General features: G+C 34.2%; 1 long non-coding RNA gene across 2 annotated transcripts; it reads left to right on the top strand.

Annotated features, from left to right (window-relative positions):
* Positions 1–26,943: 26,943 nt before the first annotated feature.
* Positions 26,944–53,929, top strand: LOC135969903 (uncharacterized). Of its 2 annotated transcripts, XR_010585257.1 has the most exons (6): positions 26,944–27,153; positions 27,271–27,409; positions 47,659–47,750; positions 51,644–51,678; positions 52,057–53,565; positions 53,875–53,929. It is a non-coding gene; the product is annotated as an uncharacterized lncRNA (long non-coding RNA). The 2 variants fall into 2 exon arrangements; XR_012433155.1 differs by lacking the exon at positions 51,644–51,678.
* Positions 53,930–72,089: the final 18,160 nt, after the last annotated feature.

The raw sequence follows: 72,089 nt of genomic DNA, 5'->3' as shown, positions 1-72,089 counted from the left end.
GCAATTAATAAATGTATAAAAAACAGATTCATGGAATTTTAAATGGCATCTAAATATAGAAACTATACTGATTGAGATATTCTAATGGAATCATGATTAACAATATGTAAATAAATTACTTCCAGGAAAATTATATGGAAAATAACTTTCCCAAATTGGCTGAAGAATAAATATAAAACACACAATTACCTATAACTTCTTTAACATTTTAATCAATGTTTTCTTTTTAAAAGTCATTTTTAAAAAAACACAAGAATTTAAAGACTTACAGGTAAGCAATACCAAAAGTTCAACAAATGGTCCAGAATCAAAGCAGAATTGGAATAGTTCTAAGCTCTCTGTATTAGGTTCACCTCATTTTAACACAAAAATAAAATAATGCTAGTGTGCAAAATGTAATGTAGCTCAAATTCACTTGTGTCATAGTTGCAGAAATCCCAAGTAAACACTAGCAAGTTAAATCCAGGATATATATATAAAGATATTATGACCAAATAAGATTTAATTTTTGAACTGAAAATATTATTTAGGCTTAGAAAATTTAATAATGTAATTAATGTTTTAATAGATTAAAGGGGAAAACCAACTTAATGATTTTAAGGAATTCAGGAAATCACAAATTATTAATAATATTTCAGAAAAACTGGAATAGGAAGGAACTTTAGTTTGATAACAAAAACCCAGAGTAAACATCATATTTTAACAGAATATGCTTTAAATATTTTCTTTAAATTCAAGAGGAATAATACATTTCCCATATTGTACTCTATACCACCCGTCGACTCATTACTGGTTTATATATTGAAATACTGTGTGTGCACAAAGAAATTATTTTATTCACTTCAATTTAATAGTTTTGCTATCCTGTCTTTAGGTCCCAGAAATCTCTGGGTTCTACACAGATATTTCACTTTTCTTAATCTAAGAAATAACTTTTTATAACACTGTCCATGCTGTTTTATAATACTGCATGGAGCCCTATGCTATTTAATGAGGCATTTCTCTTAATCAGTCTGAGGAACTCTGAAATGTTTTCATGCTGTGCACAAAGATGAGAGTTTATAGAATATGCTTAACTATAAATGTTCTCTATTTTCATCCGTATGTAAATCAATAGACTTGGGAAGTTGGTGATCTCCTTAGCGATTAGCTCACAATTTACTTACAAGGATATAGGTGGGCTACTGAAAAAAGCATTCACATAATTCTAAGTAAGTTTGAAAAAAATACTGTAAGTACATAGATTTCCTTTGCCTTTCATTAGCAACAAAAACAAAAGAATAAAAAAGTCCATTATTATATGTCTGATTTTGAATTCTACACACATGTTAGTAGTTTAATTTCAAATATCTTCCCAGATGACTTTTTCTGTGTGATGGAAAACATACTAGGAGAAAAATGTGGGGCACCACAGCCATAGATCTCATTGTCTCGAACCATGAAAAATAAAAAGACCCACATCTGACAGAGACACACTTTTAGACTGTAAACTATACAACTGAATCAGCTGTACAGTAATGAGCAACATGCTGAGCTAAATTCCCATTGATGTGGTTCATTCGTCCACAAACGGAAACAGTGCTAATGTAAGAATTAACGTCACCTTTGTTTCATCTTCATTTTTACTTATTGATGAAGCTTTGTTTCACCATATCCTTAACTTTTCTAGTTCCTTATAGCCAGGTAATGAAGGTGAGAGAGAATATTTACTATCATTTCAAATGTTGGCTCCTTTATGTCTAATTCAAATGATTTCCTGAAGTATTGCTGTTAAGAGCTGGGACGGGGTATGGTTGTAGACTGATGTCTGTAGATTACCATACATTTCTGTACTTTCCAGTGGTGAGTAGAAGTGAAATAAAATTAGCCTTTGTATGCATAATTTAGGCATAATTCATCATGAGGATGAAACAATCAAAACATAAAGGCAGATTATATTTTGAGTGCACAAAAATAGCAAACAGACAGTGGATTTTTTAACAGCATTCATATTGTTAAATATCTACACTCTGTCTTAAACTGAGGCAATGAGATTATAACCTTAATAGTTAAGCCAAGAATGCTAGTTGTGGTCAGATGACTCATTCATTATCATTAGAGTACATACACAGGGAATTTGGTCATTGTGTTCCCAGCTGGCAGCTTTTACTAACATCTGGGTTATTAACATCAGAATCAGCAATCTAGCAAATTGTTCTCTCTAACATATCCAGCTAATCCTGGACCCAAATTAGTTCCCTTCCAAACCCACCTGCAGTAAATCCAGCAGTCAAGATTATCCTTGCACAGAGTTACTTGAATTATATATAAAAGTAGATTAGGATTAAATGTTCCAGAATTCATGCCTGGCTTTCTATCTGTAGACAACATCGAGTATGCTTTCGGAAAGTGAAAGTCAAGATGCCAACATTCTTCGCTTGTCAGCAGAAAATTTCAATGAAGACTCAGAGATTCTAACTACCACTTAACCAGAGCTATTTGGAAAAAGAGACATTTTCCTCATATTTGAGACAATTGCAACAAATATCTTATCATAAATATTTGAGCAGTTTTGAAACTGTTTGCTTATATGAAATATACTCATAACAGCTTTAAACGGAGTTCAGCTACTGTGCAAGCTTCTTGATCGTGAAGATGGTTTCTGCCTTGTTCTTTATCCAGCTTAAGGAAATTATATAATGTAGTGAAATGCAGTGAAAGGAACCTAAAGTTCCTGTGATAAATCTAACTAATAATATCAGTAATCTTACTGTACTTACAAACCATTAATACAATTTAATGCTAGATCATTTAAAAGTGAGATTTCTCAAATAGGTTCTTGAAGTTTAGTTGATTCTCTCTGATGAAAGGTAAACTCTCTAAGGGAAGAAACTACAATGTAACACATTCATATGCACATAATTTAAGATTCTTGTGATGTCATCATAAACCAGCATGAGTTTTCTTTCTTACTTTATTGTCATTTTCTCTGATTGTGTATCCCTTACGCAGAACCATGTTGCTTTTCCAGGGAACACTGATTTTGATTCAAATACACACCTGACCAAACCCAGCTCTACACTGTTTCCATTATCTCTCCATTCGTGCATCTTGCATCTTGATAAAAAACTGCTTCATTTTCACACATTTTCCTTCCTCTACTCCTTTGCTTATGCTGTTTCTTTCTTTCTTTATTTTTTAAGTGAAAGCAAGTTTGTTAAGAAAGTAAAGGAATAAAGAATGGCTACTCCATAGGCAGAGCAGTGGCATGGACTGCTCAACTGAGTACATGTAGTTATTTCTTGATTATATGCCAAACAAGGAGTATATTATTCATGAGTTTTCCAGGAAAGGGATTTCCCAGAACTGAGGATTCCTCCTCATTTGAGACCATATAGGGTAACTTCCGGAGGTTGCCATAGCATTTGTAAACTGTCATGGCGTGACAGTGCCATGACATGTCAGGGAGTGTCTTTTAGCATGCTAATTAACATATAATGAGCATACAATCAACATATAATGAGATACTTATATATATAATGAAATATATATGCGATACTTTGGATAGACTATCTTCAGGGTTGAGGTTAATAGGAAAACTAAAGGTTTCCATAATCAAATATGTTTTGGTAAATGCTCCTAACAATATTCCTATCTTGCACATATATAAAACACTATGTCCATCTTTAGAACATAAAGTTTCAGAATAGATAGCCAGTGAAAAAATTCATATTTCTTAATTTATTTGATACACAGTGCTTCTCTGGTATATGCAAAGTCTTAGACTTTTAATGCACAGAAGGACCTTACAAACCTATCGGGAAATAGACTTCCTTAGAAAAAGAAACTAAGATTTGTAAAAGCACGTTTTAAAGAAAGAAAAGTAAATTGTTTTCTCCAATAGTAATTAAGAAATAAAAATTAAAAGAATCTTAACTCTTTTCTACAATCAAAGTTTTAAAAAGAAAAATGAATGTGTTTGGAAACTTGTAAGCTAGTAGTGAAACTGAAAACTGGCTTACATTTCTAATAGGCTAGCTGGCCATACTTAACTGTGGTTAAAAGACACATACTGTTTTATTTGGCAATTTTTAAGAACTTATCTTATGAAAATAGTAAGCAGTGTAATAAATGTATTCTGCAAGTTTGATCATTATAGTAGGATAGAATGAAAAAAATCTAAATGCCCCACAAAATAAGAGTAGTTAAATAATTTATGCTACATCTGTATCATGCAATTCTAGTCATTAGAAAATCATATCAAGTAGGTATTTTTACATGCAAATATGATCAAGAAAAATTGTAAACCAAGAATATGAAACGTTAAATACTAAATATAGTTTGGTGTATGTTTCTCTGGTTGTATTTGTGTGTATACATATATGTATGTGTATATATACCCACAAATATATATATATATATTATATATATTTGTATTTATATGTGTGTGCATGGGCATGTCTGTGTGGTTGTGCATATATACACATGGATTTTTTTTTCACTGACAAGTGTAATCACTAATATGTTGGCAATAATTACGTTTGAGTCGTAAGGTCTTAAAAGTTGAATGTAATCGCTTAGTTACATTTATAAAAATTTCTCTAATGGGATTAATTATTGGTAGCAAAATAAAGTCATTTAACTTTTCTTCAAGTACTTCATCTAGCAAGCTTTTAGTGGCTCTTTCAGGGAGCTGAAGATCTTTCTTCCATCATATGGGTATCAATATATGTTTCCTTGACTGATTTACTAGCAGATTTTGAGCCTCCAAAGAGAAAGGCTGTGATCAGATTTTCTTTCTATTCTCTGGTATTAGCACAGTGCTTGACTCATAATAGCACTAATAATAGTTTTTGGAGCAAATGAACGAATAAATCATTAAGCAAGTTTGACCAAATGCATAAAAAGATAAATGAAATTGTTCTGATTAGGTCTAATTATCAAAAACTACTTCAAGCTAAATGCCACAGGTATTTAATGCATTTCTACCTTTTAAATTAAAATAGCTCATCCAGAGCCATGCACACTCTGAGCCCTCAATTAGTATTGATTGATATAATTCTATGAGAGGCATGAGTTAGGCTAGTAAATGACACGGGGAATCTCAATTCAAATCATGTTTCGAAGTGGTAACCAAAGCTTTAAGTGAATCTGTTATGTGGCAATTCTATTTAGAGAAGAGAACTGGGGCTAGGCTTTTAAGTAATTTTTAAAATGTCAGTTTAAAATAAGAAAACCTACAATATGTTTTAATTTGAAACATGTTTACATTTCATTCCAGCATCATAACACAAAACCATAGAACATTTGTATATGCCTAAAATAATAACAGTAATAATAATTATAATTTGCTACATTGGATCACCTAATCACAACTATTTATACATATTGGGAGTTGAAAAGGGAATGAAATACTTACTTTTTCGCTTTTTATAAAGCCTAATCCTGGAAAATATTACAGTAATTATAGCAAATATTTGCTCTCTTCATCAATCTGTTTGTCTAAGATCATACTAACTAATTTATATATCCTTGTGATCATGTTAATAGCTGCATACATAGTTATTATAATTCTCCATATTTTATAGATGAGGAAACTATAGTACAAGAAATATAATTTCTTTAGGGTCATACAATTTCTACTTTATAAAACTGAGGCTGACTAGTATCAGAATCTGTGCTTTTAAATGCAATGCTAAAGTGAGGAAAATTATCATGACCAGAAGAAATCTCCACTTAATGGAAAATATTCTATCTTGTGTTTTATAAGTGAACCAGTAAATGGTTTTTATGTTTTATACATTTAATATTCTATATTTCTATATTTTATATATTTTCTGGGTTTCAAAAATTATATATATATATACATAGAGAGAGAGAGAGAGAGAGAGAAGAGAGAAATGTTTTATGGAAGATAATAACCAAACAGTTAAAAGAAAAGTGCTTTTGATTCATTGTCAAAAAGCAACATATAAAATGTGAAAGATATTTTATTAAGATGCTAACTTGAAGAAGACGACTACAAGTCAAAGTGTAAGGGTACGTGCTTTCCCTGAGGTCAAGATACAGCATACCCTAAATAGTATACATTAAGAATTTTACAATTTTTAAAATCCCTACATTATCATATAAAATATTGTTCCACTATAATATCTGAAAGAGATAGACAATCACTATCACCAGATGCTAAATTTTAAAATGAGAGAAAATTCATCTTGGCTAAGAGCCTAAGATACAAAGTCAAGATTAAAGGCACTATGATTACTAAAAAAGACAAAATAAGCTTTAACTGGGAATGTTTCACATCTTAAAGGAAAGATGAACAAATATCTCAGAAATTAGAATTGGAACTATACTTATCTGACTCCAATGATAAAGCCTTAATGTTGTACATACTCAGCATCAAATAATGTTTACACAAATTCACCTACTGTCTTCATCAAGTAGTGACAAATGAATGGTAGTCCTTGTCTAAAATCATGAAAAGAAAGCCACATATATTTTTATAATATGTTTTAATACTCCTGGATATAATAGATTTCTAGGTGAGTCTCAAAGTGTTGGCAGTTGTCTTGCTGTTCGAGTAACTGCTAATCTCCCACATCAAATGGGAAGAGGGATTATGATGGACAGTGGAGTCTCAGAATTATTTCTGAAAGGTCTGTAAGCCAAGTCAAATTTAACATCATGGACTGCAATATAGAACACAACCTCTAATCTGGTGAACATTTCCAGAAACTTGATAATAGCTTTTTTTCCCAAACAAAAACATTTCACATATTTTAAGAAAACTGTCTTTTGCACCTTAAGTGTGTTTTTTACATTTAAATGCATCAACTAAGGCTTCATTAAAATAGTAAGAGTGAGAAATAGGCAAAATATTCCCAACTAAGGGAAGTATTGAAATAGATATGGTGCATCCATATACTAAAAAATGCAGTTTATATAAATCTGTCTAAAATAATTTTAATGACATGGGAAAATGATTACATAAAAATTTTAAATAAAATATCAAGTAATTTTTTTAGATGTTTTAAATTTCTCCCTCCACACTAACTGTCAGTCTTGCTGCTATGGTTGCCAGTTATCTTTCTCAAATGAACAATGTATAAAATTCCCCGGAAGATGAACAGGGAAACAAAAAGAAACTGAGATGTGAAATTTGGACATTTAGTCAGTTCATTCACGTAATTCTCAAATCCTGCACACCAGCCTTCAAGTGGACACCATTTAAATGTACGCATCAGCTAACTTATAAAAAAATTTTTACCAGTCATGGACTTTCAAGTTTTTTAATTAATGTATGACTATGACAAAAATGTACATTTAGAAATGTCTTAACTATGAAACATGAAAAATACCTCTCAAAACTTCCTCTAAATCTACAGGAAATTTTTCTTGAATTATTTTTCTTGCTGTTGCACAATTTCTAATGGGGGAAGTGGGGAGAAATGTACATAACTATAGGCCACTGCCATCCAGGAAGAGGCAGCAGTAGAAAATTCAGCATTATCAAAAGTCTTGCTGTCAGCCTAGCAAGCCTCATGCTTGATTTTGCTGGTGTTTCAGGGCGGAGGTTGATTCACATTCACAGAATTCCTAAGAAACAAATGCTTAAAGCCAGTGTGAATTTATGTATTACAAGAGAAATAAAGATGCCAATAGATGAAACATTTGTGTTAGTGTAACCAGTGGATTCTCCTTCTAAGACAAGCAGGAACCCTATCTATTATGAGGTGGCTTGGTGAGACTGAAGTCACTGTCAGACCAAAGAGAGTAGCTCTCTGATTCAATATATAATTAATTACCCAAGCTCAGCTAGCTTTGGGAGCCTAGTGTTTGCCACTTACTAAGAGCAATGCAACTGGAAGTTCTTAAGAGCTTAAAGCACAAGGCTGTGAATGAACATGTTCTTCCATGGCCATTGCTTAGAGGGATGGGAATCAGCAAAATGGTTTATATGGCTTCCTTTGTCCTTATTTTTCTTTTACTAATCAGCCATCTGCCAACACTCACAGACAAATTTGTTTGAAATCTTTCCCGAGCTATGTTAATATCATCAGTCAATTTTTCACGTATGTCAATTTAGAGGCATTAAGTGCTGAGTTTTTATAATTACTGTGGATGCATAATAGTTGTTCGTATTTATGGAGTACATGTGATGCTTTGATACAGGCACAAAATTTGGAATGATCAAATCAGGATAATTGGGATATCCATTACCTGAAGCATTTCTCATTTCTTTGGGTAAGAAACATTTCAATTCCACTCTTTTAGCTTTCTGAAATACACAAAGAATTATTGTTAACTGTAGTTGCCCTGCTGTGCTATTGAATACTAGATCTTATTCATTCTCTCCGACTATATTTTTGCACCCATTTTTTAACTCAATCTCAACGGACAAGGTCGCGCTCTGCCCATAAATTATACTAATACAAGTTGAGCATGTTTTATCCAAAATATTTGGAACAATAAGTGTTTCATATTTCTGACTTTTTCAGATTCTAGAATATTTATATGTACATACTGAGATGTCTTGAAGATGAGACCCAACTCTAAACAGAATTCATTTGTAATTTCATATTCACCTTATATACAAAGCCTGAAGTTGATTTTACACGATATTTTAAACAAATAATTTTGTACATGAAACAAAGTTTCTGTACATTGAACCACCAGAAAACAAATGTAACAGGTATGAGATTTTCTACTTGTGGCATCATGTTTGCACCCAAAAAGTTTCAGATCAGGGTGCATTTCAGATTTCAGATTTTCTTTAATTAGGGATGCTTAATCTATAAACTGTATTATGTGAATTTTTTTGTCAAGAATAATAAATCAACTATGTTTATAGTCAGACAAAAACTATATTTTTAGAAAGAAAATATTTGCAAAGGAAATCTAACATAATTAAAGACTAACAGTAGTAAAATATAGTTTCTGAACCTGAATAAGCTACTTTCTGTAAGTTCTCGACAATTCAGCAAGTAGGTTTATTCCCTCCAAGTTGTAAACATGAGGCTTCTCCCAATGCAGACCAAGTTTTATTTTGTTTTTGTTTCACTCATTTTCATTAATTGAAAGATTTTTTAAAATGTGCAGATGGGAAGACTAAGTGACTTTTTTAAATCTTCCACAGCATTCAAATCCTCTTGTTATTTCCAGTTTTCCTTAGGAAAAATGAGTTCTATGTCAACATAACAGGATTTTTAGCTCAGGACTGAGCCACAGTTGGGCAATGATGTAATTGCACTATGCTCAAAACAACTTAACTCTGGAAGCCATTTGAACCCCATTCATCTGAAACCTGATTCTCAATTTTAGCTTGCCAATAGTACCTATTTTGCTTACTGCCATAGCTTATTGTCAGCTACAATTTTAGATAGAGATTATAGCTCAAGGAAAGGGAGAGTTGTGTAACCACTATATTAGACTTGGACCACAGACATAACTAATTACCTTTTCATCTGAGAATTTCAAAGAAGTCTACTAATTGTGTTTAATGAAGCTTCGGGATTCCCTAGGGAGATGTGAATTTGGGTTACATGCGTTTGAATGCTGTCGATGGGTACCTACGAGGATTCACTTACTTCAGTCTAACACTTACATTGAGTATTGACGATATCTACAAATCAGCACTGCCACTCATAAACCATACAAGAAATTAAAACATGAAATCCAAGTCTGAACAGGCCCTGTGTTTTACGTATTAAGGGTAAAATACAAACTTACTAAAAAACTACTGAAAAACTGAATTTGAAACTTCTCCATCTAATAAGAAATGATCTTCTTACTGTGCCCACTGCCACTTTCAAAAGATGAGTGACATCAAGAACCAACAAAAGACCATTTGCTTTTTCCTAACTCAATTATTAAATGGTCCGTTACAAGATGGCCTTTTATTCTCTTGCAGCAGGTGTTTCACACTCAAATAATGAGCCTTATGATGTAGGCACTGCATCCTTAATTCCAACTAAAACCTAGACTCCCACCCAATTGGGCAGAAGTGAATATGATAATTGACTGGTGACTCAGACAGGACAAAGGACATTTGTGACTCATCCATGACTTAATGATGAGCCTCTTATAGCCCATCAACTATTTTAGCAATTTTAAGAGAACAGTCTACCAAAGTGTACTCCTGCTGGTATTGACATGACAATTCAACTAGTAAAAGAAAGATTTTGACTATTTGTATAAACCCTAAAATATGTGAATGAAAAGGAAAACATTCAGCCATTAATAACTTTGGTCTTCTATGGAGAAAGCATCTAGATAAAATTTGTTTCTTCATCTAAGTGTTGAGACATTGCAAGGTATTTCTTTTCTGAAGAAAAGGCTACCTGTAATGTTATGAGGCTGGGATGTCGAATTTTTATGAAAAAGCTCTTATTAAATTATGTAAATGCTACTTTTTAATTTTTTTTATTTTATTTTTATTTTTTGAGACAAGAGTTTTGCTCTTGTCACCCAGGCTACAGTGCAATGCCACAATATCAACTCACTGCAACTTCTGCCTCCTGGGTTCAAGTGATTCTCCCACCTCAGCCTCAGTAGCTGGGAATACAGCCTTAGTAGCTGGGATTACAGGTGCCTGCCACCACAATCGGCTAATTTTTTGTATTTTTAGTAGAGACAGGGTTTCACTATGTTGTCCAGGCTGATCTCAAACTCCTGACCTCAGGTGATCTGCCTGCCTCAGCCTCCCAAAGTGCTGGGATTACAGGTGTGAGCCACTGCACACAGTCATAAATGCTACTTTTTAAAGAAAACTTAAGGCAAATGACTCAGATGCTTACGAAATCTCTGCAGGAGGAGGAAATAGAACAAGATGGCAGAATAGAGCCCTTTAGCACTTGTCTTCCTGCAGGAACAACGGATTAAACAATCCATGAAAGCAAGTAAGTACCTTTACAGGGATCCCAAAATCAAGTGAGCTATTACAGTACCTGGTTTCAACATAATCTCAAGGAAAGAGGAATTGCAGAAGGTAGAAAGGACAGTCTTGTATTGTCTGTTCCACTCTTCTTCCAACCGTAGGCAGCTTAGCACAGAGAAAATCTGTGTGCTTCAGAGAGGGAGATAGAAGTGAATGTGAAACTTTGCATTTGGATTCAGTGCTGCCCTGGCAAAGTGGAATACTGCAGAGGGTAGAATTCTGCCAGTGCTCATGGAAGGAGTATTTAGACCAGTCCTGTGCCAGAGGGAAATTCCCCTCCTTACCTGGAGGAACCCAAGTCTGAGCTGGCTTTACTACCAGCTGATGAAAATGACCTAGGAACTGGAGTGAATTTGAATGGCAGTCAGGTCACAAAGAATGCAATCCTTAGCCAAGCCCTGGTGCTGCACTCATCTCAGAGACAGTGGACTTTGGTTATTACCCAATGCAACACCAGTTGTGGCAGCCAGTGGAGTACCTGTGTCGCCTATTCCGCAATTCCACTTAGCGTAACTCTGGGAGAGACTCCCTCTGCTGGGGGCAAGAAGAGGGACGACTACAGAAAACTATGTCTTCTAACTTGGGTACCAGCTCATCCACAGTCAAATAAAGCACCAAGCAGATTCCTGAAGCCCCAAATTTCAGGTCTTTGCTCCTGGATGGTATTTCTAGGTCCACCTTGGATCAGAAGGGAATCCACTGCCCTGATGGGATGAACATAGTTCTGGAAGAGTTCATTACTGCTGATTAAAGTGGTCTTGGGCTTTGAATAAATATCAGCGGTAGCCAGGCAGTAGTGGACACAGGTCTTGTGCAAGCTCCTCAAGTGCAACCTTGTGCAGTGCCAGCTGTAATGACCACAGCAGTGCCTTTGTCACCCATCCTCCATCTTAATTTATTGATTGACCCAGTGGTCATTCAGAAAAAAAAATGTTGTTTAAAATCCATGTGTTTTTACAGTTTTCAAAGCCTCTGTTATTGAATTCTTGTTTTATTGCTTTTTTATTGGGGAAAATAATTGATATGATTTAAATACTTTTAAAAAAAAATGGAGACTTGCTTTGTGTCCTAATGTGTGATCTGTCTTTGAGACTACTCCATCCATGACCTGAAGAGAATAATATGTACTCTGTAGCTGTTGGATGAAATGTTCTATAAATATTAGGTCCATTTCCTCTATGTACAGATTAGGTCTGATGTTTCTTTTTTGACTTTCTCCCTATGTGATTCGCAATAGCCAAGATTTGGAAGCAACCTAAGTGTCCATCAATAGATGATTGGATAAAGAGAATGCGGTACATATACACAATGGAGTCATAAATTCAGTCATAAAAATAATGAAATCCGGTCATTTGCAACAACATGAATGGAACTGGAGGACATTATGTTAAGTGAAATAAGGCAGACACAGAAAGAGCAACTTTACATATTCTCATTCATTTGTGGGATCTAAAAAATAAAACAATTGAACTCACGGAGGCAGAGAGTAGACTGATGGTTACCAGAGGGTAGTAGGGGATGGAATCAGTGGGGATGGTTAATGGGTACAAAAGTATACTTAGATACAATGTATAACATCTAGTATTTCATAGCAGAACAGAGTGAACACGGTCAACAATAGTTTATTGCATGTTTCAAAATAAATAAAAGTAAAATTTGAATGTTTTTAACATGAATAAATGATATATACTTGAGGTGATGGATATCCCATTTATCCTGATGTGATTATTGTTCATGGTATGCCTGTATAAAAATATCATCCCAGTTAGGATGGCTTTCTTGCAAAGGCAGGCTGGCAAGCATGTGGAGGAAAAGAAATCCTCACACACAGTTGGTAGGAATATATTTACTACAACTACTGTAGAACAGTATAGAGGAGAACAGTATAGAGGTTTCTCAAAAACTAAAAATAGAACTACCATATATGATCCAGTAAACCCACCTATAGGCTATATATTCAAAAGAAAGAAAATCGGTATATAGAAGGGATGTCTGCACTTTCATGTTCATTACAACATTATTCACAATCGCCAAGATATGGAGTTAATCTAAGTGTTTATTAGCAAATGAATGGATACAGAAAATGTGGTATATATATACAATGGAATATTATTCGGTCACAAAACAAAATGAAATCCTCTCATTTGCAACAACATGGATGGAACTGGAAGACATTATGTTAACTGAAATAAACCAGACAGAGAAAGAGAAATATTGCCTATTCTCATTCTTATGTGAAAGGAGAGAGTAGAAGACGGCTACCAGAGGCTGGAAAGGGTAGTGGGGAGGGAGGAAAAAAGAGGGGAATGTTAATGGGTACAAAAGTACAGTTATAAAAGGAATAAGATCTAGTGTTCAAAAACACAATAGGAAGACTATAGTTAACAATAATTCATTAAATATTTCAAAAAACTAAAGGAGTGAAATGTTCTTAATAGAAAGAAATAATAAATGCTTGAGGTCATGTATACCCCAAATAACCCTGATTTGGACATTACATATTGTATGTTTGTATCTATAAATATCACACATACCCCATGATTATGTGCAACTATTCTGCATCCATAATGATCTTTAAAATTATTTCTAGTTCCTAAAATATGACAACAGGAAAATTCCTCTGGGTTATCTTAACATATTGCTTAGATAATATATGCTATCACAACAAAAGAAGAAGGATGAGGAGAAGAAAAGAAGCAAGGAGGAGGAGGAGAAGGAGAAAGAAAGAGAAGGAGAGGAAGAAGAAGGAGAAGAAGCAGAAGAAGGAGGGGGAGGAGGAAGAGGAGGAAGAGGGGAGAAGAGGAGGAGAAGGAAGTGGAGGAGGAGGAGAAGTGAAGGAGGAGGAGGAGGAAGGGAAGGAGAGGGAGAAAGAAGAGAAAACTCACCTAAGAGACTGAATACATAATGACCAAATGTATTCTGAGACAAAATGACAAAATAAATAAATAAATTAAATAATGAATAAATTTAAAAAAAACAACCCACAGGCACTTTCCAGGTAAAAGGGTGGCAGCTGAAGAAGGAAACAAAAATTCAAAACAGAAAGAAAAAGATATTGGGTAAATGTTTCTCATTTTCATCCAGAAATGTATAATTTGGTCTCATTGTGAAACTTCTAAAATGTTTTCATAGTGTTTTTATAGAGTTCTGGTTTCTCTTTTTTCTTCAGAGCAGAAAATATAAGCTTAAAAAAGGAAACTAACAAGTAAGTAACTTCTCTGTACTGAGAAACTTGGAAATTATTAAGGACAGATTTTGTGTTTCTGTAAAAGAAAAAAAAAGTGGACTGACATATATATTATCACTAAGATAAAGCAACACATATAGGGCTCAACTCATGAAATAAAAATATCAAAAGTTTAAAAACGTAAACTGTGGATTAATTTAAAACACTTAATTTAAATAAAGACACTTGGCTTAACTTAAATAAAGGATATCTCTATGGCAGATTCTGAAGTGAATTTCAAGGATCTGGTAATACAACATGTTCTTGTAGCTCAGAAAATCTAAGGATTAAGTTAGATAAACAAGAACTTCTAACTTTACTAATTTTGTTCAATCGCCTTTTTTTCCCCTATATAATGCTTCAAATAAAATTACCTGATTTATAGTCATAAAATATTATATTCTATAAGACTTTTAGCATGGAAGCACTGTGCCTGTAATTATTCTTATTGTTTAAAATAATAATTTTATTATCAGAAATCTAAATTTTTACTGAGGATTAGATTTCAGATAAAAGCCAATATTACTCAAGATATGATTATTTTAATATAGACAACAAAGTTCACTTTATACCCTTTATAGAATACTATATATGTTAAACTTTAATCCCTTCAGAAAAATTCTTGAAAATCTATTTGGTGAAAATTTCAGATAACTTTGTGTCATGCTAGGGTCATGAGAATCAAGTTAAGTCATAGAAAAATAGGCAAACAACAGAAACTTTTAAATCTTTTGATTAATTTAGCAAAAGTAATTTTTACCAGTTAATATTTTTATTTAGGTTAAGTTAAAATATTATCTGTGGCTATATGCCTAGGAAATGAAATGATAAATAGCATAACTTATTGTAGAATATTAAAAAAATTAGTAAAAGTTATATAAAATTTAAAATGTCTGTTTTATTCTAAACATTTGTTTGAAAATAGATTTTATGTCTTTTTCTTATTTCTTATTTTAAACATGTATTTTAATTGTATATATTTGAGATGTATAACATGATGTTTTAATATACATATATATAGTGAAATATTACTAGAGTCAAGCCAAGAAACATATCCATCATCTCATATAATTTTTTTCCATGGTGAGAGCATCTAAATTCTACTTTTCTAGCAAATTTCTGGTATGCAATGCAATATTATTAACTGTAGTCATCATCCAATACATAAGACTTACTCGTTTTATATAACTGCAGTGTGGTACTCTGACTTATATCTATTTTCCCCATGTTCCCACCAGCAGAAATCAGTATTTTACTATCTGTTTCTATAATATATATTGAACTAATTTTAAACTCTACATATAATTGAGATCATGCTTTGTCTTTCTTTCTGTGTCTTGCTTATTTCACTTAGCACAATGTTTTCCAGATTTATCCATTCTGTTGAAAATGGTAAAATCACCTTTATTAAGGCTAAATTTTATTTTTTAATATACTGCTTTTTTTTAATTCATTCATCTAGTGACAGAAACTGAGGTTTCCATAGCTTGGCTATGGGGATTAATGGCTCAATGATCATAGATGCACAAATACAAGGTACTGATTTCATTTTCTTTGAATTTATACACAGAAGAGGAACTGTTGGGTCACATGGTAATTCTAGATTTAATTTTTGAAGAAGCCCCCAACTTTCTATAATGACTATACCAATTTACCTACCCAACAACAGTGTACAAGCATCCTCATTTTTCCACACCCTCACCACCACTTATTGTTTCTTCTCTTTTTTAGAATAGTCATCCTAATAGATTTGAGGTGATATTTCATTGTTATTTTGATTTGCATTTCTCTTGTGATAATAGAGATTAAAAATCTTTTGAAATACCTGCTTGTCATTTGTAAATTTTGAGGAATAGACGTCTCTCAAACGAAAACATACAAAATGTCAGTTGCTTTGCCCATTTTAAAATTAAATCATTTGGTGTTTTTGTAATTGAATTGTGAGAGTTTCTTATATATTTTGGAAGTTAACTCTATCAGATATATGGTTCACAAATATTTTCACTCAGTCTCTAGGATGGTTTTTTGTTTTGCTGATTGTTAATTTTGCTGTACAAAAGCCTTTGAATTTAATGTAATCTACTTGTTCAGTTTTGCTTTTGTTGCTTGTACTTTGGTGATCATATAAAAAATCATTGCTGAGACCAATGTTGTCAAGCATTTGCCCTATATGTTCATCTAGGTGTCTCATGTTTAAGTCTGTCGTGTGTTTTAAATTTATTTTTACGTATAAGGTCCAATTTCATTCTTTTGCGTCTGGATATCCAGTTTTCCCTTCACCAGTTATTTAAGAGATTCTTCTTTCCTCATTTTTTTTTTCATAGTTGAAAATTAGCCCTTGTTGAAAATTAGTTGATCATACATGCTTGGGATTATTTCTGGGCTTTATTCTGTTTCATTGGTCGGCATTTTCATGTCAGAGACATACTATTTTGGTTCCTATAACTTCATAGTATGTTTTGAAATCAGGAAGTGTGATGTCTCTGGTTTAATTCTTTTTGCGAAGATTGCTCTGACAATTCAGGATCTTTTGTGGTATTATACAAATTTTAAGATTTTTTTTCTATTTCTGTGAAAAATGTCCTTGCAATTTTGATAGGTATTAAACTAAATATGTAAGTTACGTTGGGTAGGATGAACATTTCAACAATATTAATTTGTTTGGTCCATGAGGACTGAATATCACTTTTTTGTTTCTTCTTCATTTTATCAATATTTTATAGATTTCAGTGCCCAAATTTTTTATCTCCTTCGTTAAATCTACTCTTAAGTATTTTACTCTTTTTGATGCTATTGTAAAAGAGATTGCTTTCTTGATTTTTTTTTTCAGCTAGGTCATTATTTTTGTGAAGAAGTACAAATAATTTTTGTGTTGTAAGTTTGTATCCTGCAATTTTTCTGAGTTCATTTATTAGTTTTAACATTTTTTGTGTGATCTTTGGAATTTTCTACATGAAAGATTATGTGATCTGCAAACAAGGATAATTTTACTTCTTTTTATCCAATTTTGATGGCTTTTTTCTTTTCTTGTCTGATCACTCCTGCTGGTACTTCAAGTGACTAGAGTGGGCTGTGGTTATTTATACTACCTTTTTAACCTTTATACTAGTTATCAGTGATTTACACACCATAGCAATAGAGTACACTCAAGTTGATTATATATTTACTTTTACCAGTAAATTTAAAATTTCAAATGATTTTACGTTACTAATTCTCCACCTTTTGTTTATGCTTAAAGAACTGCCTTTAGCATTTATTGTAAGGCAAGTCTAGTGGTGATGATCTCCCTTAGCTTTTGCTTATCTGTTATTGTCTTTATCTTTCCTTCATTTTCAAAGAACAATTTGTTTGTTGTAATTTCTTAATAATTTTTGTTGTTTTTTCCAACTCTATGAGTTCCAGTCTCTCCTGTCCTGAAAAGTTTTGCTGAGAAAACTTCTTTAACCTTATTAACGTTTCCTTGTCTGTAATATGCTTTTTCAGTATTGTTGCTTATAAAATATTTTCTTTGTCTTTGATTTTGGACAGTTTGATTAAAATGTATCTTGGGGAACTCTTCTTTGGATTGAATCTGATTGGAGATTTTTTAGCTTCATGAGTTTGGAGATTCATATTCTTCTCAGAGTTGGGAATTTTTAAGGCATTATTTATTTTTAAAAAAGCATTTTATACATTTCTCTATTTTTCTGTCTCTTCCTCAGAAACTCCTATTATGCAAAACTTAGCTGTCTTAATGGTATCCCATATGTTCTGTAGGCTTTTTTCATTCTTCGTCATTTTTTCCTCTCCTCTGACCAAATGATTTGTTTTCAAGTTCACTTGTGCTTTCTTCTATATAGTACAGTCTGTTGTTGAAGCTCTCTGTTTGCATTTATTTTACTCTTTGTAGTCCGTAGCTCTGAATTTTCTGGGGTGCTTTTGTATTCTATCTTTTTGTTTACATTCTTGTTTGTTTTTTCTTGTATTTTTTTCCCCAGATTTCATAAAAAAAAATTATTCTGGATAATCTTACAGTTCACTGAGCTTCTTTAAACAATTATTTCTAATTGTCAGGCCATTTATGGAACTCCAATTCTTTGAGGTCAGTTATTGAAAAATTTTTTCTTCCTGTAGTGGTGACATCTTTCCCTGATTTTTTGTGATACTTGTCACTCTGAAAAGGTGCTCATTTGAAAAACTTAGTCACATTTTCCGGGCAGTATATACTGGCTTTGGTAATAAAAAGCCTTCATCTGGTACCAGGGGAAATGGGTCACTGTGGGGCACACTGTGGCAACAGATCCAGTGGTGTAGGTTGCCAAGTTTGTGGGCCTGTGGTGACTCTAGGTCCAGTTGGACATGGTGTCATATCGACTTAGACAACTGAAACCTGGGATGTCAACAACTGTGTGATCCTTGGTGGTAAGGGCTGTAGGAGGTCCACAGTGGGCATAAGGGCTCTTATGGTTCTTAGCAACAGCTTGGGTTCAGCAGCAAGGTGCTGGGGCAGGAAGCGATGAAAGCCAGAACTTGTGTGTACACATTCTGCTGCAGATGTTGGCTAACAGCACATGCATAGCAGGAGAGGCCAGCTGCAGCCTTGTGCATGGTGGTATGATGCAGAGTTAGAGGCAGGGGCTGGAGTCAACTGTGGTTCATGAGTTTTGTTGGAGGCTGGCAGTATGCATGTACACAATTGAAAAGTCAACTGTAGGCTGGCAACAGGGGTCAGACCAGCTGTGTGTTTGTAGGTTTCTGAGGGCACAAACTGGAGTTGTATATGTACATTCAGCTACAGGGACCAGCTATGGCTTTCAGCAAACACTAGGTGGTAGAGTTGGCTGCTTGTGCATATGCACCTATGGAGGCTGGTGTTAGTGGCATGCATGAGCCTACATACAGGGGTTAGCTATTAGTGCATGTCAGTGGGGCAAGAGCCTACACTGGGAAATCCCAGGTCATTTGCATGCATGTGTACAGTGGCTATGCTGGGTCCCTAGGCCAAAGCACCCATAGCAGCAGCATGTCGGATGGCTCTGGGTAAAGAAAAGGGAGAAGGGTGGTTGCTGTTCTTTCTCAAGTGAACACTGAGCCCTTCCAGAGTTATTTTCATTCATAGATAGCTACCAAATTCTTGTTCTTTGTGGGAAAAGCAATGCTGGGACCTCCTACTCTACCATCTTGCTGAAATTGCTCCTTCATTAATGATTCTTTTCAGTATCAAAGCTTTTTCTTCTTCATATCCCAGGCTTATCATATTGATTCATAATATTTTCTGAATAAATGAATTATCCCAAGTTGTTTTATGTATTGTTCTTAATCGTAGAGCTTTTCCAAAACCACTGTGCAATTGCTTTGGCTTTGGGGTATCTGAATGTATTGAAGAGAGTAATTTTAATGAATCATCTTTTTTAGCAGGACACTGGTCAAATATCACCCACAAGAGAATGTTAACATATTTAATCACACTAGTCAAATTCTACATACCCAGTTTTGACAAACAGCTTTGAGGGGGGAAGACAAAAAAAAATAACATTTATTGAGTACATGAACTCTGATAGATATTAATTGACACAACTAACCTGGAACATAAATATTACTATCATCATTTTATAGGCAAGGAAACCGAGGCTCAGAGAACTTCAATTATTGGGTTAAGGTTAGACTTCAAGTTTAGATACTTAGAAAGTAGCATAATTGAGAATTCTCGTTAGGGGCTCCTGACTCTAAAACCCATTGATGTTCTTTCTTTTCAAACATACTGCATCTAACACAGTTTCTAATCTAGCAGAGTTGGATTGTTTTCTAATCCAGAAAAAAGTTGGATGTATTAGTTTATATTCTAAAATTTTGTGGCACTGTTCATTTATGTCTGTTGTAAAGAGCTACTAACGTGACCTCCTTTGGGCTTTGTGATTGGCTGAGAGATTTCTACAGGTACCCCCACCTTCCTCTTCTTTTTTGAATATCACTATAATTAAATTTTGATATTTCCATTTTGAAAGTCACCCAAAGAGGCCTCTAAAAGATGCCTCTGGTGCACACCCTTTGCAAATACTGCTAACGCGGGCTGTGCCATCTGACAGGGTTACCCCCAATGTTCATCAAGGGGTTTCTTCTGAAACTTCCCCTGGCTCATCTCTCCATATCCACTTTACTCCCAATATCCACTCATTTGTCAAGAACTAATGGGACAGTAGCCATAGGAGAGGAAAAAGGTGGATGGATTTGAAAGGTTCATGAGAACCAGGCATGGTGGCTAATGCCTGCAATCCCAGCACTTTGGAAGCCAAGGTGGGTGGATTCTTTGAGTCCAGGAGCTCAAGACCAGCCTGTGCAACATGGCAAAGCCCCATCTCTACAAAAAATACAAAAATTAACTAGATATGTAGTCCCAACTACTAGGGGACTGATGTGGGAGGATAATTTGAGCCCAGGAGGTGGAGGCTGCAGTGATCTGAGATTGTACCACTGCACTCCAGCCTGGACAACCGAGCAAGACCCTGACGCCAAAACTAATAATAATAATTAATTAAAAATAAAAGGTGTAAAGTACACAGCACTGAAAGAATGATGCAGCTAGTCCAGCTGTATGGAATACAGTAACATTGTCTTTTGCCTCCTCTTATGAATCTTTGCATAAACATAACTGGGCTACAGGACTAGTTAGGTGCTCCCTAAAAATATTATCGTTGTGCCTTCCATTTTTCCTTGTAGCATTTCTCATATATTTTAATAAATAGTTGTAGGTACACAATCTGTTCAGTGTATATCTTCCTTGATAGTGGATTCAATATTCATAAGGGAAGGCAGATGAATTTTGCCTTGTGGACCACTATTCTATTCCAGTATGTAACATATTACCTGACACATATTAGGAGCTAAAAAATAATTGTTGAAAAACAAACCTAGGTAGTACCATTCAGGACATAGGCATGGGCAAAGACTTCATGTCTAAAACACCAAAAGCAACGGCAGCAAAAGCCAAAATTGACAAATGGGATCTCATTAAACTAAAGAGCTTCTGCACAGCAAAAGAAACTACTATCAGAGTGAACAGGCAACCAACAGAATGGGAGAAAATTTTTGCAATCTACTCATCTGACAAAGGGCTAATATCCAGAACCTACAAAGAACTCAAACAAATTTACAAGAAAAAAACAAACAACCCCATCCAAAAGTGGGCAAAGGATATGAACAGACATTTCTCAAAAGAAGACATTCATACAGCCAACAGACACATGAAAAAATGCTCATCATCACTGGCCATCAGAGAAATGCAAATCAAAACCACAATGAGATACCATCTCACACCAGTTAGAATGGCGATCATTAAAAAGTCAGGAAACAACAGGTGCTGGAGAGGATGTGGAGAAATAGGAACACTTTTACACTGTTGGTGGGATTGTAAACTAGTTCAACCATTATGGAAAACAGTATGGCGATTCCTCAAGGATCTAGAACTAGATGTACCATATGACCCAGCCATCCCATTACTGGGTATATACCCAAAGGATTATAAATCCTGCTGCTATAAAGACACATGCACACGTATGTTTATTGCGGCACTATTCACAATAGCAAAGACTTGGAATCAACCCAAATGTCCATCAGTGACAGATTGGATTAAGAAAATGTGGCACATATACACCATGGAATACTATGCAGCCATAAAAAAGGATGAGTTTGTGTCCTTTGTAGGGACATGGATGCAGCTGGAAACCATCATTCTTCGCAAACTATCACAAGAACAGAAAACCAAACACTGCATGTTCTCACCCATAGGTGGGAACTGAACAATGAGATCACATGGACTCGGGAAGGGGAACATCACACACCGGGGCCTATCATGGCGGGGGAGCGGGGAGGGGGGAGGGATTGCATTGGGAGTTATACCTGATGTAAATGACGAGTTGATGGGTGCTGACGAGTTGATGGGTGCAGCACAGCAACATGGCACAAGTATACATATGTAACAAACCTGCACGTTATGCACATGTACCCTAGAACTTAAAGTATAATAAAAAAATAAATAAATAAAAAAGGAAAAACAATTGATTGTTAGAATCTAAATATTTCCCCTGCTATCAAATTGATTTAGTAAATTTTAACTTTTGATTTCCTATAATAGTTATGAAGTATTCCTAATTTGTCTTCTAAAAGTACTCTATTTCCTGTCTATGATCTCTGCTTGTGTGCAACATTCTTTAATTGTTTCTCATTTGTTTGTTTGTATTTTTGTCTCTCTTTTAGGGGCTTTATGTAGATTGTCTCCAAGTTTACATTAAAGCTGGCTGTTACGAACATCTCTTAGGCACCACTTTAGATCCCCTAACCTTCTCCTGTCTTTTTCAAAGCAACCGTTGTGTAAAGCAGTGATCATTTCTGTAAGAGTTCTGATCAGCCTCATGTTGGGCAGTCTGGTGGCATGCAGATTGCACATGTGCCTTTCGACTCCTGCCCTTGGACTTCTTTGTTGAGAGATGGGTATAGGACTCTGAAGAAACCTGTTTGTCAAAATGACTTATGGGCATACGACTTGCAGATGAAATGCATTTCCCTTCCTTTCCCAGAAAGACGGTCCTGAAACATATTTCACAAGGCTTCTCGGAAAGTTTCACAGTGTAGAGAAGCCAGTTGCCTTTAGTGATGGCCAGCTGGTTCCCTCATCATTGATTTGGGTTTGACACTTCCTAGTTTGCTCCCACTATCCCTCCCTCTTCAGGAAAGGGCTCACACATATAACTTTGCTTCAGGTCTGATTTTTAAAAACACAAGCACAGCAGTGCTTTGTTCAGTAAAACCTATTCAAATGGCAGTTAAATATAACCAGAATCCCAATAGCCAATAAGGATTCTGTAATAATAAGTGTTTCTGCTTTTATACGCTCCATTAACACAGCCTCGCTGCTTTTTAAATTTTCTTTTCCTTTCATCGCAATGAAATCCATAAACTTACTTTGTCATGTGTGGGATTCATTTTACTTATAAGATATCAATTACATTGGGTTTTGACAGTTTGCTCATGAAATAAAACTATAATATAGATTTTATTGTTGTTATCTTTAGATGCTATCAATACAAGCACATTAAAAAAAGATGAGTAGGAATATAAGAGCGTGAATGAAGGCTGTACACTGGCCTAGTTCTCACATTTTGAATTATGTTTCTTTAGAGGTCTTTATTAATGAATATAGGGGACAGAGGATATAGATAAGGAAAGAGGAACAGAGATCAATAGTTACAAGACAATGTTAGAGATAAGAAGAGGCATCACTTTTAAAAAAATGCTTACTCTTAGATAAATCATATATAATACTCTTCATACAACATATATGCATAATTTAAAGCATGATAAAAATGTAAATACTTATTAACTTACCACTTAGCTTCAAAAATAAAACAAGCACCAGAAATTGCTGAGAATATACTTGTGTAGACAACACATTTAAGGCAAGAAAGATAAACATTGTGGAATCTGGCAGCCTGAATACGAAAAATACTAATAATACAATACTACTACAGGTGACCTTAAGGAGAAGCACTTCTTTCCTTCGAGACTTTTTCATTTTGTAGAGAGATGTGGCACAGATTAGAGTATAAGACATGTCACCTTCACAGAGGTTGTTTCTGTTTTGTTTTGTTTTATTTTTGAGACAGAGTCTCACTCTGTCGCCAGGCTAGAATGCGGTGGTATGATCTGGGCTCACTGCCTCCTGGGTTCCAGCGACTCTTCTGCCTCAGTCTCCCAAGTAGCTGGGACTACAGGCGTGCACCACTACGCTCAGCTAATTTTTTATTTTTTATTTATTTATTTTTGTATTTTTAGTAGAGACGGGGTTTCACCATTATGGCCAGGATGGTCTCGATCTCCTGACCTCGTGATCCGCCCGCCTCCACCTCCCAAAGTGCTGGGATTTCCGGCCGTGAGCCCTGGCGCCGGGTCCTTTTTGTTTTAAAAGATACTGCGTTTGTGAAAGTAACTAAGTTATCATTTCTTTCCTATTTCCTTAAAAGATGAAACTATGCAAGAGATGTTTTAAAATGGTCTCCAATTAAAAGAGATTGTGAAATTTCATTGGAAATCAGTGCTTTCCAATTATGTCTCTTTTGGGAATAATAGCAAAATTTAGGCATATTCTTATTCCCAATACAAAAATCAAGTATTTTTAGAATGTGTGGGAAATTTAAAACATTTGATTACACTCTTCAATAGTTGAAAATAGTCTCAGAAATACATGAATTTAAGATAAAAGAGAAGTCCAAGAATAATACATAATTTTACATTGTATTTTCAAAAATGCATATTCATAATTAATAAAATATTCCTTTAATTTAAAAGGGGAATCATTTTTTAAAAGAAAATCCATCTCAATGTTATAAACTTATCTGTTGTGTAAAGGAAAAAAAAACCCAACGCTTTAATTTGTAATCTCGTTTGTTTTAATGTGGCTTTTGCATCTTTAGATCTTGATTCAATTGAAAGTTGTGCCACTTCATGGGCAATTTGCCTGCATAATGCCTGCCCCCACTTCCCCTCCCATTAGCTGAGGGGGTGACTTGGATTCGGACAGTCAGAAGTTATGCTCCACAGGGCGCCAGTTCCTTAAGTCACTCTTCCTGCCTCCCTGCTACTACATTACTTGTGGTTAGTTTCATGCTGAGCACATTTTCTTCCACGTTAATACTCAGTTATTTTTAAGTGGCTTTGCAGAACAGATGTTCATATGCGAGTTTCCATCTTTCTTTTTTCTCCTGGATATTTTTCACAAAAGACTCCCTTGCTTTTCTTCATTTAGTCCAGAAGGGAAAAGAAAAAAAAAGAAAAGAAAGACCCATCCTAAGTGTCCTAAAAAATTTGTTTCTTAGATATCTCTCTATATAATTAGCTACCATCTATTTTTCCTGCTATGTACCTTTGTTGAAAATAAATTTGCTTCCTGGTTTTCTTATCTATTCCTATGCATAATTTTTGCCTGAAAATTATGTTTTTATTTTAAAATTTTATATAGATGGCTATTACATACCCCGGTCCACATCATCTGCATATACTGCTTCTATTCCAATTTTCATCCAGACCTAAGCCTGAGGTCATGAGTTAATCTTCAAGAGAAGTAGCTTCTTATATTCCCTTCCAACTCTTTCTATTGCTCCTGTTTTAAAGTTTAAATGTCATATGTCCTTACCTTTGCTCTCTGTGACTTGTCAGCGATGACTTGTATTCTGTCTGCAAATTTAACAAATTAAAAATGATCTTAAATTTCTCTATTTCTGAAATCTGAAATCTATTCACTAGGGAGAGACACTGCAACCTTTGAAAGAAAATAAAAAGTTCTTCTCTTAGTTCTACAAGAGTAAAATAGAAGCTTTTAGATCCAGAACCAATTAAGATCTCTGGCCTTCCTTCTCTGTTGCTAATCTCGGCAAAAATCCCCGTGTACAATTAACTATACACATATTGATCCCCCAGGACATTAGAGTTGGAGTCAATTGGAAGTTTTCAGGACTAAAAATCATTTACAAATTGAGGTTAAAACAAACAAAAAACAAACATTTGCAGAGTAACCACTTATTTCAAATATTTGTCAATAGTTCATTCTATAGGTAAAAATTCTTATTTTGATGAAAGTTTTTTTTGAATCCTACTCCACTTTTTATTATTCCATATGCCCTTGAACTAAACTCTTGGCAAAAACTTTACAGATTGTAACCTAGGTGGGGAGAAGATTGAGTGTTAAATCATGAAACAATTAAATTGATCAATTACAATTCAATTCATCTCTCTTTCTCTCTCTCTCTTACTCTCTCTCACACACACAAAAAAATTGTAAAAGCAGAATAAAAGGCTTCTGAATAGTTCCACAATAGTAGATTATAAACTTTAATTATTCTTTCTCAAAAACTTCTTTAAAGGAAAGAGAAGTAGAAATCTTTCCCAAATGTATTATAAATTCAAAACCCCTAATACTAAAGTATTTATACATTTATCATTAAAAATAGTAATCTTGAATCCTAGAGCTTCCTGTCACTTTAAAGTGCTGCTTTAATAGAAAGAAAGAAAGAAATCCCAATACCCCATAGCCCGCCATTAAGCCAAAGTCATTTCACACCTGCAACATGCCATCAGCCTTCTCTTCCTGAGAAGGAGGGTAGCATGCTGCTAATCCATAGCATTCACACACATGGCTGGCGGGCAACTGGGAGAAGAAGGGAGCCATCAGTATGTAATTCTTAAAATTTACATCCTCTGTAATTTTCAGTGAAGGCTTTCCTTTTTTAGTATCTAAAATAGACTGAACCACCACTACCACAACCAGTTTGCGGCATTTTCCTAGAGTGAAGACAGCCCAGTTAGGTATTTCAAGATTTAAAAAACAAACAAACAAAAAAAAACACACAAGGGTGATTTTGTTTTGCATCTCAACTTCCCTGTGATGGTCAAATAACAGAGATTTGTTTATTCCATCTGCCTTCTTTAATGATCATGAACAGTGACAGATCCCAGAGAGAATGTACAATACTTTCTGTTTTCTGGAGCTCAGTGTCATTCTCTGTCAGAAAAATTTTACAAGTTGGCTTTCATGTTTGTAAAGTTCAATTCCCAGAATAATAGGTTATAAATAGTAATTACCATAAAATACCCCACATCTAGATGTTGTTCCAAGAAAAAATACAGAATGGCTTTTGTTATTTCTTTTTCTGGAAATGCACAAATGTGACATAGCTGCTCCTCATTCCACTCTTTATTTTAGGGAGTTCACACATATGTAGATTATTTTACTTAAGAATGGAAGAAAACAATTCATTAACTGAATTCTCATATAGTAGGTATGAGACCAAACAGCCTCCCAGGAGTTGTTTTTTTCACCCTGACATTTTAAAACAATGCAACAAGCTAGGAGAAATGAACTTTGAGTAGATGATCTGGGTTCTAAATTCTATTCTGACCAAGGGAGCTAGGATAAGGTGCATGGATCCCCTGAGCCTACATTTTCTCATTTTATAAATAAGGAGATTAAAACCAATAATGTGTAAGTACAAATTCTAATAGTCTTGGATCTATTTGAAGCCAATAAGAAAGATGTTCCAGATAGCAGAGTTTTCACTTTGGAATTCTTCTTCTAAGTTTTCTGTTCTATTCTGAATAGCTCAGGAAACACTGGACAAGCTATGTGGGCTCTTTAGCTTTGGTTTCCTCATTTGTAAGACATAGAAGATAATCCTACACTATTGCCAATGTTGGTGTGTGAATCCACAAAGAAGGACACACCACTGTGCCAAGTCAAGGTAAGGTGTCTATGAATGGCAACCATTGCTATTATTTCAGAAAATCAGTAATAATACTGAAAATTATGTTTTCCTCTCCTTAGCAATTGCCTTCTAGGAGAAGAGATCTTCTTTTTTCCTAGTGTAATAAAGTATGATTGGTTACTCTATTGTTGTACCTATGTGACAAATGCATAGAAAACTCAGAAACATTCATTATTGATGAAACAAGAGTCACATACATTAATCATAATAATGAAAGGAAAAGAGAAGTGTAGTCAGTTCTGCTGTAATACAGCATATGTGTCTCTATGCCAAATTATGCAATAAAAAACAAAGGACTTAGGGGAGAAAATAAGTTAGGAGAACAACACTCAGAAATTTCATTACTGACACATGAAAGACTGGTAGTAATATAATGAAGATAGTAGCACAGTTAAATGCTTAAGGAATGCATAAATACTTCAATAAATGTGTAACTTTACCTTAAAAATGAGGTGAGGCTGCTCTTGGAAGGGTTGTGACATGTAAGTTATTGTGGAGTCGTGGAAGGGGGTAATCTGAAATTAGAAGAAAAGTTCTAACACCAGATGTGGGTGTTTGTGGCTCATAACATGTGTGATAAACTGAGGTAGCTGAGAGATAGGTGACTGTGTGCCTGTGTGCATCTTGTGTATTCCTACTGGGCTCAGTCCAGCCATGTGCAGCTTTCTGCCTTCTCATGGTGTTTCTCGCTGACAAAATCAGGCATAATCACACATGAAATTTGCATTATGCTCAAATTGTTCCTTAATATATCAATTTCTTTGGAACAAATTTGTGTTTCAAAACAAGCATTACAGCAGAAATGACAATATGTAGATTTCCTCAAATGTGTTCCTTATAAAGATTATGTATATATGTATATGTGCATGTCTGCATATATAACATTGAAGATGAAAAAATGAATAGAATTCAGTGAATTATGATTTTCTTCACTATGATCATAATAAAATTATTCATGGTTGAGTATCTTTGCATAATGCTGCATTTTTTCCAGCACACCAAAGGATATTATTTGTTTAAAAATTCCAAATACTAGAAAAAAAAAGAATACATCTTACAAAATCCTTATAAGCACTCTTTTGATTTAAACCTTTTTTCAAGTTTCATATGTGTCTCAATTTCCAGCTTCAGTGAAAACAAGAGAGAAGGTGGTGTGGAAGGAGAGATACAGAAGAGAAGAGAATAGGGTAATGGAAATTCAGTTTAAAATGCAGACAAATCTGCCGTTTCTGCTTGATAGCCTGTAACATTTCCATGTAGTGCACTTTGCATGGCAGAATAGCTACTAGTAATAGAATTCTCTCACAGTGGAGGTTAATTACTTTTCAGCTACAGCAAAATAAATTTCCTGTCAAGCTCATGGACAGGAATATGCCAGTGTCCCCATTTTTACCTTCAGTTTTAATTCAATGTTAATATCTGACACTTGCTTGCATTTAGTGAGCTGTTTCTCTGAATAGTCGGAGCCCCAAAGGAATATTGAGGGACTGTCAGTTATGTAGTATCAAAGTGTGTGTTAAAGAAGTGGTCTGCCTCTCCCGCAGCGTACCATAAAGAAGATTAACTGACCTGCCTCTTACTTTAGAAAACAGGGTGACCCTCCTGGCAATGTGAAAAAGTGAAACTAAACACAAGACAAGGAACCGGGGAATTCCATCTTTCCCAGGCCACAGGGCAGCAAACCCTGGATTTCTGTTGCTTCTCACACTGATTGTAGCGAGGCTTTGAGAGTCATACATTTCCATTTATTTTCAATTTAACAAGGCCAAGCCCACTGAAAAAAAAAAAAATTGAACTTTATAGGATAATGTTTCAGCAGCTTCCCTTAATTATCCAGTTTGGTAGCTCAATTTTTCTCCCCCAGTGAAATATATTGTTTATGACCATCATCATGTCCTGTCATTGGGACAGACGCGATCACAGTCTCTTAATTAATCTGTGCCAATTTTGGCAATCCTAAAGGACAGATGGAATAGGGAAATGATCCCACATCACTTCCCACTGTATAGAAAACTGTTCAGGGAAACAGGAATAAAGAATAAGGAAGCAGGTTGGGCATGGGGACTGATGCCTGTGATCCCATCATTTTAAGAGGCCAAGTGAGAGGATCACTTGAGCCAAGGATTTTTAAGAGTAGCTGGACAAACTAGAGAGACCCATTTTCTACAATTTTTTTTTTTAAATGAACTGGGCATGGTGCGGGGTGCCTGTGATCCCAGCTACGTAAGAGGCTGAGGTGGGAGGATCACTTGAGTCGAGGAAGTTAAGGCTGCAGTGAGTGAGCCATGATTGCACCACTACATTCCAGCCTGTCAAACAGAGTAAGACTCTGTCTTTAAAAAAGTAGGGGAAAGAAAATAAAGAAGCAGAGTGTACTCCGATGAAAAGCCCAAACTTTATAGCTGAAATATTTGCGATTGTCAATAAGAAAAGAACTGATATGGGAAGATATTTTCAAATGTATTCTTCTTTCTACAATAGAGCTCTCCATTTTCAGAATTCCTCGCCCTGTATTCTCCTCCCATTAAAATCTTTTAGTTCTACATATCTGAGTACTCAACACAAAACCTATTCTGATTTGGCTAACCTCACTTTCCTTGGAAATACTATAGCATTCTATCTTATTCTTTACTGGGACACTTATTATATTGTCTCGTATCATAGCTTTAGTTCTTGGTTTCATTTTATTTTTTGTTTTTAGTTTACTGCATTTTCTAGCATGATGCCTTGCATCTAGTGAATCCTCAATGAGTTTGTTTTTTTTGACTAACTTTTCTTGACACGTAATACTCTTCTACTACAGAGAAAATTAGAGAAGGGGACATTCAATGCATTAGAAGCTCTTAGCTTTGTATATCTTCAACACTGGGTATTAAATTCATTTGAAATTCAAGATTCCTGTAGAAAATAATATTTGACAGTGGATTTCTAAGTATAAAAACAGTATAAGGTGATAAGTAAATATTTATCTATGTGTTTCTGGGGACTGGGAAGAAAATTACCAATACCCATTTTTCCCCTCCCAAGGTTGAAACCAAACTGAAAATATCATACCTGAGATAGAATAACGGACATCAGAGTATCATTTTTACTAAGCATAAATGTGATAAGAGAATGTGGCTGACATGCCACGGTTAAATCAAGCCCCCTAAAATTTTACCCCTGGACAACTTTATGCATTGTTTACAAGAGCAATAGAATCCACTCAAGTCAAGTGCATGATGGCAGAGTAGACAAACTAGGTGGGCTTTGTGGACGGGGAACCCAAAAGGCTGAGGCCCACACATTTAGGTTCTCCTCTAAACTCATCAACAAAAAGTTACTGCTTTCTGGCCTGTGCAGAAAGGTCTGGGGAGGGAAATGCTTTTCTCTAATAGGAATAGAGAAAAATGTCTTAGGACAGGGTAAGTGGGGAGTTAGCATTCCTGCCTGAGTCACTGTGATGTCCATTTTTATTAACTGTCTTTGATGATGATAGAGAATGGTGTTTGCTATTAAGGGTCAGTATAATTTGGAACTGAATTTTTTCTTAGAAAAAAATAATAGCAAGTGGGAAAACATGAGTGAAAGTGAGGGAGAGCCCTACAGCCAGGTGGGAAGGGATCAGTCTTGGTCTATAACTGCACACACTGGACAATGCCCAGCTGAAGGGAAAAAACTCTGACAAGCGACAGAAAAATGGAACACATTTCTGAGTATTCTTTTACCTTGAAATTTTGTGATAATTGTTCAACCATTTGTTTAGTAGTCCAGAGAAACTGCTCATCTGAGAGAGTTTCTGAACCTTGAAGATATAAGTCCTTCTCAGTCTATTCCATTTCTATTTGGAGTAGGGATGAAGCATGGAAAAGAAGAAATAATGTTAGAAAAATTTTCAAGTGCCATTGAAGTAAAACAGTCTGTTATATGTACATAACACAGCTATATGTATTCAAAAGTTGTAAGCTCTATTTATATATATATATATATACACGTGTGTGTATGTGTATGTTATATATAACAGTTGTAAACTCTGTTTTATATATAACAGTTATATATATAACTATATTATATATTATATATCTATGTTATATATATAACAGTATAACATATATTATATAATATCCATGTTATATATATAACATATATACACACACACATATATATATACACGCACACACACACACATATATATATAACTTTTTCTGTAAAGAGTCAGAAAATATTTTAGGTTTTGTGATCTATACTATTTCTTTCCCAACTACTTAACTCTTCTGTTACATCAGTAGTCTAAAAGCAGCCAAAGATGTAAATGAATGAGCATTGCTATTCCAATAAAACTTTATTTATGGGCACTGATATTTGTACTTTGCATAATTTTTATGTGCCACAAAGTATTATTATTCTTTTGAATTTTGTCAGCCATTCTCAGCTTCCAGGTGATACAATGAGTTGAATTTGGTCTGTGGACCCTTGTTTGCTGACCTCCAAAACAAAGAGTTCACTGAAATTTGAATTCAATCTTACCCTAAGTAAACCTAGAAAATAAACTTAGTAATTAGCAGTTGTCTATAAATTCTGAACCACAATTCCTTCTCCACTACTGTCAAAAAAATTTTGTAAAAGCCAGTGTCCATGAGATTTTTAAAATATCTACAAAAGAAAAGAAGATGCAGATTATCCATTTTGATTCTTGCCAAATCAACATTTCATTGTATATTTGCACAGGCCTTACGCTAATGGATTTAGAATGGAAACAGTAAAGGTCGAGAAATTGTAGAACCTTAGTAATCAGTCTAACTTAGGGGTACAGGATAGGGACTTAGAATTCCTATGAGGGGTACCCAATTATACAGAAAAATGTTAAGCAGAGGCAAACTGATGACATTTCTCTTCTAGCTTATTTCATGAAAGAGCAAAGGAGTGAACTTCTTCTACTAGACAGCTTCACTATGTTCTGTGGAAAATAAAACTGGAAGTTCCTCAGGATGTAACTAGCTCAAGCTAAATTTATTCCAGAGCCCTCTATGGGTACAACCTGAACAGTAATGGCAGGGCAGTCAACTGTTACTCATTTAGAAGTTCAACATCCCCTTTTCCCTCTCTCTCTCTTAATCACAAAGCTGCTTTAATGTTCCCTAATCTTGATTTTCTTCTCTCCTTTTGCCCCTGCTTTCCCAGGTTTTGTTCTTGGAATTAAGTATAGATTAATATGTAGTAGACACAGGACAATTTTAAGTAAAGAGCAACATTGTATCTTCATTTTTTCCTTCTATTGCCTTCTCATGGAATAAATGCTGCTGTTTGTGGTGTACACTGATACACATTTGAAGTATAAACATATACATACTTAGAGTTATTTTAATTTTAATTATTTTTACAGTAATTACTTTATCCTATATTTTTCTGTACTTTTAAAAAACATATTTTACTGTTTTTATGCAGATTTAGTTTGTATCAGTTATGAATATATCATGGCCACCTATCAAAATCAGTACACAGTTACTTTTTTTTGCTTTATTTTTTTCCTGCATAGATTTTCATGGCATGGATAAAATATTATGCATGTAGTCTGCCTCTAGTGGGTAAGCTGAGAAAAGATTTCCACTTTTTATTTTCCCCTTATTTAAAAAAATGCATGCATACTGAAGAAGTTATACTATACGGTCTATGCAGTTCTTTCCATTTCTAAATGTCTGCAATTCTCTGAATGCATTTCCATTGCATTTTGCCAGGTCCTCTACCAACAGTAGAGAGAGAAACCGTACTGTAAGCCAGTTTTTTTTTTTAAAAAAAGTAAAGTAAGGAAAGAAGAAAATGCCTATAAAATATGATATGATAGTTATAACAATAAAATAATTCTCTGTAAAATATTTTACAATAAATTTAGGTTTTTAGTTCTGGTTATTCAAAAATCTAAATAATTAATAAAAAAGTAATAAATTAAAATGTACGTTAGAGAGGAATATAATTTTAATGTTATTCAATCACAGATTTGATCTTTTAAAGGAAAATCATTATTTAAAAATTTTACAAGAAACTTCAATCTCTCCCTAATTCTTGCTGGTTAGAAGGTTATTTCATTAAATGGAGAAGGAAAGGTAGCAAAATGTTAACATATTTAAATGGCCTCTAAACTTAACTCTTTACCAATATATGTAGGCTGAAGTTTAAAGTGCATATAAGAGCCTCTAAATGGCACAGATTCTGTGTCTCTGGGCAGAAAATCCCATATAACAAGGCCAAAGCAGTTACTGGAAAAGAAAGTTGTGGTTTTATGCATTGTTACTCTGCTCATAATTTATCTAGGGTTTGTAATTTAGAGAGGGTCTGTTGTTTACCTCATTCATCACAGTGAGACACCAAGGAAAGGAAAGCTGTACACACAAAAATTAAAAATCGATTTGTTGCCCTTGGCATGCTTTCATTTCTTGTTCAACTCAGATTGTGTGTTTACCGCTTATTGGTTTATTTTGAACTCCACAAAAGAAAAATGAGTCTGTTTGGTTCATCTCCTCCTATAGAAATGGACTCTCTGGTCATCTCTAGATTTCCCTTGTCATTTTGCATCCTTATTAATGATACTAAAATGTAGAATTGCTGTGGGCTGAAAAGATCACAATACTTCTGCCATATTTCCTATTTCACACTTCTATTGAAAGCATTTACCCTTTTTCAGGAATTATTTGAAGTACATATAACAACCAACATTTCTTTCACACTCTTGCCAATAATTCACTACAGAGAGGCGGAATGCTATAGTCTTTAAAAGTTCAGATTCTGAAGACAGATTAGCTGAATTCAAATCTAAACTCAAACCATTTTATTTGAGTGGCCTTGAGCAAGTTACTTAATTAAGACTATCCACACCAGGCATGGTGGCTCATGCTTATAAACCTGAGGTCAGGAGTTTGAGACCATCCTGGCCAACACGGTGAAATCCCATCTCTACGAAAAATACAAAAAGTAGCTGGGCATGGTGACACATGCCTGTAATTCCAGCTACTCTGAAGCTGAGGCATGATAATCACTTGAACCTGGCAGGCAGAGATTGCAATGAGCTGATATCATGTCACTGCACTCCAGCCTGGGAGACAAAGCAAGACTCTATCTCAAAAAAAAAAAAAAAAAAAAAAAAAAAAAGACTATCCAGGCCTAAGTTTATAAAGGGTGATAATAATAGTACCCCTACATCTTAAAGGCAGCTAGGGGATTAGGAGAGTCATTACTTATAATACTTAGGACAGCTCCTGTCACACACCATGAAACTGATAAAAATGATTATAAATTTTCGGAGGCTTTGGTTACTTCATCTGTTATGGACTGAATGTTTGTGCACCCTCTCCCACTTCATATGCTGAAGCCCTATCCCTTGTGTGTGGCTGTATTTGGAGATGGGGCCTCTAAGAAAGTAATCAAGATTAAATAAGGTCCTAAAGATGGGGCTTTGATCTGATAGGCTTGATGTCCTTATAAGGAGAGCCACTTTCTCCATGAGCTCTCTGTCTCAAGAAAGGTCACTGAGCACACAGCAAAAATGCAACTGTCTGCAACTTAAAAGGAGAGCCCTCACTAGACACCAGTCATGCTGGCACCTTAATCTTGGGCTTCCAATCTCCAGTACTTTTAAAAAATAAAATTCTACTGTTTAAGCCACTAGTCTATGGTATATTCTTAGGGCAGTCAGAGCTAATGAATATATGACCTTTACTTTGTAATATAATTTATAAAATTAGCTGAAAATATTTATTTTACTCAATTAGATTTTTATTTCAGTGTTTTATTTTCTATTTTTTTAACTTCATTTTTCCCCAGTAAGAACAGTTTTTGTGCTTACCTAAATTTCTAATTAAGGTGATTCTTAAAAAGACCCAACAGAACCCAAAAGAAAAACCTTATTAACCCAACAGAAAAAGGAGCCTTAAAATTAGACAAAAAGGTAAGCAAAGCCTGTACACTCAAAATAAAAGGAAACAATGATCTGCAGGTTAATAAGATTTCAATCAAAATCTCAACAAGGTTTTTTTAAGACATAGAAAATCTTATTCTAAAATATTTATGAAAGGTACAGGCCCCAAAATAACTAAAACTACCTTCATAAAGGAGAGTGATGTATGAGGAACCAGTCTACCTCTTATTAAGTTTGACACAGATATAGTAATCAAGATAGTGTGATTTTGTTTGACAAGACAGATACATAAAATAATGGAACAAAATAAAGCATCCAGAAATAGACTCTCATAAACATTGTCAACTGATTTTTCAAAAAAGTTAAAATCAATTTAATGAATTAAATTCGATTTCATTAAATAGTGCTGGAGCAGTAGGCATAAAAGCAAATCTTGAAGTAAACCTCACACCGTATTCAAACACTAACTTAAAATATTCCGTGAACTTAAATGTAAAACTACAAAACTTTTAGAAAAAATATGAGAGAAAATCTTCATATCTAGCTCTAAGAACATTCAAACGTGACCCCAAAAGAATAGCCTATACAATAAAAATTTGATACACTGGACATCATCAAAATTAAAAACTTTTGCTCTGTAATGAAAATATTTTCTCTGCGCAGAGGATAAAAAGGCGAGCTACTGACTAGGAGAAAGTATTTGCAAGTCATGTGATGTGGTTCAGCTCTGTTCCTCCACCCAAATCTCATCTTGAATTGTAGTCCGCATGGACTGAGGAAGGGATCTAGTGGGAGGTTATTGGATAATGGGGGTGGATTTCCCCCTGCTGTTCTCATGAGAGTGAGTCAGTTCTCTAAAAATCTAATGGTTTCAAGTTTTTTGAAAAGAGAACTTGAAAAGAGTGAAAGAGAATACACCTCTTCCTGGCATTCTCTCTCTCTCTCTTTCTCTCTCTCTCTCTCTCTCTCTCTCTCTCGTGCATGCGCGCTGCCATATTAGACCTGCTTTGCTTCCCATTCCTCTTCTGCCATAATTGTAAGTTTTCTGAGGTCTCCTCAGCCATGTGGAACTGTGAATCAATTAAGCCTTTTTTGTTTATAAATTACCCCGTCTCAGGGAGTTCCTTATAGTAGTGTAAAAATGAACTAATACATGAAACTTTATAGCAGTAACAAGAGTGGAGCTATAAAGAAACCTAAAAATATGTAAGTGACTTTCAAACTGGATAACAGGCAGAGGTTGGAACAGTTTGGAGGACTCAGATGAAGACAGGAAGATGGGGGAATGTTTGAAACTTCCTAGAGACTCATTGAATGCTTTTGACCAAAATGCTGATAGTGATATGAACAACAAAGTCCAGGCTGAAGCGGACTCAGATAGAAATGAGTAACTTATTGGGAAATGGAGTAAAGATCACTCTTGCTATGCTTTAGCAAAGAGACTGGGGGCATTTTGCCTCTGCCCTAGAGATCTGTGGAAGTCTAAACTTGAGAAAGGTGATATAAGGTATCTGGCATAAGAAATTTTTAAGCAGCAAAGCATTCAAGATGTAACCTGACTGATTCTAAAAGTGTTCAGTCATATGTTCACAGATCACCTGAAACTAGAACTAATATTTAAAAGAAAGGCAGAGAATAAAAGTATGAAAAATTTGCAGCCTGACCATCAGGTAGAAATTAAAATCCAATTTTCTGGGGAGAAATTCAAGCCAGCTGCAGAAATTTGCATAAGTAATGAGGAGGCAAATGTTAATAGCCAAGACAATGGGGAAAATGTCTCCAGGGCATGTCAGAGATCTTCACAACAGCCCCTTCCATCACAGGCCCAGAGGCTAAGAGGGAAAAATGGTTTTTTTGACCAGGCCCAGGGCCCGTGCTCTTCTGTGCAGTCTCGAGATTTGGTGTCCTGCTTCCTAGCCACTCTAGCTCAAGCCACAGCTAAAAGGGGCCAAGGTAGAGCTTGGAACATTGGTTCTGAGGGTGCAAGCCCTAAACCTTAGCAGCTTACACGTGGTGTTGGGCCTGTACACAGAAGACAAGAGTTGAGTTTTCAGAGCCTATGCCTATATTTCAGAGGATGTAAGGAAATGTCTGGATATCCAGGAAGAATTTTGCTTCAGGGGTGGAGCCCTCATGGAAAAACTCTACTAGGGCAGTGCAGAAGGGAAATGTGAGGTTGGAACCCCACCACAGAGTCTTCAATGACGCACTGCCTAATGGAGCTGTGAGAATAAGGCCACAATTCTCCAGACCCCAGAATGGTAGATCCACTGACAGCTTGCACCATATACTTGGAAAAGTCACAAGCACTCAATGCCAGTCTGTGAAAGCAACGTTGGGGGCTGCACCCTGCAGATCCACAGGGGCAGAGCTACCCAAGGCCTTGAGATCCCACCCCTTTCATCAGTGTGCCCTGGATGTAAGACATGGAGTCAAAGGAGATTATTTTGAAGCTTTAAGATTTAATGATTGCCCTGTTGGGTTTCAGACTTGCATGGGCCCTGTGGCCCCTTTGTTTTGGCCAATGTTTCCCATTTGGAATGGGAGTAACTACCCAATGCCTGTACCCCCATTGTATCTTGGAAGCAACTAACTTGCTTTTGGTTTTACAGGCTTATAGGTGGAAGGGACTTCCCTTGTCTCAGATGAGACTTTGGATGTGGACTTTTGAGTTAATGCTGGAATGAGTTAAGACTTTGGGGAACTGTTGGGAAGGCATAATTGGTTTTGAAATGTGAAAAAGACATGAGATTTGGGAGGGTCCAGGGGTGGAATGATATGGTTTGGCTCTGTGTCTCCACCCAAATTTCATCTCAAATTATAATCCCCACATGCCAATGGAGGGTCCTGGTGGGAGTTGATTGGATCATGGGGGCAGTTTCTCTCATGCTCTTCTCATGATAGTGAGTGAGTTCTCCAGAGATCTGATGGTTTAAAAGTGTTAGGCAGTTCCCTGCTGACTTGCTGTCATTCTCTTGCTCTCTCACTCCTGCTGCCATGTAAAATGTGCCTTGCTTTTCCACCATGATTGTAATTTCCTGAGGTCTTCCCAGCCATGCAGAACTGTGAGTTATAAACTCTTATATTTATACATTACCCAGTCTCAGGTATTTCTTTATAACAGTGTGAAAACGGACTAATATATCACATATTCAATAAAGGAATAGTACCTGGAACTAGTGTTTAGAATTCTCACATTTGACAACAACAAAAGTCCTACAGACAATTCAATTAGAAAATAAGGGGAAAAGCATGAATAGTCATTTCATTGAAGAGGACATACAGATGGAAATAAGCTGACAAAATCTATTAGAAAAATGCACATTTAAGATACAATGAGATTACTGCACACCTGTCAGAATGGCTAATTTTTTTTTTAGAAAAGTGACACCACCAAATCCCGAAGAACATGTAAAAAAACTGTATCATTTATATATTGCTGATAGGAATGTATAATGATACACACACTCTGGAAATCAGTTTGACAAATTCTGATAAACCTAAACACATAATTACCATATGGCCTAGCAATTGCATTCTTGGGCACCTATCCCAGACAAATGAAAAATTTTGTCTACATAACATACTGTACATAAGTGTTCATACCAAATCTATTTTTAATAGTACAAAATAAAAAAAAAATCAAAATGTACTTCAAATGGTAAATTGTTAAACAATTTGTGGTACATCTATAGCATGAAATACTACTCAACAATGAAAAGAAGGAATTATTAGTACTTAAAACAACTTGGATAGATATTCAGAGAGTTGTATTGAGAAAAAACAAAAGCCAAAAGCCAATTCCAGAGGGTTATACATACTGCACAATTCCATTTATGCACATTCCTGAAGTGAATAATTATATAGATGAAAAATATTAGTGGTCACCACGTATTAGAGACAAGCATGGATGGAAGGAGATAGATTGGTTATAAAGGGGCAGCACAACCGATTCTTGTGGGGACAGAATTGTTCTTTATATTGACTATAGCAGGCAGTACAGAAGAGAGTGCATGTAAAACTAGTGAAATTTGAGTTTGATAGGTGGATTGAATCAATGCCAATATCCTGTACTATAGTTATGCAAGATTTTACCATTGTGGAGGACTGGATGCAGGGTATATGGGATCTCTCTCTATTATTTCTTACATGCATTGAATCTACAATTATTTCAAAACAAAAGTTTATTTAAAAACTCAATGGGACTAAACTAAGAGAATATAAATTGATCCTTTAACTTTGCAATTATACTATCACAAGGGTAACTAAGCATTATGAATGGGCACCTGACTCAAGATTCTGTACAGCATTGTGTATATAATGTATGTAGTGTGTATATTTATTTGTTCTCCTAATAATGTTAGAGCTTTCTGGTCCTTAAAAATTCTAAGTTGCATTAAGATTTGATAGAATAATTAAGACAACAGAAATTATCATGATAGCATTGGTCTCAAGTCCCATAGACCAAGAAAAGTTGAACTTCTGACATGGATATAAAGCAGACCCAGACGGCTGCAGTTAGCATAGTTTGATTCTTGGATTCAGTTTCTGAGCACTTTGAAGTCATTTTATGCCACTTGACTCAAATCATTCATCTCAGTGAAAATTTTGTTAGTTAAATGTCACTTTCTTGGTGTTAGTCTATAGACTTCACAGAGGGAACTAAGGCTCTCTAACAATATTTAAAAAGACACTTCCAGCTCAGGCAGCATGCCGGAGCAACAGGGGAACTGTGGAATATCCTGGCCATAGGACAGTTTTGCTAGCAATAAATATATCAAGAAGAAATAAATAACACATTTAACACCCTCAGTGAATTGTAGCATAATTCCTGCTGAGAAGAAAATCTTCTTGGTTTTTGTAAATATTTTAACATTCTTTCCAATTTCTAGTAATATGGTGATTCAGGAGTAGCTACTACTGTCATTTGTAAAAGACGTAATGGAGATTTGTTGCTTGGAGTAGCTCTCCGCATGTGCTGCAGGCTGTCCACTTTGAGGTACCATCTTATTCTCCCTGGTTTGAAGATAGCCTCTATGGTCATCACTTTCTGTTATTTCCTCGCTGATTGTGGCTGATGTTAATAATAATTACAAGATTCACCTGTACTTTAATTGTCAACAGAATCAGGAAGAACAATATCTAGGCAGGAGTAATTACAAGAAAATCTAAAGAAATGAAATGTTAGTTTTCAAACTTAAGTTAGTTTCAGTTATCAAACAGACAGCAGATTATAGTTGCATGTTAGTGCATTTAAGAGGATGTTGGCAGTATTTTTAAATAATCAATAATATTATAATATACATGTTCTTTAGGGACCAAAAACATCTCTCCTTTAAGAGATTTTGCAACTGAATATATATTTGGTCTGGTGATGAGATCATGTGTAACTGTCAAGATGACGTTACTTTCAATCACAATAGTTGCTAGATATCAATATCACCTGTCCTAAAAAGAGCTATTTTATCATATTATCACTTAATAGCAGGACAACTAACATGTCTCATCATTTTTACTTTATGTCTCAAAGTTTTAATTATTACAATAAATACATGTTGTCTCCATAAGTAGATTTTTTAAAAAATAGTAAATATTCTGATACAGTAGGCAACTGAAAATATAGGTACATGGTGGCTTATTTTGGGGGGAAGTAAAAAGAATAGAAAGAAAATTAACTTTCACAGTTCTGACAATAATGAAGACAAGGGTTTTTTGTTTTTTGTTTTTTGGGTTTTTTTAAGTCATTTGGACAGTATCTTTTAAAACCAATAGTAGCTCTTTGTCATTCTCTGCATGCTCTGAGATTTCTTCCGTCTAATACACAATTATTAACAAAAACTCTATCTTCTAATCTTGACTGCCTTAAAAACATTAGCAGGGGCCATTTATCATCATATTTCTTATTAAAGCTTAGAAGAAACACCACACAGCAGTGTATCTTGGAAGTTGGAACTGTGAAGAAAATCACTGTCTGTTATTTTCTCAGATTGTGGCTAATGTTAAAAATAATTACTATTACAAGATTTGCCTGTACTTTAATTGCCAATTTTCACGGATCCGGTGACTTAAAATTCCATTCCTATCTTGTAGAATTATTCAGAGTTGTCCTTTCCCCCATTATTTGGATGTCCTAGAATTATCCAAGATTGTATTTTGAGTTTCCCTTCTCAGCTGTCCTGGCAAAATCAGTTCCCTAATGAAGATGCATGGAACAGCCACTGGTCATTGCCACAGTATGTTTTTTAAAAACACACACACAAAAAAGTTTGATCTGTTTAGATTGACAACACAACAAAAAACTCTGATGTGTTTCTTCATTTGCTATTTATTATCCTTAGAAGTTTTTGTTCCACTTATTAAGGGTTCTTTAGAGATATTTGCCTTCAATATTCTGCCCTTAAGGGATTCTTTTCAGCAAATGATTGATCATTGTTTTCATACCATAAAGAGGTGACAATGTTTTCTGTTCTGAATGCTTGGTAGAACTGAAATCAAGCATCCTCCTTTCAGCGGTCTGAATCTTTCTAGAGCTTCTTTTTCTTTTCTTTCTTTTTTCTTTTTTCTTTTTTTTTTTTTTTTTGAGAAAGTATCTAGCTCTTGTTGCCCGGGTTGGAGTGCAGTGGCGCAATCTCAGCTTCCAGATTCAAGCAATTCTCCTGCCTCAGTCTCCTGAGTAGCTGGGATTACAGGAGCATGCCATCATGCCCAGCTAAATTTGTATTTTTAGTGGAGATGGGGTTTCACCATGTTGGCCAGGCTGGTCTCACACTCTTGACCTCAAGCCATCCACTCACTTTGGCCTTTCAAAGTGATGGGATTATAAGCATGAGCCACCACCACATCCAGCCCAGAGCTTTCTTATTACATACAGGCATAAAGAATATGAACATAAATGGTTATTTTCCTCTTTTCCAATATTAATGTTAGCATATTGTATATCACTACCAGCACTTTTTCACTTAGAGATAGTTCTTTAATAAAACATGTTGAGCATCTCAATTCATTTTACTTATACTTATAGATGCATCATATTGTAATAATTATTGATCAATTTTTTTTTTTTTTTTTTTTTTTTTGCTGCACCATACCATGCTTCATTGACCAACCCTGTGTATACAGCACTTATTGGCCACTGGAGGTTAAATTCCTAGATGTGATAGACATACTACATACGTGATATAATGTTTGAACAATATTTTAAAATTAAAATCTAGGGCAAAGTTTCTTTACAGCAACACTATTGACTTTTTAATTATTGGCCAGATAATTATTTGTTATGGAAGCCATTCTATGTATTGTAGGGCATTGAGCATTATCCTTGGTCTTTATTTACCCCTAGATGCCTGTTGAGACCCTTTCTACAGTTATGACAATCAAAAATATGTACACATTTTGCCAGATTTTCTCTGGGAAGGCAGAATCATTCTAATTCAGAACCTCTGTTCTAGGTTGTTTTACCAATTTATAGCACTGCCTGCCATGTAAGATTGTCTATTTTCCTTACCAACAAGGTATATCATCAAACTTAGAAGTTTTTGACAATTTTATCAGAAAGGGAATAGAATATCTGCAACATTTCCATTTTAATTTCTCTTATAAGAGAATGAGCATTCTGTCATTTTTTGCCCTTTCTATATCTGTTCTTTACACTTTTTATTGTTAGTCTATTTGTACTTTCAATTGAATATCTTTTTTATAAATTTTTAAGACTTTTGTATCCTAGAGTGTTAACTTCTTTGAAATATAAATTGAGAATGCTTTTTTGAGTTACGCATTTGTTTTCTGGTTTTCATTATGGTGCTCTGATTATGCATATTTAAAAAATATTTTATGTGGTTGCATTTATCAATCTTTAATTTTATGACTTTGAATTTTGAGTCATAATTGGAAAGACTTCCTTAGTTCATGATTTTTAAGGTGTTTACACATATTTTTGTCTAGTACATTTATAGCTTTGTTTCTTATATAAATCTGCCATCAAATGTGAAATTTATCCAGTATTCAGGGTATTAATGTTCTTTCTGCAGAATTCTTTATTATAATCTTTAAATTATAATGTTCTTTTATGGATTATTTCTTTTTAGCTAGCCAAAACACAATTAATCAAAAGACAATTGATTTAGAGGCTACTTGCAAGTGTAGTCTAAAATTACTTTCTAGTCTTTAATATGATTTTTAGATTCTATTTCAGACTGTGAAAAGGAGGTGGTTAGTAAAATCTGTATTCTAATTTTAAATATAAAGTTTTGCATTTTTAATAGTAGAATTGTATTTTTTATAGGTTTTTTTTGCGATAAGTCATATTCAAGAATCTCAAATGGAGATTTCTAAGAAAAACTTTATTACTATAATATTTGAAACTTATGAGATGATATATGAGAACTCGCTTCTGGAGTTTATTCGATTTTAATACGAGAAGTATAATGTGTATCCTGTGAAGATCTGCCTGTGCCTTTAAGAGGAATTCTTTTATAATAAGAATCACTGCATATAGAAAAAAAAAACTTCCTCCTGAGCCAGGTTTATTTTTAGATAAAACCACAGAATCTAATCAGGTTTCCTGTTATAATGTAAAGTGGAAATATAAAGATGCCTGATTATTTTGTGTTAGGACCAATCGTTTCATTCTATCATCTGTCTTTTTCTATCACCTCCAGTGTGATATCCTGGAATGGGGCTCCTGACACATAATAGAAAGCTTCAGAGGAAACATTAATATGTTCCTTAGTTCAAGTAGTCCATGTTATCACAGAAGCAAATGAAAAGTCTCCCGACCTTTTCATTTACGTCTATGACAACATGCTCTGAGAGGAAAGATTCCTGCCAGCTGTTTTAGTTTTAAATTAAGTGCCATGAATGGTTTCATTTCTGGATCACCCATAGCAACCATTACATGCTAGTGCAAGATGAGCAATGGGTGCATGTGAAATTCTCAATAATTTACGTTCAAGAGCTCTGAATTACTAACAAGAAGGTTTTGTTAGTTTGCATTTAGCAAGGTAGGGGAAATTTTACATCATTTATTTATTAGTTTCTACTTTCTTTTCTTTTTGACTTTTTAAAATCTGTGTCCTTTAAAAATATTAATTCTTTATGCATAACCCTAGTAACAGTAAAAAACACATTTCAGATAGGTTTGGAGTTTTTCAGCAGCCTCCTGATAGAAGCAAGAAAGCTTCAAAAAGAAAGCCAAGTAAAGATCAAGATTTTACACCTGTTACCACTTTTCACTTTTTAGAATCTCATGTTAGAAGTGACGTTTTAATTTCTGCTGATACTGCATTTATTCTGCTACTGTTTAAAATTTACTTGTCATTTGTTTACTTATTGTTTTTCTCCACCAAATTTGTTCTTTCCCTGTTCTTCTCAGGAGCCTAGGAGCCCTAATGAATACAGAGCGTTGGCTTCTGACAGCTTGACACTGCCCAGATGTGCCTGCAGATGAGAGTCCACACTGATACTTGATAGGGTCTTGGGGGAGGCACTTCACCTCAATGTGTAAATTTCTAATCTCTAAGTCCTGTATTTTTTTCTAATTCAGCAGCACTATAAAATACACTTCGATTATGATTTAAGCCAGGAGGTGGCAATTTTTGTTATGGAGTGCCAGATAAGCTAATATATAAGGTTCCATGAGCCATATGGTATCTGTTATAACTACTCGATTCTGTCATTATAGTGTGAAGGGAGTCAGAGACAATACGTAAGCAAATTAAAGTTGTTTGTGTTCTGATAAAACTTTATGCACAACTGAAATTTAAATGTTATACAATTTGGAAGAGTCATAAAATATTCTCTTTTTGAATTTTTTCAACCAGTAAAATCATGTAAGAACCATTTTTAGCATGAAAGCTTATGAACAACATGAAAAGGGCCAGATTTAGTCCACAGGCCATATTTTACCAACACTAACCCTAAGCAGTGATTATCAAGTTTGAGTGTGCATTAGAATCACCTAGAAGACTACTTTAAACAGATTGGTGGACTTTACCGCCAAAATTTCTGACACAGCAATTCTGTATGTGGCACAAGACTTTTTATCTTTAAGAAGTTCCCAGCTGATACTAATGTTGCTGGTTTGGGAACCACACTTTGGGAACCACACTTTTAGAACCACAATCTAGATCAGAGATTGGCAAACTTCTGAAAAGAGCCAGATAATAAATATTTTCAGCTTTCTGGACTCTGAGGTATCTGTTGTAACTACTAAACTCTGCCACTGTAGCACAAAAGCAACAGTAGGCCAGACATAAATGAGTGGCTATGCTGTGTTGTAAAATTTTGTTTACAAAAACAGGCAGTGGGTTGGATTTGGTATATGGATGTAGTTTGCTGACTCATGATCTAGAAGACTGCCTCTCCTTTTTTTTTTTTTTTTTTTTTTTTTTGAGATGGAGTCTCACCCCATTGCCCAGGCTGGAGTGCAAAGGCCCGATCTTGGCTCACTGCAACTTCCACCTACCCGTTCAAGCAATTCTCCTGCCTCAGCCTCCCGAGTAGCTGGGATTACAGGCTTACGCCATCATGCCTGGCTAATTTTTGTATCATTAGTAGAGAGAGGGTTTCACCATGTTGGACAGGCTGATCTAGAACTTCTAACCTCATGATCCACCCGCCTCAGTCTCCCAAAGTGCTGGGATTACAGGTGTGAGCCATCGTGCCCAGCCAAAGACTGCCTCTCTTATTCCAGACAAGTAATTAAAGAATCTATCAACATTATGGTGAATAAAGTCTGTTTGTACATAACTTTCTGAGCATATCATGATAAAAGCAATTCCAAAAATTGAGTTTTTAATAAATAGTTTATCACCAATAAATTAAATAGATCTATGTCAGACTTCCCTGCTAATACTGAGAAATTAACAACCATAGAAAAATATCTGAGCTAACTGATGAAATGTGCATGCAAATAGATTAAAAAGCAATTATTTCTTTTGTTCTTTTGTTTCTGTTCTGCTGACTGCTAAGAAATAGGTTTAATTATTTTTGTTTTAGATATTTGCCAAATAGCTTGAGATCTGGTACTACATAAAAAGTTCTCTAAATTGCAACTTTTCCCGAAATATTCTGACTCTACTTTGATCATATATTCTAAAACAATTCTTTGGATATAGCTTCCAAATATTTTACTGAGTTTTACATCATATATATATTTTATATGTACACATATAAAATATGTAGGATATATACACATATAATATGTATATAGGATAGATACATCATATATAATTCTATATATATGAGTGTGTGTATATATCCTATATAGCAGCTATATATGCGTATTATATACATGCATAATATATACATATATGTACATAAGTATATAGTATACATATATAATAGTCATATGTAAAAATAATATAATGCACACTCTTATCAAATATCACAGGTAATCCGAGAGGATATCTGTGTATGTTCAAGTGCATGCATGCATACATGCCTAAAACTCTATTAATAATTTCCCAAACCAACTCAATTTTCTGTGGGCCTATTTTCGTGTGTGGTAGACTAATTTTTCTTTTATACATTTCTCAAGTATCTGGTGATTTGATTTTTTTATTAATAGTGTAAAATGAGAGGACAGGAATATTTATAGAGCCTTGTAGATATGTGAGTAGATGGGTTTACATTAGGCTGAGTAGGTAGGTAGCCACCTGTTACTCTGGAATGATACAAATACTAAATTAGAAGGCTTTACTTCGAGGTGCAGTGCTAACACTAACTGTCCTAATTCTTCTAAATCACTTACCCTATCAATTTTTTTTTAGGAAGATAATCCTCTGGTATTTTGACTGGTGTAAATGCCTGGTGGCAGATACAATTTCCTTGCCTAGGATTCCAATGAACAGCCTTGTTTATAGACTCACTTCTCTCTAGAGTCCCCAGTATACTTTCTGTCTTTGACTACTTTCAAGCTGATGTATAACATCATGTTATTTCCACACAAGCACAACATCCTCATATTCAGTTTGCAGAGAACTCAAGACAATTACAAAAATACAATCTGGATAAAAGAAAAAAAAAAAGGACAAGGGTCCTAGAACTGAAAAGTATTGATGAATGTGAATGTTTGTATCAAAGAAAGAGTCCCTTAAAATTAACCAATCAATAAGCACTGCCATCTCTAGTTTATTAAATTTACAACTGAGTGATCAAGTTAACAAATTGTGTATTGCTAATGTTTTTGAGGTGAAAATTGTTTGACTTTTAGAAATCAAGGCTACATTTTCTCAATTCAGTCTCAGCTATCAGGTTTTACTCTCTCTGCTCTTCTCATATTCAAGCGACATTACTCCCGGAAGACTTCTTAAGTCTATGCTTGTTATTTTCTCATTAGGTTACAGGGAGAATGGAACAAGTTTCAGTAGAAGAAACTTCACCCAACTGCTTTAATTCCAACAGTTCCTGAATTTTCTCAAAAATCTATTTGTAAGCTTTTCATCCAAACTCCAAGTGGATTACAAGTGTTGTAAAATGCCTTTGGTTTGATATGATGTGAAGGTACATGTCAAAGTCAATTGCCATCAAGTCTAATTTATTACTTTATTGAAAAGTTGGACATCTTGAGGTTCAGCTTAATTGAGATTGCTCATTACAAGCTATCATCCCAGAATGGAAATAGAGAGTGAATGCCACTTTAAGTGCAGGAGGAAAAAGTTTCAGCCATAATGTAAAAATAGCATCTGATGAGCAGATAAGAATCCTGTGTATGGCATGCTATTATCAGCAACCACAACTGCTCCTACTGTAGCAGTTCTGTAGCACAAGCTCTGCAAAGGAAGCCAAAGCAATCATAAGCATTTTTATAGCAAGGCTGTTCATGATTTTATAGTACTCATTGTGTCAGCACTTTAATTATAAAATCTCTTTTGTCAGAGATTATAGCAAAGCTGTAAATCCACCAAAATTATTCTTTAAAAACTCACTTGTTTAATATACAATAATTGAATATTATTTTTAATGCTTACCAGAGTTGTCCATGTATCAAATGGAAAGCACATTAATTAATATGTGCAATAGTAACGCCCTTGTAAAAGTGGATGGCCAATAAAAACAAAATTAAATAATTCAGAAATGTTTGGAAATATATAGTACTTATAGGCAATATGCAAATGGAAAATGGTTATAACATATACAATATTTTGTGTTAATATTTAAAAATAATAGGTTAGAGCCCTCATTATAGATTACATAGCATCTTATATTTTTAGTTCATGGAATTTATATAAATTGCAATTAGGTAAAAACCACTGTGTGCTGTCTGAAATGTGTTTAAAATAAGACTGCAAGTCAAGAGAGACAGTAGTCACATCTTTCTCGGTTTTATTCCCAGTGATGTAGGTCTACTTTTGCCCATAGTATGTTTTCAAGTTGAATGAAGAACCAATAAACTTATGATGTACAGATTAACAAGTAACTTATTGGTCAACAAGGAACATACATATCATCACTTTATAGTAATCGCTCATTTTATCCCATCACTTCAGTTTCTGAGATAGCATATATAATTTGACATATGAATAAAATCACATGTATAAAACATTTATTTTACCTTAGTACATATGGATGTTTTTGTTTCACTTACATAATTTTTCTATATTTATTCTGAGAAATTAGTTTATTGTATGTCAACAGGAGGACAAATCTTGTTTTGAAGAAGAATTACCTATTGCATCCAAATATGGGTTTGGTTGCTAAGAAAAACTTTTAGCCTCGTTTTTTGAAAATTCTAACATTATTGTCACTTTAAAATACTATTAGAATAGATTCATTTGATCTTTGACAAATCTGACAAAAACAAATGGGGAAAGGATTCCCTATTTAATAAATGGTGCTGGGAAAACTGGCTAGCCATATGTAGAAAGCTGAAACTGGATCCCTTCCTTACACTTTATACAAAATTTAATTCAAGATGGATTAAAGACTTAAGTTAGACCTAAAACCATAAAAACCCTAGAAGAAAACCTAGGCAATACGATTCAGGACATAGGCATGGGCAAGGACTTCATGTCTAAAACACCAAAAGCAATGGCAACAAAAGCCAAAATTGACAAATGGGATCTAATTAAACTAAAGAGCTTCTGCACAGCAAAAGAAACTACCATCAGAATGAACAGGCAACCAACAGAATGGGAGAACATTTTTGTAATCTACCCATCTGACAAAGGGCTAATATCCAGAATCTACAAAGAACGTAAACAAATTTACAAGAAAAAAACAAACAACCTCATCATCAAAAAGTGGGCAAAGGATATGAACAGACACTTCTCAAAAGAAGACATTCATGCAGCCAACAGACACATGAAAAAATGCTCATCATCACTGACCATCAGAGAAAAGCAAATCAAAACCACAATGAGATACCATCTCACATCAGTTACAATGGCGATCACTAAAAAGTCAGGAAACAACAGGTGCTGGAGAGGATGTGGAGAAATAGGAACACTTTTACACTGTTAGTGGGACTGTAAACTAGTTCAACCGTTGTGAAAGACAGTGTGGAGATTCCTCAGGGATCTAGAACTAGAAATACCATTTGACCCAGCCATCTCATTACTGGGCATATACTCAAAGGATTATAAATCATGCTGCTATAAAGACACATGCACATGTATGTTTATTGTGGCACTATTCACAATAGCAAATACTTGACACCAACCCAAATGTCCATCAATGATAGACTGGATTAAGAAAATGTGGCACATATACACCATGGAATACTATGCAGCCATAAAAAAGGATGAGTTCATGTCCTTTGCAGGGACATGGATGAAGCTGGAAACCATCATTCTGAGCAAACTATCGCAAGGACAGAAAACCAAACACTGCATGCTCTCACTCATAGGTGGGAATTGAACAATAAGAACACTTGGACACAGGAAGGGGAACATCACACACTGGGGCCTGTCAGGGGTAGGGGGAGGGGATAGGGTTAACATTAGGATATATACCTAATGTAAATGATGAGTTAATAGGTGCAGCACACCATCATGGCACATGTATACATATGTAACAAACCTGCATATTGTACACACGTTCCCTACAACTTAAAGTATAATTTAAAAAATACTATTAGAATAAGTTCTAATTGTGAAGTTTTTATGCAACAACATCCTGATCTAAATCATCAAATGAAGCGTCCTAGACTGCAAGTCAAGAACATCATGTAGGGTTATCTTTCGTTATTCCTCAGGAGGCAGTGATGCTGTGGGCAGGGCATCAGGGGTGGTTAGGGAAGAGGACTTTTATTGTCTCCAGTGGTGCTGTTATTCAGAATTCTATTAAGATTAATATATTTTAATTTAATTCTCTATTAAACTTAGTACACTTCAAAGTTAAGTAAATAAAGGTAATATTTAAAATGTTAAAAACATTTTAATCTAAACTGAGGAACTGAATTTGTAAATGTATTTGCTGTCCTTTATAGGAAATCATGATGAAATAATGCTAATATAAATTATAAAACACTTTGAAACAGTCCTTTTTACACAGGTGACAAAAACTGATCAAACCCTCAGACCTCACATTAGATCTGACACAGCTTGTCTCACTTGTACATCTTTTTTTAATCCCCCTCATCATATATGTCATAAATTGAGAATGATGCTTACCTCAGATGCAGAGCCAAAGGCTATTATCAGATGTGTCACAACATTAAAACTTTTAAACTATGAAGTGCTTTTTATATAAAATTTTCTGTAACATTACATACAAAGATATAACTGTAGCTTGCCTGACAGAGCGTCTTAAAGATGAATTGTTGCTTAGAATGGTTTAAAAAAGTGAAAGAACTTTATGCAAAAGAGCTATTCAAAAACTGTAACATTGGTGAATTTCAAATACCACAGCCTATTGCGTGTGTGTGTGTGTGTGTGTGTGTGTGTGTCTCGTGAGAACACCTGAAATCTACTCTGTTAGCAAATTTCCAGTTCACAATTCAGTATTATTAATAGTCACTGACTGTATATTAGATCTCTAGATTTATTCATCCTACCTAACTATAACTTTGTATCCTTTAACCAACATCTTTATATTTCCCTCACCTCCCTGCCCCTGGTAGTCACTGTACTATTTGCTGCTTCTTTGTATTTGACTTTTTAAAATTCCACATATAAGTGAGATTACGCATATTTATTTTCTGTGTCTTGCTTATTTAGTATAATGTTTTCCAGGTTAATCCATATCATTGCTAATGGTAGGCTCTCCTTTCTTAGAACTGAATAAATTTTATATTGCTTCTATATCTTAGCTGTTGTGAATAATGCTCCAGTACAGATGGGAGCGCAGATATCTCTTGGAGGTACTTATTTTATTTCCTTTAGGTGTATACCCAGAAATGGAATTGTTGGATCACATGGTAATTTTATTTTTAATTTTTTAAGGAACCTCCAAACTGTTCTCAATCATAGCTGTATCAATTTACATTCCCAATCATGTACAAGGGTTCCCTTTTCCTCAAACCCACGCCAACACTTACTATTGCTTATCTTTTTGATAATAGCCATCCTAACAAAAGTGAGGTAACATTTCATTGTGGTTTTAATTTGCATTTACCTGATGATTAATGATGTCAATCACATTTTTATATACCTTTTGGCTATTTGTATGTCTTCTTTTGATAAATATCTATTTAATTCTTTTTCCCATTTTAAATTGGGTTATTTGGGTTTTTTTTCTTATTGAGTTTTATGTTCGTTGTATATTTTTGACATTAACTTATTATTATATTTTTCAGATGGTTTCACAGCAGTTTGAATGTTTTAAACGTAGTAGTTTCGCCACCTAAGAAGCTGTCGTTCAATAAGACCAAAGAGGAAGATATAAGAAGACTTATTTTGTTGTATCTCTAGGATATTTCCTAAGAACTGGTATGCAATTCGTCTAGATATTTGAGGAAGTCTGAGTTGGTGCACAGGCATATGGTCAATAAGAAATTAGGCTTATCGGCCTGATTTGATTCTTACTCAGACTGGTAAGAACTGAGGACATAAGGGCTGAGGACATGAAGGTCACCTTAGATAGCTGTCTTGTGCTGAACCTGCTTTTTGGCAGGTAAGTTCTTGCCAACCCGTAATCATTTCTGCTCACTTCCTTTGTATTTGCAGTACCACCATACTCAATTAAAGATCCAGACTCATCTCTTACAATAGTAAAACATACCTAAGATAAGGCTATAATGATTACACAAGTTTCTTATTACCTTTAGTATTTTATTCAAATAATATCACAAAGCATTAAAAATTTCAGAAATAAACGTATAGACACACCTCTTTTATATGAATATCCCTGGGGTGACAGACCATGGTTCTCTGCAGGTTAGTGGTGTATTATTCACTAGCTGTTACATTATTCAGTGCTTACACAGTCTCCAAACCAAACACATACTTTTCTTTTTTCACTCTCATTATCTAAGTAGTCACCATAAAGTAGTAGTATTTACCTGAAGTATCTCTGAGAGTTGTTCCATCTTCTCCATTTCAATAGAATTGTTGGTGCTAAAAAAATTTACTATTTAGCTTAAGCCTCCTCCAATTATTTATTTTTCATAATGGGAGACAGTGTAGCAGAGTTGCTAAATATACAAGCTCTAGACTTAGACCATGCATGGTTCAAATTAAGATCTGACTAGTGGTGTCATCAATGCCAAATTACTTAATTTCTCTGACCCATTGCCAAATTAACAGAAAACTACAATAATTATGATGCCTACTCCTGCAAGCATTAAAACAAACATGCCTATATACATACATATGTAAAATGTGTTCTATAACATCTGGAACAAAAAGTCCATTCAATAAATATTAGCTACTAGTATTATTGTCATTATTATCTCCAAAATTTGGCTCAAATATTTCTTTTTCAGTTACAATTTGAATATCTCTGGGGAAAATACCAATCATTTTTCTTTACTCTGTCTTGCGATGTCATCTTGTGAAATGCCTTCTTTCTTTGGCACTGATAATGTTAAATGGATGAAATTTAAAATAACAGATAAGTCTTTCTGAAGAACAATTTACGCAACTTGAAGATGGTCCAAATACAAATCATATATGATAGTTAACCAATAATACTGACATCTGCCTTCCCGAAAGATCAATAAGTGAAGATTGGAGAAGATTATTATGATAATTGGATAAGCGATGACATCACAGGGCATTTTCTATCTGTAAATGATAGAAAATGGTGTTTACAATTACCCAGGAAGTAGATTTCTAATATGAATAGCATTTAAAAGATTTAAAATGTGGCCGGGCGTGGTGGCTCTTGCCTGTAATCCCAACACTTTGGGAGGCCGAGGCGGACGGATCATGAGGTCAGGAGATCGAGACCATCCTGGCTAACACGGTGAAACCCATCTCTACTAAAAATACAAAAAAAGTAGCTGGGTGTGGTGTCGGGCGCCTGTAGTCCCAGCTACTCCGCAGGCTGAGGCAGGAGAATGGCATGAACCCAGGAGGCGGAGCTTGCAGTGAGCAGAGATTGCGCTACTGCACTCCAGCCTGGGTGATAGAGAGACACTCTGTCTCAAAACAAAACAAAACAAAATATTTAGAATGTGTACACCTCTCTAGATTTTAAAGTGTTATTATAGTCAAACTAATAATAAGGTTTAACTTTAGAAAAAAAAAACACACACACACACAAGAAAAACGTGCAGAAAATATCTACTATATATTATATTGTGAAAAATGACAGCTACTATCAGTTTTTAATAAATTGAACTGAAATAGCAGAATATAAATAAAGAAAAGATCTAAATCCAGCCTATTTAAATCTTGCTTCTTAATGGAATTTTATCATCACTTCTCTACTTTATAGTACATTCTATAAGTTATTTTTTAAATTTACCACATAAAGGATTTCTACTAAGAACTTCTAATAGGCCGGGCGCGGTGGCTCAAGCCTGTAATCCCAGCACTTTGGGAGGCCGAGACGGGCGGATCACGAGGTCAGGAGATCGAGACCATCCTGGCTAACACGGTGAAACCCTGTCTCTACTAAAAAATACAAAAAAACTAGCCGGGCGAGGTGGCGGGCGCCTGTAGTCCCAGCTACTCAGGAGGCTGAGGCAGGAGAATGGCGTGAACCCGGGAGGCGGAGCTTGCAGTGAGCTGAGATCCGGCCACAGCACTCCAGCCTGGGTGACAGAGCGAGACTCGGTCTCAAAAAAAAAAAAAAAAAAAAAGAACTTGCTAATAAAATTACAAACTGAAACATGAGTCATAACTGACATGAACATTTGAATAAAAGAATACATTAATTCACTAATCTAGCTGATGATCAAGAAAGGGATGCAAGAAAGAACTGACAATCTGTGCATATTCGCAGTGCCAGATATCCCATGTTGAACATTTATACAGTAGAATAAAATAAAAGTAGTGTTATGCTAGAATAGCCATGGCTTAGTAAGTCTGGACCCCAGACTGGTTGGTTCTTTAAGATAAAATAGAAATATGAAGACTTTGAGAAACCACAGTTTTTCTTTTTATATAAATATTTTCTTTTAAAATTAGTAATCAACAAATATATGTGCCTTCAACAATTGCAGATTACATAATTTTAGAACAACACTCCTTCTGAAGAAAATTAGAAAACTGTAGGAAAAAATTCTTCTTAAAGGCAAAAGACAGCTTAGTACTGTTATCACAGTAGTTAGTGAGTTCTCTGTCTCCAGGACTGAACTAGTTCCGGCAGAAATGGATTAATTCCCTTGAGAGTGGATTGTATAAAGCCAGGACTAGTCCCTCAGGCTTTCCCCTCTTTGCACATGTCCACTCTCTTTTGACTTTTTGCACCATGTTGTGATGCTGCAGGAAAACCCTCACCAGAAGCCAGGGCCATGCCCTTGAACTTCTCAACCTGCAGAAATGTGAATTAAATAAACCTCTTTTCCTTATTAAGAAAAAAGAGAATTAAATAAATAATTGCTAGGCCTAGATCAAGGAGAAGACAGAGATCCAGAGATAAGGGCTTGATATCTGGAACTTACTGAACCTTGGGGTGTTTGCTTATTCTAAGAGATTCATAGCACATTAATTTATAACCTCCTCTGCTAAAGGAACAAAGGTGGAAGAACATGTTCACCTAAATGTGGGAGGCCTTAGTAAATTATTTGAATTAGTATGAGACCCGAGAGGGCTATATCCTTAAAATAAAACTAAACTAGAAGTTAACTGCTCCTCCCCAAGACTTTATCCCAACTCCAAATTATCTTAACACCTGAAATTCTATTAAGATGGTTCTAGATTGTTAATACCCCAAACACATGAGAGAAGTAAACATAAAACTTTTGTGTATGAAGATGACATCCTAAGCCATCAATTATTTCACAACTTAGAAAATATGTGTATCACAAAATTAAAAATGAACAGTGATAGAGAAACAGAATTACATTATCAGAAAAATAAAAACAACAAAAAATAGATTCATAGATTCTCCATATTTTAGAGTCATTAGACATGAACTAATGCACATGGGCTAATTACATTTAAAGTATTCAGGGTGCAAAAATATTATTTGGAAATTCTGACAGAAATAGTAGAAAGTCTAGAATTAAGAGTGACAATAACAAAAATTAAAAACTTAGTGAATGTTCTTTACAACTCAAAAGAAGAAAATATTCAGACTGAAATGTGGAAAGACAAAAGAAAGAAAAATATTTTTAAAAAGTATATTACATAAAGGATAAGGTAAAAATTTCTAACACGCAAGTGTTTATATTCCTCAAAGGAAAAGAAAGAGAGGATGGGACAAACTCTGTATCTTAATATCTGAAGACATGGTGACTGATAACTTTTCAAAAGTAGTGACTGAACAAGCCACAAATTCAGTCATCCCTAAAACTTTCCCATTTTTAAAAGAAAAGAGAAACATAATTTAAATTGCATTCTAGTAATATTTCTGAAAACCAAAGGACTAAAGTAGAATATTTTAAAGGCAACAACAGAACTAAAGATTGTATTCAAAGAAAAGTCAATAATACTGAGAAGTTATTAACCAATTCAATAGAGGCTAGAAGATAAACCCTTTTGAGATGACATTTTAAGGTGCTAAAATATAGCTGTTAAATTAGAATGCTATGTCCATTACAAATATTCACTAAGTATTAAGATAAATACATTTATGGACAAGCAAAACAGAAGATATATCTCTGAAAACTCTACAGCAAAGGAAAAACAAAAGGGAAGTCTACAGGAAGTAGGAAAAATGTACAAAAATTGCATTTTGTAAAAGCAAAAAAATAAAATAAAATAAAGAGCAAGAATAGAAAAATGTTCTATCACCTGCTGGCATTACATATATTAATGAACACAATGGTAGCATGTAACTAATGACATGGTAACAGGATTCAAAGTCCCTTAATGAAAGGTAAGGCCTCAATTAACATTAGACTGGTAAGTCAAGATTAATGTGATAATTTTTAGGTTAAACACATAACATTTTTTAAAAGTAGGAAATGAGCAAACAGAGAAATCTACAAAAATGGTGAAAAATAGAAATATCTCAGTAAAATAAATTTAAATCAAATTGTATTAGTAATTACATTAAATATAAATGGATAAAAATCTAATCAAAGCAAAAGTTGCTATACTTGATTTCCTAAAATCACAGTTCTATTTGCTATTTATGGAAAATTAATATACAGAAAACATAAGAATAAAATAATGCAAAAAAAGTTGTGCTACATGAAGTCAAATTAAAATAAAACTGAGGTAGCAGTATTAACATGAGACAAAGGAAATATTTAGATAAACAGCATTCCTAAAGAAAGAGAAGAAAATTTCATAGTGAAAAAGATTCAATGTAACAGAAATATACAATAATTATAATGTTGATTTCAACAAATTAATATTAGCTCACTATATATGAAACAAAAGATTATAGAACTAAAAACAGGAAAAAAATGACTCTGTAATTATATTTTTAAATGTTAGTGGAATTGTCTCTTTGATAGAACAAAGGGTACCAGTTAATTGACTAGAAGAGCAAAGCAACATTAATAAGAAATATAACTTAATGAAGATATTATAGTGTATATACTAAGTATTATGTCATAGCATACAAGAACTACAGAATATTGACATGCAAAGTTTCAGAATTGAACTGAGAGTATGTTCTCTGATTACCATGCAATTGAGATTTAAAAAATACTAAAAATTTAACTAGAAAAAAATACTTGAAAATTAAGCTATACACATTCATATAACTCTGGATAAAATGGATCACAATGTATATTAATAACTATGTTGAAGTTAATAATATTTAAAATAGGCAGGGCATGGTGGCTCACGCCTATAATCCCAGCACTTTGGGAGGTCAAGGTGGCCAGATCACGAGGTCAGGAGATCGAGACCATCCTGGCTAATACGGTGAAACCCCATCTCTATTAAAAATACAAAAAATTAGCCGGGCATGGTAGTGGGTGTCTGTAGTCCCAGCTACTTGGGAGGCTGAGGCAGGAGAATGGCATGAACCTGGGAAGCGGAGCTTGCAGTAAGTCAAGATGGCACCACTGCACTCCAGCCTGGGCGACAGAGCGAGATTCCATCTCAAAAAAAAAAAATTTAAAATACTACCTATCCATCTTATGGGAGACAGGGAAAGCCATACTTAGAAAACAGTCTGTAATATATGTATCTGTGTGTGCGTGTGTGTGTGTATGTGTGTGTGTATGTGTATTAAGAGGTTAAAAATAAAAATGAAGTAAATTCTAATAAAATATAAGGAAATAAATGGCAATCAAAAGATACACTAAATTAGTGTTGCTCAAATTAAAAAATCATTCATTATAATATCACTTAGAAAATACAAACACAAAAGAAATTCTGAAAATTAATACATTACATCCCTAAAAATGTGTAGCACACATTATATTTAAATGGTAAAATGTTCAGAATTTCCCCTTGGAAATCAGGACAAGACACTTTTTACCATCTTTCTCACTATTTAAGAATGTAGCTTAAGTCCTAGCCAGTGTAGTAATGAAATACACATAAATTATAAATTTTAAAAATAGTAAGGAAGACATGGAAAATCTATTTTATTAGATAATAGGATATTACATCTAAATATTCAAAAGGAACCACAGTAACATTCCAAATTAATAAGTGAGTCTATCAGAATATCATGAACAGTATAAAAAACCAATTACATATCTACATACCAACATTTCTACTGATACACGTTCAACTGGTAAATAATATAAGATACCCATTTACAAAACAATAATATAAAAAAGCAAGCTAATAAAAGCTTTTAAGACTTCTACAAAAACAGTAAAATATTATTAAGAGAAATTTTAGAAAAACTAAGATGAAGAAATTGTCTGCCCATATTCTACCCTCAATCCTTTTAAACATCCAGTGGTGAGAATGCTGTTAATTCATTATAATACAATCTACTTCTTTAAATAAATTAGAAGCCATTTTGGAACAGTTCTTCACGCTGATTATTATTTTTTATATTATTTAAATTTTTAATTATTTTCTCCAAAAGGTAAAAGTTTAACTTTCATTTATTCTATTATCTTCAGTTCCAGTTATCTTTTTATGGTCTCTAATGTATACTTTAGGCTGAGCATGGTAGCTCACACCTGTAATCCCAGCATTTTGGGAGGCCAAGGAGGGTGGATCACCTGAGATCGGGAGTTAGAGACCAGCGTGACCAACATAGCAAAACCCCGTCTATACCAAAACAAACAAAAAAAAAGGCAAAAATTAGCTGGGCGTGGTGGCACGTGCCTGTAACCACAGCTACTCAGGAGGCTGAGGCAGGAGAATCACTTGAACCTGGGAAGTGGAGGTTGCAGTGAGCCAAGATCACACCATTGCATTCCAGCCTGAGCAACAAGAGTGAAACTCCATCTCAAAAAAAAAAAAAAAAAACATATACTTTAGTGTTTTTATTATATTTCAAATTTTGTCATGATTGTTTTCAGCTCTCTTATATCCATTTCTTTCTAATCATATTTCTCTTCATCTGATCCATATATCTGCTTATAGTATAATGTAAATAGTAAAAGTATAATGTTACTTTTTCATAAGTAGTTATATTTAACTGGGACACACTATGTATGACAAATCATTTTTAAAAAATTTATTATGGTCTTTGTACTAAACCATTTTCTGACAGTCTGTTCTTTCTCTAAGTAAAAAAAAACTCTCTTTGCTTTTGCAAAATTGTTCCATAGGTCACATGTAACTGTTTGTTTTTTTAATTATTCTTGAATAATAGTAATTATAACAGTAGCTCAATTTTTAAATGCTAAATAGATGCCAAAAGCTGTATAATCTTTAAAATAACTCAACAGTTACACATGTGGATAAAAAAGCTGAGGTTTGCATCCATATTTATCTAATCGCAATGCTACCCACACCATACAATTGCATGTTAGTCCTCCTCGAAGGAGATCTTTCCTCACCTATATTAATCACATAGCCTCTTTGTTTGGATAGCCTTTTGTCTCTTCTCTGTCAACCTGGACAATCCCTTTATCACATCTAAAATAAAATAGCAGGCTGCTATGTTAGGAATTTTAGTTGTATGTTCAGACTCTTGTAAGGTTTCATTTAATTATTTCTATAGGTCTATCTTGAAATCTTTTATACCTAGTATTTGCTTTACTGCATGCATAGTGTATGAAAAGTATGTGAAAAACACTGCACTACTCTAAGAGATCTCTAGATGATTGTTTCTGTCATAAAACACACACACACACACACACTTTATTTCCAGAAAACACACCTGTGGTATGCAATACCTAATTATCAGCATCCTCCATATCTTGCTTAGTTGGTTTCTGGGAAATGCAGGTTTCGAATGGTTGTTGGGGGAGAAGTGTTGCTGGAAGAAATGGATGAATGGGAATCATGTCTTTGTTATTTTGAAAAACTCAGTTATGTAATCCTTCTTGTAGCTTACGCTTCTGAGCTAGAGTCTAGAGACCAGATTTAGAGAAGGAGGCAGGAGCTTATTCTGACACATAGAAGGCAAGATGTGTTGAAGGGCAATTATTTCTTTCAATTAAGTTCCATTAGTCTTGCAGAAATTCTCTTTAGATTACATCAGTAGTTTTGTCCATTTTTTTGTCCATTTTTTCTGTGTGAGTTTCAGTATATGCTTCAGTAGAAAATCAGGGAAGGCTATGACAGCCTTACCCCATGCAATTTTAGGTCTCTGTATTTATTCCTGCAATCTTCTAAATATCTTTCAGGCAGAGGTATGATTTGAAAGGCATGCACAAACTGTTTTTTGCTACTTTCCTACTTGCTTTTAAATGATGAAGAATAGTACTTAAAATTCTTTAGGAAATAGTCTTGGTTTGACAATGTACCAATGGGATTTGAGAAAAATCTTACATTCCTTTACTTCAAAATGAAGTTAGTTTTAGGAACATCTCAGTATAGTACTCACTAGATCATGAATGATCAAACCTTTGGAAGAAGAGCCACAAAATAAAGTTAATAAAAAGAAAGATATCAGGGATAATAAAACAGGAGAAGGAGATCTTTTAGCAAATAACATTAAGTATCCTGTATTGAATGCAGACCATTTGAAGAGAAATGGTATAAAGTAGAACACTTGAAAAGTATATTTTTAAAACCACTAAATATTAGAATTAAAACGAATTGCAATGTGTCTGTTCAACCACCTTTCTTTCTTTAGTTCTCATAGCTACCTGCCAAATAGTAGTTCAACTCATGCTTAATAATTCCACTGATCCATTTCATTTTTAAGCTTTTCTTTTAATGCTTTTACAGAATTTAAACTTGTCACCAACCTAGGAGTTCAAGACCAAATTGAGCTACAAAGCAAGACACCAACTCTACAAAAAATGTTTTTAAAAACTTAACTGGACATGTGGCACAAGCCTATTGTCCCAGGAGTTTGAGGAACAGTGAGCTGTGATTGCACCACTGAACTCCAGCCTAGGCAGCACAGTGAAACCCTGTTTCTTAAAAAAAAAGAAAAAAAAAATCTGTCACTACATTATTTTGTATTTAGGAATTGAGAAAACAGAAGGATAGATAAATTAATCAAGAATGCTGCTGGCTAGAAAAATATAAAGAAGGTAAGTTATTACAGAAAATAAAAAAGAGGCAATTACAAATTTAAGTTGAGGGCTTTCTATATTTATAAAATGTAAAATTGAAAAAAGTTGGGTTTTGTGTTTCTCCAATGAACTCTGAGCATTAAATATGCTGGAATGTAGACTAGAAAGAAATTTCTAATATTGTTTTGCTAAATTCTGGAGATATATTGGGTGGGAACCTAGAGAGTTGTAATTACCCGATAAGGAGTTTAAAATTTACGCAACTGACAACAGTAAACAATTAAGTACAAGTTATAGTATAAAGAATACCTTAGAAAGATTAATTAGACAATAATATATTGGTTGAATTGAAGGTACAAAAGCAGGAGGGGAAGAAGTTAATATAAATAAGACCCAACATAAATCTGACCAGTGTGGTCGCCCTGAAAAACAGAAAAGATGGGATAGAAGTTAAAAATAATAGTAGAAATAAATCTTGTAGAACCTAACAACTCATTGGATATGAAAAGCAAGGGAGAATAAAAGGGCTTAGCATAAAGCTTTCAGATTTTGAGCTTGTTTGAGTGAAATCTGATGAGTTTCAGATTTTTGCTAAACACGACGTACAAATAGAACACATATGTAGAAACATCCTATAAATAACTTGGAATATTGTATTAAGAAGAAAAGTCAAGCTAGGGTGAGTGAAGGGGAATATACAAAAGTCATCAGCATGAAAATGACATTGAAGCTGTGCATGGAGACCTAAAAACTATGCATTCTTACAGGCAGAAGATAAAGAGCCTTAGAGAAATAAAAATTGAAAGTATTATGCAATGCTTCTCATTATTTTAGTAAGCAATGTAGAACTTTTCCAAATTTTCTTAAACACATTTCCAGTAGGCTTAGAACATATGCCAAGACTCTAAAGAAGTCTATCAAAATAAGAAGCATTTTATTCATTTGAAAAGTAACAAAGTTATTCATTTTAAAGTAATATATAAATATTTATAATTTAAAAAGATATTAATCTATGTTTCTAAGATTTCAAGTGATATTTTAGATGACTCCCACATAGAAACCATTTTTATTTGCAATTGAGCAACTGTAATGCCCAATATTATTCCTGCAACTCCTATTATATGTATGTTTTAATTGTAAGAGACTTCCTCATGTTGTTACAAAAAATGTTAAAGATCCACCTGTCTGTGGTACTAGTTACAAGAATCAGTGTGTGTGTAAAAAATATACACCAAAAAGAGTAAATTCTACTGTATTTCAATTACAGATTTTTTTAAAGACTTATTCTATATCTTTTAGGCACTAATTCCTTTAATCAATCCCTAGTTTTGTAGCTAATTTTGTAGCTAATAAAGGAATACATTTTTTCCTTCATTTATTCCTTCCTCTGTACTTTCATTGCCTTCTTCATTATCTTTCTTCTTATCCATTTTCTTTATTTTTCTCCTGTATCATTATTTCTTACTAACTTAGATCCATTGTGCAAAAGCTTGACCAGTTATAAATCTTAAGTATACATTCAGTTTTAAAAGTGAAAAATAGAAAACAAAAATCAACTATGTATCTTTTAAATGAGACAAGTTTGCACACATAGAAACAAGTATTTTTAAATGTATTATTCATAATGTTATATTTGATAACATGGGATATACATTCAAACAGGACTGATAAAATTTTTATACCAGAAATTTACTAATTTTGTGATAAAATTTGAAAGAAATACAGAATTTACTGACTTTAAAAATCATATAGACAAATGGGAGTTTGGCAAATTTGTGGTTTATTGCAGTCAATGAATCAAGTAAAAAGCTGAAATCAGAATGGAACATTTTAGGCTTCATTTTTTAATGATAACTCTGGCAAAAAAAAAAAAAAGTATGCTAAAAAATGTGTCTTCCAGGTTTGGTGAAGAGAGATCAATAGGGATGAAAAGGAAATCTTAAGCCAATAGTCTTTCTTTGCTTTACCTTCTTTTTTATGATCCTTCCTTTAGTGATATCTTCAAGCCTTATTCTTTAAATGCCATGTATGTGCCAATAACTTCAAATTTGTATCTCTAAACCAGAACTCTCCAGATTTTGGACTTCTATATCTAACTGTTTACTTAGGCTCGCCAAATGAAGACTACTAATTTAACCCTCAGCTTGATCTCATGTCCTCTCTCTTCCACACACAAATATGCGCCACCCACTATATTCGTTTTCTCTGTTGACGGCAATTCCAGCCTTATAGCTGGTCATTTTAAAAACTTTGAAGTATTTGCAATGCCTGTTTCTTTCACAGCCGTCATCCAACCCATCAGGAAATTCTACTGGCTCCATCTATTAAATATATCCATAATCTGAAATTCCTGGGGGCTGAAGGAAAGAAAACTATTAAAAATAGAATGTCTACATTTTCTGCAGAAGAACAAAGAAACCTATTTTTTTTTTTTTGTAGAAAGAGAAATTTCACAAATGTGTTAATATTTTTGCATTTTACTTATTTTCCTTAATAGTTTAAAGTGTCAAAAGATATTTAATATTAATACTATTTGCAACAGCATGAGGCTTTGCACTTTAACAGCTTCTAACTAGCAAAAATTGTGCTGCAAATACGTATTTGTGAGCTTGTTATTTTAGTTAATTATATACTTGATTAGATACTATGGCAGAACCTGGCAGTTATTATGACTGCAAGTAAATGTTTATTTTTGTAGTTCTAGATTTTATAACATAATAACTAAACAGGAACTAAAAATTTTTAACCATTAGCCTTTGTGAGTCATGTAATTCTATGTCTTTTAATAGAGTGCCTTGTTTGACAGTTTTAATAAACATGGTGCGTAAAGCAGTTGAAAAATTCACTGCAAGACCAAGATACTTAGGGGTTTTCTTAAAGTAATTGTGTGTAAGTTTGTTCATTTACATAAGGCAAACACAATGATCATTAAACCTTCAAAAATATCTTTAGAAAAATAATAAAATAGAAAAATAATTTTCAGAACTATCAGTAATTGAAAGTTAAATTGTTTTTCTCTATATGTGGCTAAAAACAAAAAAAAATGAATATTTCTTACAAAAGATAACAATTAAATACTAGAAGAAAATGGTAGGTGTAACAAAAGCTCTACAGTCAACAGGATTATATTTTTTAAATGACCATCATACAGTCTGCATATAGTCAACTTGTTTTAATCTTTCATGCTTTATCTCCCTTATTTTAGATTACTATTATTCAATAAAAAGAAAACATAGAATGATCTTTATTAAACAAACCACAGTATTATTTGTAATACAGCTTATGAAAGTCATTTTCTTTCTAAGTATCACCATGAAAAAATAATATTTTAATTCTGCCTTGACTCTCAGCACACAATTATTAAAAAGAAGGGACTGGGTGAACTTTTATTCTGCAAATACAAGGGCATTACTTATTCAAAGATTATTAGAATATAAACTAAAAACTTTGCCATTGTCAGGTATGTATTATAAGATATTTTAAAGAAGGTTCTTCAGGCATAAGTGAAGTGATACCAGATAGTAACTTTGATCTATATAAATGAGGATCACTAGAAACAGTTAGTATGTGATTTTTTAAGAATAAGTTTTATTTTATCTTAATTTTATTAAAGGACAAGGGACTGCTTAAGACAGTGACAAAACTGTATTGAGGCATTTCTGCACAGGCACATATTATAATAAAAATAGCATGATAGATGCGTAGTATAAATATTACATTATATGTGAGGTAGTTTAACTTTATTTCAAGAGAGATAGTGGTAAGTTACAGAAACATATTTTAATCCCAGGGGACTAATAGACAGTGAGGGCTATAAGTGAGTGAAGAGTTGGAGGAGGATGAGGCTGGAAAAACTACCTATCGGGCAATATGCTCACTACTTGGGTGGTAAAATAATTTATATACCAAACCCCAGTGACACAATTTACCCTTATAGCAAACCTACACATGTACTCATTAAACCTAAAGTAAAAGTTTAAAAATAAAAACTAAAATTGTGGGATACATCCAAAATCATGCTTAGAGGCAAATCATAGCTTTGAATGCTTATATTATTAAAAAATGTTTAAAATCAATGGTTAAAATTTCCAGTTTAATAAACTAAAAAAGAAGACCAAATCAGTTGGAAAGTATGCAGGAGAAAGCAAATAATAACAATAAGAGTGGAAATCAATGAAAAAGACACATACCAATATTGGGGGAAAAAAAAAAAGCTAAATGCTGAATCTTTGAAAAGAATCAATATAGTTGATAAACTGTGGGCTAGACCAAACAGAAAAAAAATTGTTGCTCAAAACAGATGTAAAATGAAAAATGTTAACTATGGCTTCTAGGCTCATAAGCTATTTATGTCTGTAAATTCAACAATTTAGATAAAATAAAATGATTTATAAAAACAAGAAAATTACCAAAACTGATCTAAAAAAAGAAAATAAATGAAGAATCCCTTATAATCTTAATGTTTGTGTCCTCCTAAAAGTCGTATGTTGAAAGCTAACTTCCATGGTGATGATGTTAAAAGGTGAGGCATTTGGAGGATGATTAGTTAGTTCACGAGGGATCTGCCTTTATGAATAGATTTAATGGCCTTATAAATGAGGTTTGTGAGAGCCCTTTTGCCCTTGCTACATGTGAGAACACAGAGACGTCACCACGTATGAAGAACAGGGTCCTCACCAGACACTATATTTGCCAGTGCCTGGATCTTGGGCCATCTATGCTCCAGAACTGTGAGCAATAAATTTCTTTTTTTTTTTTTTTTTTCTTTTTTTTTTTTTTTTTGAGACGGAGTCTCGCTCTGTCACCCAGGCTGGAGTGCAGTGGCGCGATCTCCACTCACTGCAAGCTCCGCGGCTTCCCGGGTTCACGCCATTCTCCTGCCTCAGCCTCCCTAAAAGCTGGGACTACAGGCGCCCGCCACCATGCCTGGCTAATTTTTTTGTGTTTTCAGTAGAGACGGGGTTTTACCGTGTTCACCAGGATGGTCTCCATCTCCCGACCTCACGATCCGCCCGCCTCAGCCTCCCAAAATGCTGGGATTACAGGCGTGAGCCACCTCGCCTGGGCTGTCTTGGATTTCTATCCTCTATAACTGTGAGAAAATGAATTTCTGTTGTTTAAGCCACCCAGTCTGTATTATCCTACGGAATGCCTAGCAAACTAATATGATGACAAGTCACTCAAAATTGGTAGATTCAGTGTAACTCTAATCAAAATGCAAGCAAACTTTCTTGAAGAAATTGATATGCAAATTGTAAATCGTATATGAAGATAAAATAACCTATAATAGCTAAAACAATGCAAAAGAAATAATAAAATTGAAGAACTCCTTCTACTAATTTCAAAATTCACTATAAAACTACAATAATTAAGAGAGTCTGCCTTTGCCAAGATTTTGAACACATGAATCCATTGAAAAAATAGAATCCACAAATAGACACGTACAGAGAAATTCATTTTTTAAAAAAGACACCAAAGCAATTCGATGGTGCTGAAAACTACAACACGCACACACACACACACACACACACACCCTTTCTCTTAACTCACACTGTATACAGATTTCAACATGGATCAAAGACCTGACACAAGAATTAAAATTATAAACCCTCCAGAAAACTAATAAGAAAATTTTGTTATGACCATGATGAGCAAGTAAAAATTTCTTAGAATACACAAACATTTAAAACCATAAGATCAAAAATTGGTTAATTGTACTTCATTAAAATTTAAAACTTGTACAAACTAGAAACACTGCTAATAAATAGCTAAACCACAGCTTAGGCAAATATATTTGTAGTATCTGACAGAGGACTTGTATCTAGAATATATAAAGAACACTTATACCTAATAAAAACACAAACTTCTAGTTAAAATTGGGCAAAAGACTATAAGAGATAATTTGCAAAAGAAGATATTAAAATGGCCAACAAACACCTGAAACATTTTGCTGAGCATTATTAGTTGCAACTGCAATATAAATAGCAATAATATTTTACTACACATTCACTAGAATGGCTATATTTTTAAATTATTCACAATATCACATGTTGGCAGGGATGTGAAGCAACTGGAGCAGGTGTGCAGTCCTATGGGAGTGTAAAATGGCACAATCTTGTTGAAAAACTTTTTTGACAGTCTTTTTATAAATTTAAATGTGTACCTACCCCCAGACCCAGCAATTTCTTCTCAAGACATTTACCTGAGAGAAATAAAAAGGTGTGTTCATAGAAGACTTATATAAGAATGTTCATTGCAACTTTATTTACAGTATCCCCAAACTAGAATGAACCCAAATGTCCATCGGTAGATAAATTGTTATACACAGTGGGGAATCTCCTCAGCACTTAGAAGGAATCAACATAAATGAGTACCAAAGATATTATGCAGAGCAAAAGAAGTCAGATGTAATACCTGTTTCTGACTTCAGCATAATACCCGTTTACTTCAGTTATAAGTACAGATAAACTAAGTTATGGTGATGAATTGGCTCTATTGAGACTGGCCCAATTGTCCCATAGAACTAATGTTTATAGTCTTTTTTAATAAACATAGAAATTGATCTTCTCTTAAATCTTGAAACTTATATTTGTCTTATCTAAGTTCCTTTCTCAAGAAACCAACCCTCAGGCCTCCTACATAGTATCAAGAAACTGGAACTAACCAGATTCCCACATCCAGACAATGAGAAGCCAGGCCCCTCATTTCTTATTATTTCCTTGACTCTTCCTAATTCCTATTTTCTGGCATATACATACATTCCTTCCCTGATATAGAAACCTCCAATGTTAGTCTGTCGGAAAGATAGACTTAAGACTGATCTCCTATCATCTCAACTGGAGCACCTGGTTAAAGCCTTCTTCCCTAGCAATATTTGTGGCCTCAGTGGTGGCTTTCTGTACTATTAACCACAAGACCTAGACCTGACGTTTTGGTAACACTATCACTATTAATAAAATTATTGCCTCCGGAAGGAGGAAGTGGTGATATATAGAAATAAAGCACAGGGAAATATCTGGGGTGACAGAAATCTTCATAATGGCGTGGGTTGTATGGGTTAAGCATTCCTCAACATACATGAAGCTGCTTTTTTTTTTTTTAGACTGAGTCTTGCATTGTTGTCCTGGCTGGAGTGCTATGGCACAATCTTGGCTTACTGCAGCCTCTGCCTCCCAGGTTCAAGTGATTCTCCTGCCTCAACCTCCTGAGTTGCTGGGATTACAGTCACCCACCACCACGCCCAGCTAATTTTTTGTATTTTTAGTAGAGAGGGAGTTTCACTATGTTGGCCAGGCTGATCTCGAACTCCTGACCTCGTGATCTGCCTGCCTCAGCCTCCCAAAGTGCGGAACTACAGGGAAGTTGCTCATTTTAACCTGTGCATTTCACTATTTGTATGTGTTACTTCGATTCTAAAAGGTCAGTTTAACAACCATAAGATGCTTTGATAACTCACAAAAAAAATACACCACAAATTTATTTAGTGTTTGAATGCTGGAATATGTACCATTTAGATGTCTGAAAATATAGTGTCATTTTCATTCTTTAACCTATAACTTATTTGGTATTTAATGCTTTAAATTAGCAAATATTTTCTGTAAAGGGCCAGAAAGTATTTTAGGCTCTGAGGACACTATATTCTCTGTCACAATTACTTCACTGTGTTGTTGTAGTACAAAAGCAGCCATAGGCCAGGCCTGGTGGCTCATGCCTATAATCTCAGCACTTTGGGAGGCCGAGGTGGGTGGATTATTTGAGGTCAGGAATTTGGGACCAGCCTGAGCAACATGGTGAAACTCTGTCTCTATTAAAAATACAAAAATTAGCCAGGTGTGGTGGCAGGCGCCTGTGACTCCAATTACTCGGGAGGCTGAGGCCGGAGAATCTCTTGAAACTGGGAAGCAGAGGTTGCAGTGAGCCAAGATAATGCCACTGCACTCCAGCCCAGGCGACAGAGTGAGACTCTGTCAAAAAAAAAAAAAAAAAAAAAAAAAAAAAAGCAGTTACAGACAATAAGTCAATGAATGAGGCTGGCTGAGTTCCAACAATAAATCTTTATTTACAAAAAAAAAAAAAAAAATCAGATTACAGGAGACATTTGTCCTGGGGAACCATTGTTTTCAAACTCTTGCTTTAAATAGTATAGGTTTATGAACTGTAGCATTTTATTTTACACTACGCTACACTACATATTTTCCCTGACATCTTCTTTAAGGAAATGGCTTTCCAAACTTATATAAATAAATAATCAATATAACTATGGAAGCAATTATTATTTCAGATGTGTTTAGGAAAGCAAAATTTTGAAAGAAGATTATGAATACTTAGTAGCTTATTCCATAAGACAAGATTATGAACCAATCCAACAGGGAGTTGAATGTGCACTAAATTATAAAGAAAATCATAGAAGAGGACATCTGTCAATAGAAGCTCAATGAGCATTATATTTAAATATATTTGAGTATGATTTAGAGTATGTAGCCATACTCCAATACAAAATAGGTTTTCAGCCAGATGTTAAGGCAGAAAAAAGAAATATTATTTTACTAATTGTAATTTTCAATAATATAAACCATCCTAAGCATTCATTACTGCCACATTCTTAGAATATGTCATTTCCTTCCTTCTCCATGTAAATTGTTTGTATGACAATTAGGAGCTAAGGGTGTGGTCTTCTCTTTCTTTTCAGTGTTTTCACATTGCCATGGAAAATTTTGAAAGATCATGTTAGCACTTCCAAAAATATGCTGCAATTACTTGCTTCTTATGAACTAATTTTTCTTAAAGTCAGGCATTATTCATTAGTCTCGCGTCTCACTGAATACATTGAAATTCCACGTGTATTTTCAACTCAAAAGATGACCTGTGCATATTTGGCCATTACTTACAGACATCTCCACATTAAAAAAAAAAAAAAAAAAAAATTGACAGTAAAAAACATGTGAATCCAACATCCAGGCTATATAAAATGTGGATTCCTGAGTGCAAAGAAAATATGGAAGCTGGAAAATACCCCACTTCTCTACTTTCCCAACTCTGAAATTTGGCTGGTTCATGTTGGCGCTGGTAAAGTCAGTGAGAAAGACATTGCTGAATATGTGGAAGACTCTTCTTTGATTGTATGACACATTCTATCATACATTTTTCTGTTTTAATAATAGGTTAAAATTCTCTTTCACCAGCTATGGATAATTTTCCTCCTCTAGAGTCATATTTGTACATTCTTATTCTTTTATATTTCATTATTGTAGATGATTAGAATTGTGAGTAGTTACAGTTATTGATATCCACTCAAATATGTAAATCGAATGCATATTCAAATGTAAGAATATATATCTTTTAAAAAACATTTTATATTTTTAATACCTCTTTGTTTTCAGCTACAGTTCTCTTACTTTTTATGTTCTCCTTTTTTAAAAGCTGTAGATTCCAGAAACAGCTGGTCCCACTGATGCTGCATTTCTGTAATGCGAACCCTTTTCAGTGGAACAAAATTCTGAATATTCAACTAATGTTGTAATGATTAAAAATTTATGTACATAACACTCTTAGGATATTAAGACTTTTACAGGTTTGAGAAGAAAATAAAAGAACATAATTATGTATTTGTAAAGGCTACATTGAGATGGTAGAAATCCAGTGGGTGTTTTTCCTTGTACCAATAAATCTAAATGAGAGGAGACAATGTCTTTTACAAGAATCTCTAGATAATCTCAATTATAAAAAATGTTTGCTATACCACAATCAGCCTTAGAAATAATGATAAATCAATTCTACTGACATGGCTAAAATCTTAAACTTTTTTTTTTTTTTTTTTTTTTTTTTTTTGGCTGATGCCAAATTCAGGGTATTATGATTTTGTATCTTTCCTCCCTCACCATTTTTTGTTCCTTTTTCTTCTTTCTTCTTTTTTCCTTTTTCCTCCCTTCATTAGTTCCTTCTTTACTTTTTTCTTTTACTTTTGCTCACTCAGTGTTTTTGTAGTGGTTAACTTAAACTAGTTTTATTTTGAGTGCTTTTCCCTTTCAAGTCACTTAAGCTTTTCTCTTTTCCCTTCATCTTTATATTAGTTTTTAGCTTTCGGGTAAAGTCTTATACAACTGTTTTCCTGAATTTAATTATGCAACTTTAAGGATTAATACTGGAGTTGAGTAGATTTACGCAGCACTCAATTCTGTAAATTACATTTCCAGGGGTATCTCTTCTGGTCACTCCAAAGGTCCCTTAGGTGGCATATACCTCAGACCACCTAGAAGTAATGAAGACTCTCCTGTCCAAGCTATGTCAGTTTTCTACCCTATTCATAGGTCTCATCAGCCACTGCTCAGATACTTTAAGCCACCTGTCACAATGACAAGAATTGTGAAAGAAAATTTGGAAGGAAAAAAAGTGATAGATGAAATACAAAGCAAAAACTCCAGACTTGGGGAGATCAAGAGTAGGATGTAAGTGGCATTGGAAGGAGAGAAGAAAAAAAGTAGATAGATAAGAGAAAAGAAAGGAAAATAAGTACAATATTTGTAACATAAACCCTTACTTCATTTATTTCTACTTATGTAGTTGTCTCTGAAATTGCACTAGAGGAAATTAGTCAATATGACTATTTGCAAAGGTATTAAAATCTTTACAAACTATCAGTTATGTTTTCATTATAGTGGAAATTCATAGAGCAGACTTTGTATGCAGAAATGTATCTATAGAAAATCAAGGGTTTA

Source organism: Macaca fascicularis, chromosome 3 (genome assembly GCF_037993035.2).
Source record: "Macaca fascicularis isolate 582-1 chromosome 3, T2T-MFA8v1.1".
Classification (NCBI taxonomy): Eukaryota; Metazoa; Chordata; class Mammalia; order Primates; family Cercopithecidae; genus Macaca; species Macaca fascicularis.
The sequence above is the reverse complement of the archived record's forward strand: the minus strand, read 5'-3'. Positions and strand labels throughout refer to the sequence as shown.